At 32.9% G+C, this 63385-nt stretch overlaps 5 protein-coding genes across 13 annotated transcripts; 3 read left to right on the top strand and 2 right to left on the bottom strand.

Annotated features, from left to right (window-relative positions):
* The first annotated feature begins 28551 nt into the window (after positions 1-28551).
* On the top strand, positions 28552-32462 carry LOC110661412 (scarecrow-like protein 1). Of its 3 annotated transcripts, none has more exons than XM_021820035.2 (2): positions 28552-28714; positions 30425-32462. In XM_021820035.2, exon 2 carries the CDS (start codon positions 30480-30482, stop codon positions 32238-32240), a length of 1761 nt encoding a protein of 586 aa, XP_021675727.2. In that variant the 5' UTR covers positions 28552-28714; positions 30425-30479; the 3' UTR covers positions 32241-32462. The 3 variants fall into 3 exon arrangements, with proteins under 3 accessions (XP_021675727.2, XP_057994310.1, XP_057994309.1); XM_058138327.1 differs by lacking the exon at positions 28552-28714 and adding an exon at positions 28721-29198; XM_058138326.1 differs by lacking the exon at positions 28552-28714 and adding an exon at positions 28721-29216.
* A 1215-nt stretch (positions 32463-33677) lies between these two features.
* LOC110661414 (uncharacterized) lies at positions 33678-36548 on the top strand. 2 transcript variants are annotated; one of them, XM_021820039.2, is made up of 5 exons: positions 33692-34003; positions 34101-34230; positions 34333-34533; positions 34848-35015; positions 35857-36548. In XM_021820039.2, the coding sequence occupies exons 1-5, from the start codon at positions 33870-33872 to the stop codon at positions 36292-36294; spliced, it is 1071 nt and encodes a 356-aa protein (XP_021675731.2). In that variant the 5' UTR covers positions 33692-33869; the 3' UTR covers positions 36295-36548. The 2 variants fall into 2 exon arrangements, with proteins under 2 accessions (XP_021675732.2, XP_021675731.2); XM_021820040.2 differs by lacking the exon at positions 34333-34533 and having other exon boundaries at positions 33678-34003.
* Positions 36549-37102: 554 nt separating this feature from the next.
* Positions 37103-40931, bottom strand: LOC110661413 (mitogen-activated protein kinase kinase kinase 3). Its single transcript, XM_021820038.2, has 10 exons — positions 39988-40931; positions 39425-39688; positions 39215-39302; positions 39060-39122; positions 38590-38750; positions 38432-38507; positions 38280-38339; positions 38059-38166; positions 37729-37959; positions 37103-37602 (listed from the first exon to the last, which is right to left on the bottom strand). Exons 1-10 carry the CDS (start codon positions 40425-40427, stop codon positions 37597-37599), a joined length of 1497 nt encoding a protein of 498 aa, XP_021675730.2. The 5' UTR covers positions 40428-40931; the 3' UTR covers positions 37103-37596.
* A 7042-nt stretch (positions 40932-47973) lies between these two features.
* Positions 47974-49786, top strand: LOC110652042 (uncharacterized). The gene is made up of 2 exons (XM_021807535.2): positions 47974-48463; positions 49310-49786. Exons 1-2 carry the CDS (start codon positions 48223-48225, stop codon positions 49627-49629), a joined length of 561 nt encoding a protein of 186 aa, XP_021663227.2. The 5' UTR covers positions 47974-48222; the 3' UTR covers positions 49630-49786.
* Positions 49787-50474: 688 nt separating this feature from the next.
* LOC110652041 (transcriptional corepressor SEUSS) lies at positions 50475-60285 on the bottom strand. Of its 6 annotated transcripts, none has more exons than XM_021807533.2 (12): positions 59990-60285; positions 59690-59727; positions 57862-59290; positions 57649-57768; positions 57305-57353; positions 56947-57161; positions 56783-56851; positions 55542-55639; positions 54468-54561; positions 53382-53451; positions 52499-52654; positions 50475-51638 (listed from the first exon to the last, which is right to left on the bottom strand). In XM_021807533.2, the coding sequence occupies exons 3-12, from the start codon at positions 58939-58941 to the stop codon at positions 50686-50688; spliced, it is 2904 nt and encodes a 967-aa protein (XP_021663225.2). In that variant the 5' UTR covers positions 58942-59290; positions 59690-59727; positions 59990-60285; the 3' UTR covers positions 50475-50685. The 6 variants fall into 6 exon arrangements, with proteins under 6 accessions (XP_021663225.2, XP_057994034.1, XP_057994033.1 ...); XM_058138051.1 differs by lacking the exon at positions 59990-60285 and adding an exon at positions 59811-59983; XM_058138050.1 differs by lacking the exon at positions 59690-59727 and having other exon boundaries at positions 59811-60285.
* Between the last annotated feature and the right edge of the window lie 3100 nt (positions 60286-63385).

Raw genomic sequence — 63385 nt, 5'->3', positions numbered from 1 at the left:
TAACGGTCGGACTCTAACCACTAGAGGAATTGTCCGCTTTGGCTATAAACCTCACGGTTTTGTCCCATAGGTGGAATGGAGAACTTCCCAAGAGGTCACCCATCCTAGGATTTCTCTCAAGTGAGCACGCTTAACCCTGGAGTTCTTCCAACTCTCTGGGCCATTCCACCAAAAGGAGCCTCTAGTGATTAGTTCTCTCATTTTATATATCATTACTTTTTGAACTGAAGACCATCTTCGTGCTTTGCCGATGTGGGATTTGCCTAAGAGACCTTTTTCCTCCCCTTTCGGGACTCAGCGTCCTCGCTGAGGTTTGCCCCACCATCACCCAAGAGGATACGCGAGCGGCTCTGATACCAATTGCAACAGTTAGGCTCCAACCACTAGAGGAATTATCCGCTTTGGCCATAAGTCTCACGGTTTTGTCCTGTAGGTGGAATGGAGAACTTCCCAAGAGGTCAACCATCCTAGGATTTCTCTCAAACGAGCACGCTTAACCCTGGAGTTCTTCCAACTCTCTAGGCCATTCCACCAAAAGGCGTCTCTAGTGATTAGTTCCTCTACTTTATATATCATTACTTTTTGAACCCAAGACCGTCTTCGTGTTTTGCCGATGCGAGATTTGCCTAAGGGACCTTTAAAGGCAAAGCACGGAGATGGTCTTGGGTTCAAAAAGTAATGATATATAAAATGGGGAAACTAATCACTAGAGGCGCCTTTTGGTGGAATGGCTTGGAGAGTTGGAAGAACTCCAGAGTTAAGCGTGCTCGCTTGAGAGAAATCCTAGGATAGGTGACCTCCTAGGAAGTTCTCCATTCCACCTGTGGGATAAAACCGTGAGGCTTATGGCCAAAGCGGACAATTTCTCTAGTGGTTGGAGCTCGATCGTTACAATTGGTATCAGAGCCGCTCGCGTGTCCTCTTGGGCGATGGTGGGGCAAACCTCAGCGAGGACGCTGAGTCCCAAAAGGAGGGAGAAAGATCCCTTAGGCAAATCCCACATCGGCAAAGCACAGAGATAATCTTGGGTTCAAAAAGTAATGATATATAAAATGAGGGAACTAATCACTAGAGGTGCATTTTGGTGGAATGACCTGGAGAGTTGAAAGAACTCCAGAGTTAAGCATGCTCGCTTGAGAGAAATCCTAGGATGGGTGACCTCTTGGGAAGTTCTCCATTCCACCTATGGGACAAAACCATGAGGCTTATGGCCAAAGCGAACAATTCCTCTAGTAGTTGAAGCCCGATCGTTACAGTGAGGAAGCTCGAATCTTTTACGGTCTTTGACAACAATGTAGAGAAAAGGTGTTGCACCTGAATACCAACTTGGTTTAGAATTTATAGCTCTATAAATGTCTATATAACTTTTATTTTTTACATATTTTTAATAGATTTTAATAGACTTTCATATTCATATTTTCTCTTATAAACTAGATTTGCTTTATTTTATTTCTTGGATTCTACATGAAATCTTGTTTATTTGAGATTTTGGATTAAACTTACTTATTTTTGGGATTTGTTCATTTGATGATTCTTTTTCGTGCTGCTTACCTAATCTGGCAACAAGATTTTGTTTTTTTAATGGAAGAGGAGGGGAAATAGAGTAGGGGTGGTTACAGTTTGGTTTTGAACCCAAACCGGTTTGGTCAAAACCAGCCCAAAACAGATTAAAATCAGAACCGGCTTTGAATTAAATCGAAACTGCCCTTCTGTGATTTGGTTCAGGTTCATATTTTTCAGGAACTGTGAACCGGAGGTTCTGAACTTAATTGAACCGATGGTTCCGAATCGAACCAAATCGACAGTTTAAATACAAAAGAATTCAATTAATACATCATTCCACTCCCAATTCATTTATATATATCTTAAATTCTCTACACAATTATTCTCTACACTTTTTTTCATTCCCAATAATCTCAATTTCTCTCAAATTCTTTAAATAATTATTTTCTAAACTCTTTTTAATTGCCAATACTCTCTCAATTTTCCTACTTTATTATTTTGTATGCTCAATGAAATTTTCAATATTATCTTAATTACTCTACTATTATTTTATATCCTCAATAAAATTTCCAATACTCTCTATTTATTTTTTTTTCTCTTTTATACTTTTTTCAATTATCAAATTATTATAAAATTTTAGAAAACGGGTAATAAATAAAACTGCAAACTTTGATTCCTCTAAATTGCAAGAGGATACATAGGCAAAATTATGTTCATGCACTTTTTTTAATTTCTTTAAAAAAATTAATTTTATCTCTAATTTTTTAATCAAATTCAAGTATTTTCTTATTAAATTTTTTTTAAAAATAAATTAATTTCATTCTTTTTTTTTTAATTTTATTTTGATTAAAAGATTTCTAAGAAAAATTAAAATATTTTTACAAATATAACTTAATTCTAAATCAATAAAATTTTCTTCTAATTTTTTGTTTAAACTATAATTAAACCACCCCTAAACCGTCCTCCAAACTGTCTTAAATCGTCTTTTTTTGAATCACCTTTCAAATCATTTTAAATTGGGGCTCGAACCGAAACAGTTAGTTCAGAAATCATCTTTCAAACCGTCCCATGACAATTTGGTTCAGGTTCATGATTTTATTGAACCTGGACTAATGGTTCTTGAACCATAGCCACCCCTAAAACAGAGGGTAGGAGAGGGCTCCAAACTAATACTTTGCCGATAGGCAATCCTTATACACCCAAACCTAAGAAAGCATTAAACACAAACCCCAAACAAAACCATTGAGAGGACCGAAAACATAAAAACAAGCAGAGAATTTTTGTTATAATTGATAACCTCTGAAAGCATCTACATCTCCTCTTTTAGTTCAGCTAGCTAGCTGATAATTAGCAGTTTTTAGAACTGAATTATAATAAATAACACTTCTTAATTTTTTGTATCGCTAATATATAGCACATATATATATATATATATATATATATATATATATATATATATATATATATTTAAAGAAAGGTTCTGAGTAGTGAATAGCAATGAACTTATGTATGACTCTCATTTGCAATTATTAGATACAAATGTATTAATTGAGCCAAACTTAATCAGCGTTCTATGATGATCATATATAGGCTAGCTAGCTAGCTAGCTAGCTATAGGCAAATCTTTGAACAAGTCAATAAATTATTAAACACTAGGATGTTTGCATTGTTTGAAAAGCATGGAAAAGGGTATTATAAGAAAGGGTAGTTGCAGAAAATTGATATAATTAATGACGGTTGAGCTTAATCTTATAATTGCAGTTAGAGTACTAGTGGATTCTGTTAATAGGAAGGAAATAAGACCTCTAACTAAATTTTCAAGGCAGTCTTAAGGGTTAATGATCAAATTGCCGTGTAAGTACAGCATCAAGAAAAGTATGGGTAAACCGTCTGCCTAGCTTTCCCTATACTTTGATCCATGCAGATGGCAAGTCAAATACAAACGTTGAAGGGTTATATGCCACTAATCATTATATAATTGTTTCTTAACTGATTGAGATTTTATACCCCACGAAATTAAACACTTGAAAGCCCATCTAAACGTGATTGAATTAACCTATCTATTAACATTTTAAGCATTTATCAAGTAAACTATGCATGAAGAATTGAATTGGTGGGTATAAAATCAGTATCTAATTAGAATTGGTGGATGTGCCAATTTAGCACCTCCATCCTATCAAATTCAGTCTTTCTCTCTTTTTTTTTTTTATTTCTAATTTATTATTTTATTAAGGCATATATAACAGAAATTAGTTGTTTAAGTACATTACCTGATTTGATTTATTCAAACTCTATCCAGTAAAACCTACCTAGGTTTGATTCCTATTAAATTGGACCCTGTATTCTGTAGTTAATTACCATCAGATTATTCCAGTTATATAGGAATTTCATTTCTTGGAAATGGCTCACCATCTTGGTACATAAATAATTTGATTCTTCTTCTTATTTTTATTAGGTTGAATTTGACTATTAGCATATATAGGAATATAGAAATTTGGAAACCCATAATGGTCAGTGATGTTCTTATATATAAGGTGAGACCTACATGATTATTATTCATATACCTACATGATTTTCTTTATGATTTCATTTTTGATGGATTTGTAATAATTTGAAAACGAAGTGATTTGCAAAATCCCAAAAGCTAAGCTATTTTTATTTTGCTTTTAAATTTTATAAGAAAGAAAAATTTAATTTATGAGTCTTTTAAATAAATTAATAGATGTATCTATTATTAAATTAAATAAGAAAATTATTACCTAAACTGTGTTTATTATGGATTCAAGATACAATAACTCACATATTTATGTTTGGTCTTCATAATGAATTAGATTTAAATAATTTTTTTTCCTTTAAATTAAATATGAAAATACGATTTATTTTAAAAGATTTTAATATATGTAGTTGTATTCCTAATAAGAATCATTAATAAGTAATTTATTTACTGCCACGACTCGATTTTTAGGCCAGACTGACACTAGGACTTGGCTCACCATAAGGCTCCCAAAACCCGTAGCAAGCCTAACCATTTCTAAACTATACATGAAGCCCATAACAGTAGCCCAATTCCAGGAAAATAAACAGACAAAGTCCGAGCATAAATTGTACTATCCAACGGGGACCAATAACTCATCTGACCTGTAACATATAATATCAAAAATCTGGGGAGCTCAGTTCACTCTCACAATCCTCAAAACAGATAACTAAACATTTGGGAGCTCAGCTCCCTCCATCCATAGTAATAGATATCACATACATCCAAGTAATCTCTCATAAATAAGTTTACAACTTCAGAAAGTTAAGTTATTACAATCTCAAATAAAAATAATACAACTACTGGTACATGCAGAGTTCTAGAATTGAACAAAAGATATTAAAAGTAAAACTAAATTTTCCTGGTTAAACCTGCGGGAAAAGAAAGCAGGTTAATCTCAATAAATCCACATATCACCTGAGAAAAAATAGTTGAACAGGGGTGAGTGTTCAACTCATAGAGTAAGATACTAATTTTAAATATAATTTCTATAACTATCTAAATCTAATGCATTTCTATGTAAGAAATACAGCATAATCACATAATTTTAAATAATTCAAGCAATATTTGCACAAAATATAATTTAGAATATGCACACACTTGTGTATCACATCAATACATATATGGGAGCCGATCCCCTATACAGCTCTCTTAATCCAATACCTGCCAGTGAGGTCAACTCAAGCCAAACTTTTACTTAATAATCCAAGTACAGGGGCCAGCAAGATCAACTCAAAGTCTTGCTTACCTTGACTTATCCACGTATGAGGATCAGGTCCCAGCGAGTCAAGTTTTAGCTGCGACTACCCGTCCTATCGTATCCATATCCACATCATGCTCACGCGAACACATGCGCATAGCTCCAAATTACCTTAAAGCGATATCCAGAAACAAGCTCATTAATATATGTAGTAAAAGAATGTGCCTAACATGTAACTAATTAAATGCATATATATATGTGAATGCATGAGCATGTTTTGAATATAAATTAATAATATTGAAATTACAATTAAAATCAATATCAACTCACTAATTATCCAAAGTCACTGCGACGACTAAAAAGAAGAAGAAGGTTGACTCAGATTGCCTAAATAATTATATTCATGGATTATCAATAATAATACCAAACAAAGAACTTAAAGAATCAAAGACACCCTAAATTTTATACCGAAAATCTGATAGAGTTTCTCATGTACTTAAGGTCCTAACCTGCAAAACAACTCAAACAATACTTTCTAATCCAAAGTCCTTAGGCCCACAACACAACAACAACATAATGCCTCTCTTGGGCCTGCCACAACAGCCAAAGCTCACATATTTATATTATTCAGCTATTAAGTTTAAAACTAACATTTAGCAAAAACTACCTGAACTAGCCCCAAAAATTCTATAATTATGCCCCGTTGTCCTTAACAATGCTATTATACTAATAAAATTAGAATCATAAATTTCTAGCTATCCATGAATATTTTATGAATTTTTATTCTAAACTCAATGTTAGGTAAAAACGGGCATTTGGAGTTTGGATTTACATATGCTAATTCTGATGCTTGGAATGCATTCAGAACATCTGAAAATGGTAGAAATCACTGTAATATTAACTCACTTCTGAAGTGGGTCTGACAGCTTGCGTGCCTGCTTTGAAATTACAGTCTCAATCGCCAGTAAAATTTCTTTGAAATGAGAATACCTACGCGAAGTTCACAACACTAGGAGCTAGCATATAATTTTTATTTGATTAAAAAGACCCATTAAAGACCCGAAAAATCATTAATAAGTTTGTGGGACTCACTGAATTTTCGGTGTTAGAAAAATTCCAAAATAGTGTCGTTGCAAAGCTCTTGATGAGTGGAATGCGCTGGTGGTCTTAGAATTTCAGTGGAGTTCACAATTTGGGAGAAATCTAGCCCAACAGTCAAAAAAAGCTAAAATTTTTCGGACTTTATTCCCACAAATTGCTCAATAAAAATTGGTAAAATTGGTGTTTATGGAAAGCTCTTGAGGAGTAGAACACAATGGGAGCAAGATCCGGTCTGATTTGTGGCTAGAATCGCCAAAACGGCAAAAGAAGTCGAAAAGGTAGGCGTGAAAGAGGGAGGACTTTGAGCCCCATTTTTGGCTGGACAGAGAAGCGGTGGCGATGGGGAAGGCTTACCGATGGGGCACCGGTGAGGGAGAAAGAAGAAGGGAGTGGTGGCTGGCAGTGAGGATGAGGGAGGAGAGAAAAAAAGAAGAGAGAAGGAGGAGGACCAAAATGCGCGCAGGGAAGGAGAAGAGAAAAAGAAAAGGGCCGATTCGATTCAATAGGTCATTCTTGTCCAGCTCGATTAGGTCGATCTAATTTAAGACACTTGAAATTCAATTTTTGCTCTGTCTTGGAATCCAAAATGAGACCCAAAAATTTAGAAAAAAAATTACAAAAGACTCAGAAAAATTTGTAGAGTTCAGAAATATTTTTAAACTTATCACGTGATCTTTAAATTAATTTTTAAAAATTATTAAAATTAATTATATTGAAAAATAAAAACCTAGTTTTCAAAACGAAGAAAATTTAAATTAAATATCACAATATTTAATGTATTAAAATATCAAAAAATTACATATAAAATAATAATTTAAAAATTCAAGATGTTACATTCTTTCCTCCTTACAGAAAATTCATCATTGAATTTTTATACAAGGCTGAACAACTGGGTTACATAATAAGTATAGGTACTTGTTACGCATATCTCGCTCTGACTACCAGGTACACTCCTCCATAGATTGACTACTCCATAGAACTTTAATCATAGGGATCTGTTTTGACCAAAACTGTTTTATCTGATAGTCTACTATTAGTACCAGTTGCTCCTCAAAGGTCAAGTTCTCATTTAATTCTACTATGTCTGGTTGCAACACGTAAGAAAGGTCAGGAACATATTTCCTAAGCATGGAAATATGAAACACTGGGTGGACATGAGAATGGTTTAGTGGCAACTCTAACCAGTAGGCAACTGCTCCCACTTTATCTGTGATTTCAAAAGGTCCTGTGTAACGGGGTGCCAACTTGCCTTTCTTCCCAAATCTCATAACCCCTTTCATAGGAGAAACCATTAAGAACACATAGTCACCCACTGCAAATTCCACATCTTTCCGCCTTGGATTTACGTAACTCTCTTCTGTCTACTAAAAGCTATCTTTAAATGTTCCCTAATCAAATGAACCATCTCTAAAGTGTACTGCACTAGATCTAAATTATGTACTGTCACCTCTCTAACTTCTATCCAACACAGAAGGGATTTACACTTTCTGCCATATAATGCCTTATAAGGTGCCATTCCAATGTTGGAGTGATAGCTATTATTATAAGCAAACTCCACTAATGGTAGCTGATCATCCTACTGACCTCCAAAATCTATGACACACATGCAAAGCATATCCTCCAATGTCTATATTGTTCTTTCAGACTACCTATATGTTTGCGGGTGAAAAGCTGTACTAAAATTCAGCTGTGTGCCAAGTGCTTCCTGAAGCTTCTTCCAGAACTAAGAAGTGAACTGGGGCCCTTTGTCAAATGTTATAGAAGCAAGAACCTCACGTAATCTGACTATCTCACGAATGTATAATCTCGCATACTGAGCAATAGAATAAGTGGTTTATACAGGCAAAAAGTTAGCCAACTTGGTCAAATGGTCCATAATCACCCATATGGAATCATACCCTTAGGTAGTACGAGGTAACCTAGTCACAAAATTTATAGTAATCATTTCTCACTTTCACTCGGGAATGGGAATCTCCTACAACTTCCCTCTTAAACTTTTACAAGTTAGGCACTTGGACACAAAATCTGCTACGTCTCTCTTCATACCGTTCCACTAATACCTATCCTTTACATCATGGTATATCTTTATAGATTCTGGATGAACACTGTAAGGTTATTATGCCTCCTACATAATCTCATTCCTTAGATTGTCCACATTAGGCACAAATATCCTAGAACCTTGCATGAGGGTACCATCTCCATCAAACCCAAATTCACAATCTTTTCCCTACTGCACTTTTTTCAAGATCTGCATTAACTGTGAGTCCCTATGCTCAAAAACTCTAATTCTGTCTCACAGATTCAGCCGTACTCTGAAATGTGCCAAAAGTGCGCCCAAAGCAATTATATCCAAAATCAAACCCTGATTCAGCAGTTCATGTAATTCTTGTATTAACGGTCTCTTCTCGGTTATTATATAAGCCAAGCTACCAGAAGACTTTCTACTCAAAGCATCTGCCACCACATTTGCTTTACTAGGGTGGTACTGGATAGTGTAGTCATAGTCCTTCAAAAGCTTCATCCATCTCTTCTGCCTTAAATTTAAATCCCTCTATTGAAAGATATACTTTCAGCTTTTATGGTCGGTGTATATCTCACACATTTCATCATATAGGTAGTGCCTCTAAATTTTTAGTGCAAAGACTATAGCCGCCATCTCTAGATCATGAGTGGGATAATTTTATTCGTGCTTTTTTAACTGCCTCGAAGCATAAGGCACTACTTTACCATGCTGTATCAAAACACACCCCAACCTAACTCTAGAAGCATCATAATATACCATATATCCTTCTCCTCTCACAGGTAAAGTCAACGCAGGAGCTGTAGTTAAACAGTCCTTAAGCTTCTAAAAGCTTTCCTCATATTTATCTAACCAGAAAAATAGAACATTCTTTTGAGTTAACCGTGTCAGAGAAGCTGTTATCCTAGAGGAGTTCTGAACAAAGCGCCTATAATAACCTGCTAGGCCTAGAAAACTTCACATCTCTGTGACTGTAGTAGGCCTGAGCCAATCAGTTATTGCTTTAATTTTCTTGGGATCTACTTGAATACCTTTACTAAAGACCACATGTCCCAAGAATGAAATACTCTCCAGCCAGAACTCACACTTTGAAAACTTAGCATATAGTTGATGCTCCCTCAAGGTCTACAACACCATCCTTAAGTGCCAAGCATGTTCTTTTTTTATCTGAGAATATACAAAAATATCATTTATGAAAACAATGACAAAGCAAGTCAGGAATGATCTAAACACTTTGTTCATTAGATCCATAAAGATTGTCAGTGCATTAGTGAGTCCAAATGACATCATTAAGAACTCATAATGACCATACCTAGTCCTAAATGCTATTTTTGGCACATCCTTACTCTTTATTCTTAGCTAATGATAGCCCGACCGTAGGTTTATTTTTTAGAAGTATCTTGCTCCTTGTAGTTGATCAAAGAAGTCATCAATCCTAGGGAGCGAATACTTGTTCTTAATTGTCATCTTATTCAGCTATCTGTAGTCAATGCATAACCTCAATGACCCATCCTTCTTCCTCACAAACAAAATAGGAGCACCCTAAGGTGATTACTTAGCTAGATAAAACCCTTTTCCATAAGCTCCTATAGTTACTCTTTCAATTCTTTTAGCTTCGCTGGTGCCATTCTGTAGGGTGGCATAAAAATGGGGTTTGTACTTAGCATAATATCTATGCAGAATTTAATCTCCCTATCCGGTGGTAACCCAGAAAGTTTCTCAGGAAACACATCTATAAATTCCCTAACAATAGGTACATTTTTCACAACAGTACCTTCAATAGATGTGCCCCTTACTACTACCAAATAACCTTGGCAACCATACCTTAACATTTTTCTAGCACTTATGGCTGACACTAAATTGTATGGAGCTATACTTCTGTCATCATCAAAGCTGAACTCTTCCATCCCAGGAATATAGAAGTATACCTTTTTATTTCTATAGTCCAATGTGGCATAATGGGATGACAATGAATCCATACCCAGAATCACATCAAAGTTCATCACCAATAAAGGAATCAAATCTGCCAGGAGGACCTTTTCTTCAACTACCACTAGACTGTCAAGAAAAACTATAGCCACATCTATAGAATCACTGAGAGGAGTGGCTACAGATAGAGTACACTCTAAAGTCGTAGGATTCCTACTCAATTTCAAGGCAAATACAGGGAAAACAAATGAGTGCGTAGCACCCAAGTCTATTAAAACACATGCCTTAAAAGAACAAATTGTGAGAATACCTACTACTACTGCATTTGAAGCCTGAGCATCCTGATGTGTCAAGGCGAAAACTCAAGCCTATCCTCTGCCATGAGATGTAGAACCCTAAAACTAGCTTCTTCCACTATATCTGCCTCCAAAACTACGTCCCCTTTGTCCACTGCCTTGCTAGAGACTAAACTGACTACCTGATATGCTAAAAGTACTAAAGAGTAGCTGGCGAGGTACATTGGCTACAGAACCTTGGGACCCCATTTGATGCTCACTAAACATAGGGCATTCCCTTGCAAAGTGACGCAGCTGCCACACTTGAAACATCCTCCTGTACTCACCAAGCAGGGTCCTGAGTGTACTCTTTCACATTGAGTACACAGTGCAAAAGAGAATGCCAAACCAGACCCTGAACTGCTATAACCAGAGCATTGCCCATTGTTAGAGCTATATACTAATCTGAACCCTCTAGACCTGTGTCTAGGGCCCCCTTTCTTGTTGCTTCTAATTCTATCACTGTAGTTTCTTTGGCGGCCTCTACCCATTGTACTCATATGGAGTGCACTAGATAACCCTTTAGCTTTGTTCTTCTTTGGCCTACCTCCCTCATCACCCATGTAGCTGATCTCTATCTGTCGAACTCTGTCTATAACTATATCAAAAGGCTGGTCTGATAGTATAGCCAAGTTTGTATACCTTCTATCCATTCCCTTTACAAATCTCTTCACCTTCATAGTCTCAATGGCCATGGCAGTCTGAGCATATCTATTTAGCTATAAAAACTCAGATGCATACTCATCAATTGATCTCCCATTATGTTTCAAAGCTTTAAAGGCCCAAATTTACTAATTACTGAAACTCTCTGGCACAAATCTATTTATAAATAGCTCCAAAAACTGTGCCCAAGATAGCCCTTCAATCCGAGGGAGCACATAGTCTGTCATCCACAGTCTAGGCATAGGCCCTAAAATATGCTATACACATTCAATCATTCTTCTTTCTGACAATTGTAACTCCACTCCAGCCTGTTTGCAAGAATAAAAAGACCTGTATGCATCCCCTGTGCTGTCATATACCCCAGGCAACAACTTTTTAAAATTAATTATCTATTTATATGGCTCTGCCCTCTATACTGGAGGCTATTGTGGAGGGTGTCATTTATTGGGCCATCATATCAATGGTCCTCTATAATCCTGCTAGGGTAGATGAAATAGGATCTATAGGACCCTGGGCTGAAGGAGCAAAAGTATGAAAAATACAAGTTTAGATCATTGAAATTTAAAATTTTTTATCTAGGGTCACATGCATAATGCAAGATTCATTTTTATCTATTTGATTTCAATGATGAACAACATATTAAAACTCTTTGAATATATTTTTGGATCTATATTTACCATTTAAGATTTTAGAATTAACAGATTAATTCATTAGAACCCTAGATTAGATCAAGAACAAGTGCACTAACTTTTTGATGTACTGCAGTGTGTTTGGCTCCTTTGGGATGGGTCTAGTACACCAGATGTTATCCATCTAGCTTGTCCACACCAAGATCACCAATGGAAGCCCTTGAACAGCTTCTAAAGCTTTTTCTATGAATTAGAAAATCAAGTTTTTCCTTTTGAGAGATTACAGATGTAAACAGGACACTAGAAACAATTTCTAGTATTTTTAATTCAAGAGATTGTTTGCTAATCTCTTTGAATTGATGAGAGATGAAGAAGAGGAGAAGGGAGAGGACTCCAAGGTGGCGGCACAAAAAGAAAACCAGCAGCTTATTATTTTTTCTTTTCATAACAACACTTATATAGTTAGGCCACCACTTAAAACCCTTGTCACATGTCAGCTTTTGATTGGCTCTAGGTTTAATTGACCCAATCACATTGTGCCAAGTGTCAAACCTATATTTAATCTTGACTTTGATCATCTTACATGATTAAAAGACATATGGCAAGCTTATGTGTAGTGCCATGTGTCACCATCTCATGGTGCCACATGTCACCCTGTGAAATGATGAAAATACCCCTGTGTCTTAATTTTGAGTTCTCAACCCAAAATAATTATTTCTCTTCTTCTAATCAATTTATATCAAATATAAATTAATTAATTAATCTCTATTAATTAATTTCTCATTAATTAAATTCATATTTAAACACTTTAAATATAAATTTAACTTATACTATATATCCAATAACCTAGATTTGGTTTTAAGCCATGCTAGGGACTTTGCAATCTAATTGCAAACCAAACCTATTTAATTAATCAATTAAACTCTTTAATTAATTAATTAAATCATATTTAATTTGGTGATTACTTGTGTATGTGTGTGACTTACTAGGCTCATCACTAATTGGCTATGAGACATGATATCAATTCTTAATATCATCAGAACTCTTTCTTATCATAAATGATTTCTCTAAATCATTTTATGCACCTCATAGACTATGGTTAACACCTAGCATAGTATGCCATAGCCACCCAATTAGTAATAAGGTTTATCTTAAATGAAACTATAATCATATATTACCATGCACTAGAATCTCTCTGTTACAAAATCCCAATTCGAGCTGAGGTCATGGTTTATGTCAAACCCCATTTGCTATGAATATTATGTTCTCTTTTAATTACAGTTCTTGATTAAAAAGATTTTCTCATCAGAAACTCTTTTCTGAATAAATTTATCTGTCCTGGCCAGGAACTTGACACATCAAGAATAATTAAATGAACATAGGATTTTATCCCTATTTACTTAGGGTAACAGATTCCATCTTGATCAACACCTACCTCCATATATAACTAGTAGGAGCCAACACATGCCCATATACCCATACACAGTACAAGTATGAAAGCAGTATCAAACTCAAACCACCTATATACAAGATAACTGTGCTATCTCAGGTCTAAAAATTATATGCACTGATATGATTTATGACAATACATTGATAAGAGTAAACTCCATGTGTTTGTCATAAGTGTCACTGGTTCGGCCTACTTACCATGCATAAGTGCCTATCATGTTTGTTATATGGCATGAGACTCACCATTCCATCTTATTTACATCTTATGTAAATAACTTGGGAACAAACATGATTACAATCTTTCTGGATAAGTCATGTCCTTATTGTGAAGTATCCTTGATTGTGAACCAATTTATGATGCTTTGTGCTAGAAATACTGTCACTCATATTCTTAACAACTTAAGAATATAATTTCTAACAAAATATCAATAGACCTTTTCTATTACACATAAATATATTATGTAAACAAAAAAGTGAAAATGCCTTTTATTAATAAAACATGTACAAAATACATACTAAATGATATGCTCTAAGACATACTACTAACAATCTCCCACTAGCACTAGAGCCATTCATTACAATACCTTAGACCCATCTTCTCAAGATTTCGGTTTAACTGAGCTTGTGACAAAGGCTTAGTGAATGGATCAGCTGGATTTTTCAGCTGATGCTATTTTCTACATGGCTATATCGCCTTGTCCAACTATCTCTCTGATAATGTAGTAGTGCCTTCCTATGTGTTTGGATTTCTAGTGAGACTGGGGTTCCTTATATCCAAACAACTTCTTTTGCAGCATCTGATGCAGTAATATACTCGGTCTCGGTAGTGGAATCTGCAGTCGTGTTATAAATGAACACATATCTAGAGGTAGACTTTCTATCATCGATATATGATTCGAAATCAAAATCATTATAATCATCCAATTGCAAGTCACCACCTCCATATATCAAGAATAAATCCTTAGTTCTTCTCAAGTACTTAAGGATATTCTTGATAGCTATCCAGTGTTCCAAACTTGGATTGAATTGATACCTGCTAGTCAAACTAACAGCATATGCGATATCCGGCCTAGTACACAACATTGCATACATCAAACTTCCAATAGCCAAAGCATATGGAATCCTGGCCATTTTATCTCTTTGTTCAAGTGTCTTTGGAGACATCTCTTTAGAAAGGTATATACCATGTCTCACTGGTAACAATCCTCTCTTGGAATCAAGCATGTTAAACTTCTTTAACACCTTTTCCAAGTATAGACTTTGGGATAAACCAATTATTCTTTTCACTCTATCTCTATAGATGCGAATCCCAAGAATATAGGTTGCCTCCCCTAAGTCTTTCATGGAGAATGTATTTGACAACCATATCTTTACAGTTGTCAACATACCTGTGTCATTACCCATCAACAAAATGTCATCCACATATAAGATAAGGAAAGTGACAGCACTATCACTAACATTCTTATATACACATGGCTCATTCTCATTTTTTATAAAACCAAATGACTTAATGGCTTCATCAAAACAGATGTTTCAACTCCTCGAAGCTTGTTTCAATCCATAAATGGATCGCTTTAGCTTGCATACCTTGGAACCATCTTAGGATTCAAAACCCCTAGGTTGTTCCATGAAAATGTTTTCTTCAATGTATCCATTGAGAAAAGCTGTTTTGACATTCATCTGTCAAATCTCATAATCATAGTATGCAGCTATTGCTAATAGAGTCCTAATTGATTTAAGCATGGCTACAGGAGAGAAAGTCTCCTCATAGTTGATTCCTTGCCTTTGGCGAAACCCTTTCGCTACTAGCCTTGCCTTATAGGTCTCTACTTTTCCATCAGAACCAATTTTCTTCTTGAAAACCCATTTGTTCCCTATAGGTACAATACCTTCAGGTGGGTCAACAAGATCCCAAACTTGATTCTTATACATGAAATCAATTTCGGATTTCATAACATCAATCCATTTTGAAGAGTCTATATCTGATATAGCTTCTTCATAGGTAAGTGGATCATTTCCATGATCTACTTCTTCATGAATAGACAACTCTTTTTCTTCTTCATGAAGGAAATCATATCTCACTGGTGGGTGAGATACCCTGGTTGTTCTACGAGGAACAGCTGTAGATGTTTCATCAATAGGTGTAGGTTGACTAGATGGATCTATATCCATCTGACCTGTTGGTTAGTCAGAATTCTCCAATTCCAACTCTATTTGCCTTCCTTTGCCTCCTTCTTGAATAAACTGTTGTTCAAGAAATGTGGCATCTCTACTTACCACAAACTTTTGTGATGTAGGCAAATGAAAATAATATCCAAAACTATCTTTTGGATATCCAACAAATCGACCCTTTTCTGATCTGGTTTCCAATTTATCAGTGTTCAGTTTTTTGACATAAGCTGGACAACCCCAAATCTTAACATGCTTAAGATTTGGTTTTCTTCCATGCCATATCTCATAAGGTGTGGAAGATACTAATTTTGATGGAATCCTATTCAGAATATGCAAAGCTGATTCTAATGCAAATCCCCAAAAGGAGATTGGCATATCAGTATAGCTCATCATACTACGTACCATATCCAATAGGGTACGATTTCTCCTTTTAGATACACCATTCAGCCGTGGTGTTCCTGGAGGAGTCAGCTGGGAAACAATGCCGTGCTCTCTCAAGTATTCATCAAATTCAGTACTCAAGTATTTACCTCCATGATCTGATCGAAGAGCTTTAATACTCTTTCCTGTTTGATTTTCTACTTCAGATTTAAATTCTTTGAACTTTTCAAAGGATTCATATTTGTATTTCATCAAATACAAATACAAATACCCAAACCTTGATTTATCATTAGTAAAGGTAATAAAGTAATGAAAACCACCTCTAGCCATTTCTTTAAATGGACCACATACATCACTATGTATTAGCTCCAAAATATTTTCAGCTCTTAGCCCTTGTCCTACAAAGGGTGATCTAGTCATTTTACCCTAAAGGCAAGATTCACAAGTTAGAGTATGCTCAGAGCCCAATGAGAATAGAATATCCATTTTCTCCAGTTTTGCAATCCTATCTTCTGCAACATGACATAACCTTAAGTGTCAAATATATTTTGAACTAGAGTTGATTTTCACCATGGCATTGCATTCATTTAGAGTATTTGCATTCATTTTGTGTTTGTCATTATTATCCAAATAATAAAGACCATCATTCATATAACCTGAACAAACATATTTATTTCCAAAATAAATATTTCAAACATCATCTGTGAACTGAAATTCATAGCTATTTCTAGTCAAACTAGATATAGAAATGATGTTCTTAAAAGCATCAGGTACATATAAAATATTATCCAAAGACATAACATGTCCAAACATGTAAAAAGATTTAGATCCTATGGCTAAAGCTTCAACAGTTGAGCCATTGCCAATCCGGACTCTAACATCTCGAGAACGCAAGCTGCTACTATTTGCTAGTTCCTGCGTATCATAAGAAATGTGAGAACTGGCACCAGTATCTAAAACCCAAGCTGTAGATGAACTATGAGTATCATCAAAATCCAAATAACAGGATATGGGCATGCCTTCCGAAGGCATATCCTTCTTGCCCTTCAGAGAAGCAAGATAATCTGGGCAGTTCCTTTTCCAGTGCCCATCCTACTGGCAGTGGAAACACTTTCCTTTGCTTCCATCAGTTTTAGTTTTCCCTTTCTGTTTAGCTATTTTCTTGGAAGGACCAGGAATCTGAGGTTTCTTTTTCTTATTGCCCTTCTTCTTGTTGGACTTTTCAGCAGAAGAAGATGCAATCAAAGCTACCTCTTTTTCTTTATTGTTCGGCATATTCTTTTAGGCAATAACTAGCATGTTGAGTAAACCAGCCAAGGTGTATTCCTGCTTAGTCATATGGAAGTTTTCCTTATGCCTAGGACCTACTCAACTTGCAAAATAGCTCAAACAACACTTCCTAATCCAAAGTCTTTAGGCCCACAATACAACAACATAATGCCCCTCCTAGGCCTGCTACAACAACCAAAACTCACCTATTTATATTATTCAGTTATTAAGCTTAAAACTAATATTTTGCAAAAACTACCCAAACTAACCCTAAAAATTCTATAATTATGCCCCGCTGTCCTTAACAATGCTATTATACTAATAAAATTGGAATCATAAATTTCTAATTATCCATGAATATTTTATGAATTTTTATTCTAAACTCAACCTTAGGTAAAAAGGGGCATTTGGAGTTCGGATTTACCTATGCCAATTCTGACACCTAGAACACATCTGGGGCATCTGAAAATGGTAAGAATCACTGCAATATTGACTCACTTCCAAAATGGGTCCAACAGCCTGCGTGTCTGCTTCAAAATTGTAGTCCTAGTCGCTAATGAATTTCTTCGAAATGAGAACACCTACACGAAACCTACAATACCAGAAGTTGGAATATAATTTTTATTTAATTAAAAAGACCCATTAAAGACTTGAAAAATCACTGGTAAGTTTGTGAGCTCACCAAATTTTCGGTGTCGATAAAATTTCAAATTAGTATCATTGCAAAGCTCTCGACGAGTGGAACGCATTAGTGGTCTTGGAATTTCAGTGGGGTTCACGGTTTGGGAGAAATCTAGCCTAAAAGTTAAAAAGAGCTAAAACTTTCCAGACTCAATTCGCACAAACTGCTAGATGAAAATTGAAAAAATTGGTGTCTATAAAAAGCTCTCGAGGAGTAGAACATAATGGGGACAAGATCCGATCCGATTAGTAGCCGAAATCACCAAAAACGGCAAGAGAAATCGAAAAGGTGCATGTGAAAGAGGGAAGACTTTGGGCCACATTTTTTGCCAGATGGAGAAGCAACGGCGGAAGGGAAGGCTTGCCAGTGGGGGCGCTGGCAAGGGAGGAAAGAAGGGGGAGTGGTGGCCGGCGGTAGGGGTGAGGGAGGACAGAGAAGGAGAAAAGAGAAGGAGGAGGACCAAAACGCGCACAAGGAAGGAGAAAAGAAAAGGCAAAGGGCTGGTCTGATTCGATCCAATTTGATAAGGTCGATCCGATTCAAGACACCTGAAATTCAATTTTTGCTCTATCCTGGGATAAAAAATAAGGCCCAAAAATTTTGAAAAAAATTATAGAAAACTCAAAAAAATTTTTGAAGTTCAAAAATATTTTCAAACTTGCCACATGGTTTTTAAATTAAATTTTAAAAATCATTAAAATTAATTATATTGAAAAATAAAAACCCAATTTTCAAAACCCAAAAAATTCAAATTAAATACCCCAATATTTGATACATTAAAATATCAAAATTTACACATAAAATAATTATTTAAAAATTCGGAATGTTACATTTACATTGGATTTATCTATTTTGAATTAAAAGGTGTAATATTTAGGTCAATCAATAATAACAACTCAATGTGAGAACCTCCGATCTAATTATTATGATAATAACAAAAGCTTAGGAAGGGAAAAAAAAAAAAAACCAATAATAATTATAAATTAAAATCATATAATATAGTTTTTTTTTTATTGTTGATATATATCAAGTTAACGTTGCTTTTCGTTCATGCAATCTTAGAGTTATAGGGAAAGTGATTGATATAATATTTTTTAAGAAAAAATATGAAAGAAAGAAAGAAAGAAAAACCGAGAAGATGCATGGATTCAAATACCATGGTCATCAAACAACTACTGCTTATTAAGTTGAAGTGTCTAAATTAACGGGTCTAATTAATAAAGGAGGATAACTTTATAAAGTAAACAAGATTGGATGTGATGGTGGCCTGCTGGTTCAGGTGACATCTCAAATTTTTACGATGAAGCTCATGCTTCTTGACTGTTATTACCTAACACAAAAATAAGAAAAATTCCCAACTATATACATTCTCAGAAAGATATATTTCATGGTTTTTCTTCTCCACATCCAACAGTAAATGGATTAGACATCATATATTTATTAAATTTAAAAAATAAGAAGAGATAAGCAATTAAGTATATCTTGTGTTTCGCTTAATATGCCGATTTTAAATTGGATGTATCTGAATGATCTATCAACTGGGATTTAAGTAGAAGTGACCATGTTAAGTTTTTCTTGAATTATTTTTAATAAAATAATTTTATTACCGATGAGAAAAGTGTATATTGTATATATTCTACTTTACTCCATGGCTCCGTGGTGAAAGGTGCAAAATATAAATCAATTTTCAAGAGGAATGAGCTCCAACAACTACCAGAATAAGAGAGTCCATTTAATGACCACAAAAAAGCAATCATCACCAAAAGAGAGAGAGGATTCCAACTTGCCATGCAACTTGAATAATGGGAACAGTTGGCCTAAATTCCCAAAAATGAAAAAATGCAATAATACCATTTAGCACAAGTGATCACATTGCCATTAATCCTAGCACCATATACAACTTGTACTTACATTAATTAATAAAGGGTCCCTAGAAAAACAATTAATATAGCTATTAGGAGAGGTTATCAATTATATTTGGTACATATGTTCCATTTTTTACAATAATATGAGATTCACTCTTCATATTATAAGAAGGCTCATTTTTTTGTGAGAGAGGGTGTACCACTTGATGTACATTAAAAATATTTTATAATCTTTTAAAGTATTAGAATATTATTAATGAGTTTTAACTTAGTAATATAAGAGTAATCAATTCTATATATTTTCTAATTTCTCAATTTGTATATATGAACCTCTCATATATATTTATAATCTTGAAATTGAACAGACCGTTAGAATATCTCCCTCTATCTCAATTTGTTTTTCGTTTTGTTTTGTTTGTATGTGAATTTAAGTTAGAGAAGCATAAATAGAAGGGTTTGAGATAGCTTTCAAACAGTAAATGCAAAGCATTTCAGTTACTTGCACAGCCAAACATCCTTTTTTTTCTTCAAATGTCCTTGTATGAAAACCATTATATACCTTCTCTCTCTCTCTCTCTCTCTCTCTCTCTCTCTCTCTCTCAAAGAAACTCATATAAGCAACCCCACAATACCCTATCTTCCCTCAACCACACTCCTATATTTTAACATCAAAAGTAGCCTTGAAAATCCTCAACAAACTACTTTGACTCCTCCTATTTCCCATCCATATATTTCTTCTCTCTCTAACCCTATTCTTTGCTTCTGTGTTAAAAACCTAGCCTTCCTAATTGCTTAATTGCTTACCCCTTATTTGGCATTCCCAATAAATGCATTCTGTTGTGGTAGGAAAATTATTGGTTAGACTCAGTTTATTATGAAACCAAAATATAAGATGTATATAGTGAGATTCATATATTAAATATATAGATCTCATATATTTATATCTTAAATATAAAATAAGCCAGGTTTAAGCAAAAAATATTGATAATGATGCTATCTTTATTTAATATCTTTTCCTAAAACGAATAGAGTTTTCACGCCATACATAAAATTAGAAGAATTTTATCTCATTTTATTGGGGTTTATATTTATCCAATCCAATTCTAAAATTGAGATAACAACGGATAATATCCTCATACTCATTTGTTATTACATAAACATATTTATATTTATATTTTTACTTTAAAAATAATTAGATAATTTTTAATTCATCACAATTAAAACCAAACAAGATCAGGATGAAACATAAAAACCCATCCGATACTTAGACTCATTATAACCAATCCCCGCTACAAGAAATATTAGATTAAGCAGCAAAAACTTTTATCACTAAAATTATAAAGATTTGCTGTCATAAGTTTATATGCAATTGCAATCATACTTTTTCTATATACTATTAGTCGCAATTGTTCATGTTGATACTGTATAACCTTTGTAGTAGTAAAATTAATATTATCGCAAAATTTATGCCTATAATTCTAATATTTATTGCCACCTATACATATATATATACACACGTAAGGGGTTGTATAGAAAATTGATTTGCACTATAGGTGGAGAGTTAAATTACAATATACAATTTTATTTTCACAAAACGGTGGCAGACAAATTGTGATATATATATATATGTTCAACACAAATGGTGATGGTGATGAAGTGAAGTAACCCATAAGAATTTGTTTTGTTAAGAGTTTTCTTGCGTTTGATGCTTATTAAATCTGACTAAATTTTATCCTCAGTCATTAAAATATGCTCAAGAAACTGTTAATTAGTTGTTTTTTTCTTTTGTATATATAAATATTATCTTTGGTTTCAGGCAGCCGCAAAACAACGACATCTCCACTCTCCACCATAATATATATTATTATTATTTGTCATGTTCAAGTATTTTTAGTGCTCTCTGATTATGACACTTTAGCTACCTCTGTTTCTGTTTGCTTCCTTCTTGAATTCACAATTTGCTTAATATATACATATATTTGCCCTAATTGTCTCTTATTAAACTTTCATATTACAAGAAATTTCAACCAACTTTCATCATACTGCATGTCTGTTATAACTGAAGACTAAGATTAATGGGATGGAGAAAAATGATTCACATATGCTAATAATTTAGTTTATTACTTTCAAAATAGGATGGCTGATATGATCTGCCACACTTAGAATTGAATAATTAATATCCAGATAATTAATCACAGCCTAATCAAGCCTAAGTAAGCAGTTGGAAAATTGAGATCTCTTTAACTATCTACAACAAAATGTCATCATTTAGCACTCAAAATCAAAGTTGGTAAAGGTTTGTAGCATTAGCCGCCATTCAGTTGCTTGCCAGATCTAGCTATCTTTCAATTGTTCAATTCTTTTGCCTTCTCAATTTTCAATTTTATATATGAGGAAGTTAAAGACGGTTATCATACACTGCAAGTTTGTGACATTCTACCTGCCAATCTACAATTATATATATCCAACCTATATACCTATTAATAATATTTTATTATTAAAAAAATTACTATTTAATTTCTCTGTTCTAATGAAACTAATTATTTAGTTCTCATATTTTAAAAATACATTAATTAGACCTATAATTTTATTCTATTTAATTACTCTTCGGGTATCTCTAGTCATTTTAGGCATTAATTTGAATTTCATTTAATCTCTGTAATTTATATTAAAAGCACAATTATATAGTCTCCTTATTTTCTAACTCTTTGTAACAATAATTTTTCTCTATTTTAAATATATCAACTAATAGAAAAATTAACTTAAATTGAATAGAAGGACTAAAGAATAAACAATATATATATATATATATATATATATATATATATATATATATATAAAATGACTTATTAATATATTTTTTAAAATAGGATAACCAAATAATTATTTGGTTAAAATAGAGTAAATAATAAATTTCCCTTATTATTAACATCAAACATGCATGAATAAAAGTAATAGAATAATTATTTACCTCTTAAAATTAAGTTATAATTATTAATAAGCTATAACTATTAATAAGCCATTCATATTATTTAAAAATCAAATTAATTAGTTCTATTATTTTATTTATTGAATAGCTTTTGATTTTAATTTAAAAATCGAATAAGATTCAATTTATTTTTTTTTAGTTTAGATATACTTTAAAAAAAAAAATTTAATTTTTCAATTTGCTTAATTAAGTAAAAAAAAATCAAACCAACTGAAGTTTTATATTTTTTTTACAAAATTTGATAATTCATTAATAAAAATTATAAGATAAGCATAAAATAATATCTTAAAATGGAAAAAAAATACAAATATAAACAATTAAAATCTTATGTTCAGAGATAATGTGAGTAAAGTAAAATAATTTTCCAAGTATACAAACTAGTCCTTTTTCATTTTAGAGGACCAATGAAACATTTTGTAATATTGCCATCTTCAAAACTTGTTAACGATAGTTGTATTTTGAATTGTTAGAGAGCATATTTAGATATTGCAAAAAAAATAAATAAATAAATAACGAAGGAGAACAAGATTAATATTGGAAAAAGAATTTCAAATCTGTCCAAACGAATATAAATATGGGAGTTTATTAAAAAAAAAAGTCTGAGAATCTCAGTTAGTGGTTAAAACTTGGCTGTTGATTTTTTTTTTTCCTATTTCATTTAATAAAATTAATATTTAAATATAAGAAAATAATAATAACACTGAATTACTGGACTAATAAACAAGTATATATATATATATATATTACAGTCACGTAATCGTGTTAGACCATGTGAATCAAAGGAGTGGCATAATATTGATTAATGTGCTTGTTCATATCATTTATTGAAATTTTATTTTCCTAAAAATTATATTTGTTAATAAATTATTTAATAAAAATAAAGTTTCACCTGCTTTTTAAAATACTTAAAAATAAATTATTTAATAAATTATATTTCCACAGTTTCACCTGCTTTTTAAAATCCGGAAACAGGGATTTCCCTGCCAATCTCAAAAAGAACACAAAATATATAGATTTGGTTTTTGTTTGTGGGCTCTGCCCTTGGGTGGGTTGGGCTTCAATGAGCCCATTTTATCTTCCATTGAGTTTTGCTTCCATGGACTCAAACACGATGATGCAATCCTTATGTTGAGGAAAGAATCCGTATTTAATATAATGAGGAATTATAAAAAAATTAATCTCAAAATCGATCCCAGAAAGTTCATTTAATGTCCTATAAATACTATTTACGAAGATATCTTGAAGATTAAGATGGGAGTCCTGATTTCACAATCCTCCTCGTTTCCCTTCTCTGGCACCATTGGAAAAACAGAAATTTTTTCACTTTTTGCCAATTGGAATTGCCTTATAGCCAAGTTATTTAAGCAAATTATTAAGTATATTTAGTATATATGTATTTTTTATTAATAAAATAATGAGTTATATTTTTTTATTTTTATTATGTAATTATTTTTATACATTAGGTTAGAGGATAGAAAGAAAAAAAAGGGTAGACCTAAATTAACTTGGAGGAGAGTAGTACAACATGACTTAGAAGCATTAAACATTTCTGAGGATTTAACCCAAAATCGTTCAGAGTGGAAAAAGCGAATCCATATAGCCGACCCCAAATTTTTAGGATAAAGGCTTAGTTGAGTTGAGTTGAGTTGAGTTATGTAATTATTTTTATATGAATATATAATATATTATTTCTTAATATAACTAGTGTACTTTATAATTTACCAGTTATTTGAAGAGCTCAAAATCTCATTCACACAGGCTTCGCCTCTCTCTATCTTGAGAATGTTTTATCGTTTGATACTATCTAAAGGCCCTCTCCTACTGATGAAATTTAGATTAATTTTGACGTTGCTTCTTCCAAGAGTAAAAAATTTGGGCTTCTCAACTTCTATCACTAGGAATATCCAAGGCCATCCATTAGGTTCGGTGTCCAGATCTTATCAGAATATAACTAGTCCCTTAACTTTTGGAAAGTCTTACTTGCAGATAATTAGCGTTACTAACTAAAACAGTAGGCTTCTGTAAGATTATTGTTGAAGGAGACTCGCAGATAGTCATTAAATCCTTTCATTGAGGTACTCTCCCTTTCAGCATCCAAGGTGTTATATAAGATATTAGGTCGTCCTCTTTCTCCTTTGAGTGAAGTGTAAGTAAAGAAGGGTAAGAAAAAGGAGATATAAGGAGAGTTATAATAAAGAAAATAAGGGAACGAGAGAAAATATATATTTTTTATGTTTTGAAAGAGATGAAGGAGGGGTAAATTTAATGATGTATAAATAAAATATTCATAATTTTCATTTGCTTTCTTATCTCTCCTTACACTTTAATTTGAGATACAGAAAAAATTAAAATTTGAGGGATAAGGGAAGATAAAATTTACCTTTATTTACCCATATCTTCTATTAACTCACATCTTCTCAAAATAATTACTTACTTATCATTACTTTTATTTGCCCTTCTCATCCTCATCCAAACCATTCTTAGTGAAGAGAAATGGTAACAAACTGCTCATTCTCATTCTAATTGAGTTTGTTCCTTATCTTTGATAAAAAAAAAAAATAATATTTATAAAAGAGAGAAAATTTTCAAATATTAGCAGCTTAAGAAAAAAAAAACCACACCAAGCTATTTTTAATAACAAGATAATTATAATTTTTATTTATAAAAAATAAGTATAATTTATTTTTAATAACAAGATAATTATAAATAAATATTATTAATAAAATTATAATTAATAATAAAAATTCAATTATTTTAATTAATTTAATTATTAAATAAAAAATAGTTAAATTAATAATTAAAAATAAAAAAATAAAAATTATTAATTGATAATCAAATTAAACTGATTATATTTTTAATAAAATAACTTAATTTGATCAATTCGATTATAATCAAATAATTATAATAATAATCTTTAATTTTTTTAATGGAAATAAGCTTTCACTCAAAATGTTTAATTATCTTAATTCAATGAGATTAAAATAATTAAAATCATGAATTCAAATTAGAGTCAAATACCGAATTCCACCAATTCCCTTTTTACCTAATTCAACAATAATAATAATAATAATAATAATAATAATAATAATAATTATTATTATTATTATTATTATTATTATTATTATTATTATTATTATTATTATTATTATTATTATTTACCGGTAGATTCAATACATTTTTTTTATTTGTTGAAATGACCGATAAGGTTAAATTTGACATTTAATAGATAGGGCCACTAATTTCTTGGAACAAGGACTTTCTTCGCTTTGACTATTTCTTTGCATGGCCTAGCCCTAATCTAGGGGTTTTTTAGTCTTCTAACCCATACGCGCTTTTGAAAATTCGCCATGAAAAAATTTTGCCCTAAATTGCAAGTTATCCCTTGCACTCTGTTTGGAAAATCTTTTAGGAGGGAAGGACAATAAAGATTGAAAAAAAAAATTTTTTTTTTATTATTATTTTTTTCTTGTTTGGATAGAAAGAGAGAAAAATAAAAGGAAGAATAGAAAGTATGATAAATTTATAATTTTATCTAATATATTTAAAAAAAAAAACTTTAGAAAAATATAATTTTATAATTTTAATTTATAATTTCACACTTTTATTATTTTCTCTCCAAATTAGAGAGAAAATAACAAGAGAAAAATAAGAGTTATTTTTCTTTCCCCTCTTATTTTCCCTTCATTTTCAAATAAGAAAAAGTGTCAATCTCAATTTATTTTTCCTTATTTATTTTTTTTCCTCTCCCTTTTCTTCCCATTCAAATAGGGTGTAAAAGTTATTAAAAATTATATATTAGTCCCTCTCTTTTTAATTTTAAATAATTATGTCTATTAAATTTTATTTTGTCAAAAAAATGCCCATTCGTCTAAATTTATTATAATTTACCGTTAATAATCTTAATTTTATTTCAATTTAAAATAATTATATCTATTTTTTAGAAAATAATTTTAATTATATCATAATTTATAATTTGCGAGCATGTCAAATATAAAATATATCGCTTAATTTGTGTTATGAATTTTAAAATCAAATAATTATGAAAATTAATTTTAATATATGCAGTTTCATTATTTTTATAGATAATTAAATAAAAAATGAGTAATTTTAATATTTAAATAATAAATATAAAGTTTTGAGAAAATAAATACAAAATTTTAGAAATTAAATGCCATAATTGAAAAATTAAAGGGTACAGGTCAAGGATGCAACTCTCCTACAAAAAACAATATCAACAGAGAGTGGTGACATGTCTAATAGCGGGTGGTAAAGTGTCTAACAGTTTCGGAAAATAAAAGATTTTTTTTTCTGTGTATTTATTAAAACTCCAATTTAATATTATATAGTCTACACTTTTATTTTTCAAAGATAAGTAAAAATAAGGTTAATGGGATTGTCAAAAGAAAATATTAGTGTTTAGACTATTTTTATAAAATTATATAAATGAAAATTATTATGTTGTGCAATTCATTAATTTGTAATTAATATAAAATTTTAACAAATTTGAAGGAATCATTTTGTCAAGAAATATAATTATTTTAAGTTAAAATTATGTTTAAAGTTATTCTGATAATTTAATATATAATTATTGTTAAATTATAATAATTTTTTTATTGATTAATTATTATATGTAATTTTTATAAATATAAAAAATTTATAAAATTAAATGATTGGATGTAATAATTACCCATAACCGGTGTGTTGCTTCTTTATCCTCTGAACGATCAACTACGTCGATCTATCGTCACAACCACTTTAACAACTTTTGCAACAAGTTTTCTATTATGACCGTACAATTGTCTCATTTCTGGTTTCATCAGTCTTTCACTTTTTTTATAAAAAAAAAAAAATTATTCTATCCATCTTAATATTTTTTTATAATTAATTTTTACTAAAATTTAAATTTAAGAGCTCACATTTTTGTAATAATTGATTAATTAGTAGTAAATTTCTTATTATTTTATTAAAACTCTTGAAATTAATATTTTAAAAATAATTTTTAAATATATAAATTAAGAATATATGCATTTTTAGAGTCTATTTTATATTATTATTAAAATTACTATTAAAAAAAATTATTTTTTAAATATATTAGTTAGAGGATATTAAAAAATAATTAAAAATTAAATTTAATAAATTTCAGTAATAAAAATATTAAAATAATAAAATAATTTTTTTTAAATTATTTTTTTTAATAATATTAAAAATGAGACTTTTATTAAAAAAAGTAGTTTCGACTTTTTAAATTCAATATCAAGCAGCACTAAGAAAGAGATCTCATTAACTGATTTAAAGAGAGAAATTCAAATATTTTTATAATTCTCATTGTTTTCAAAATCGTATAGAATATATTACATATAGTTACTAAAAGAATTAGATATTTTCTTTAAAAAGAATACTCCAAAAATTTGAATTTAATATTATTGGATTAATAATTCAATATTTGAATATCTACTTCATTATATAATTTATTTATTTTAAAAAATTTTAAATTAATTAAAAAAACTATAATTTATATCCCCAACTTTATATTTCACAATTGCTACTAAACCAATAAAATTTACATGAATTAATGGACCTTTTTATTAAAATATATATATATATATATATATATATATATATATATATATATTTAAATTAAAAAGTCAATCAAATTATATCTTTATTAATATTATATAATTATTTTTTATGTAAAAAAAATAAATTAAATGATTAATAATATAAATCCGTGGATATACCAGAAATGAAGGGTCAGGATTGAGTGATGGAAATGGAAATAACATAAGTGTGGTGCATTTGGACAACTTAGTCAGACACGGTTGGTATAAACATGCAGAAAAATGAGAAGGCAACAATTTAGCCCATAAATAAAGTAGAAGAAGCTGCTGGGATGTTGAATTGAAAGAAAGCAAGCACTAATGAGAGAAGAACAAAAATCAACAAGTTTCTTTCTGGTACAGCCAAAGAAGTTTCTTTCTCAAAGAAAATGTTGGGTCAGTTTCTCACTACTTTTCCCATTAACTTTCTCAGATTCCAGAAGATTATATTTTCTTTCCATCTGGTCTAATAAGATATTGGTCCTTTTGGAATTTTCGATTTTGTTCAGATTCTTGAACTTTGGGTAGCTAAAATCTTGACATCGACTCTTTTTTTTTTTTTTTTAATAATTTGTTTCTCTTATCTGGGTCTGGGTTATTTATTTTAATCATTTGTTAAAATTTTTTTCAAAGGTTGTTCGTGTAAGCTTTCATTATTTTAATTTTTTATCTGATTTGTTGCACTTCAGCCTGCCCAATAACCTCACAATCAAAGGTCTTTTTTTTCTTTTTTTGGCTTCTCTTTAGACACTGTTCTTTAGAGTCAAAGGCTTATGTTTCTCCCTTCCTTCAAAGCTAATCTTGCGGTTTATGTCTATCTGATTATCTCCTGAAATTGATGGATTAGCTGTTGATATGAACCTTATTGCTTCCTCTTGAGGTACTTCTTTTGATTCAGGTGCATATCTTGGTTTTTGTAATTTTAATTAACTTGATTGTTTGTTTTGATCATTTCTAGTTGATTGTTTTTGTCTGGATTTGCTATGGATCTCTTTACCTTTGTATATGTTGCACAGGTTTGATTGTTGAGATTTCTGCTATGTTTTTCTTGATAGTTTATTTCTAATTTCAATTTTTGATTGAACACAGCAGTCTTCTTCTTGTTGGAAACAGTTATTTATGCTTTCAATTATACAAGTTCTGATCTTTCTTTGTACTCATAATTAACAGAATCAAAATGGGATGATGTGTTGAAGATATCCTTTTTAAATTGCATGCTCGTTACATGGGTGAAGACTGAAGGGCAGAATCTGTTTCATGCTTCTTCTTCTTCTGAATATATAATGAAGCAGAGTTTGTTTGGAACAACTGCCTTTAGCATGAATTAGGATATTGTTGATGATATAATAGTCCATGCTTGTGCCTTCACAGAGTTACAGAATTGATATTAAAATGATGGAACAAATTTTACATTTTAGTGAATGTGATCTTTTCATAAGCTTTGTGTCAAACTTTGCATCTTCAGCTTGAATATGAAGTATTGCCTGTAAGAAATTTCTTGTTCAATCAATTAAATCAAAGAATTAGGCCTAGGGTCAAGACGATAGGCCTTGATTAAGTACCTGAACTTCATTGATCCCAATCACTTGACTGAAGCATTGGAATTGAAACTCTTTCCTATAAACATTCCTTGAATCTAGCATCCAAATTTTTTGGCATATCAGAGAGCTTTTAAGATTTCTTCCCTTACAAATCCTTCCAAGTATTGTTCTTGATATGTGCATATATTTGGTTTTCTTCCAGAAGGGCAATTTAGAAAAGTCTCCTCAAATCTTCTTTTTATCCTTGTATATAAATTTCTGGACAGTCACATTCTCCATTGTGTCTATGTTTCAGTTCTCTCTCTCTCTCTCTCTCTCTCTCTCTCTCTCTCTCTCTCGTAGAAATAAAGGTATATTAACATCACATTCAGTTGAACTTTTCGATAGATAGGCTCATGCAGTTGTATTGCTTTTGATGAATACAGGCATACTAGAAAACTGTAGAGGGATTTCAATCCAGCTGCTTTTTTTTTTTATTAAAAATAGATCAGCATATGCTGTTTGATGGTTGTCATATTTGAAATATATTAACAAGTTTCCTGTCAAATCTGTATGACTGATACAGGCATTGCAATATATGATCGCATCACTCACCAAGACTGGGTTAATTTAGAGAAATCATGTCATTAGTTAGACCTGCAGAGCTTTCTGCCACACCCTACCAAAATCATAAGCTTTACTCATTGAATGGGAACAACGAGAATTCTGGGTTCTCCAACCAAATATTTTGCTCTGATCGGCGTAAGACCATGTATATGACCGATTCTTACTCTAGTGAGAGTTATGAGAAATACTTCATTGACTCCCCAGTAGAAGAATTAATACAGCCATCTAGTTCTAGCATTTATGGGAATTCATTTCACCTACAAGATGCATCTTCTTACCAGCCAAGAACTGGCACAGGATCCTTCATGACCACTCAAGGTCCCTACAACACTTTTGCACCAGTGAGACACTGTGGTACCTATCAGTTCAATTCTGAAGCAGATTACTTGGAAATTCAAAGCCCATATCCAGTGGACTATGAAGCAGATGAGATGAGGTTAAAGCTTCAGGAACTTGAGAGAGCGCTACTAGATGATAATGGAGATGATGATGAGGATGATATGTTTGGAAATAGTCAAAGCATGGAAATTGATGGTGAATGGTCTGAACCAATCCAGAATGTGATGCTCCATGACTCACCGAAGGAGTCTTCATCTTCAGATTCTAACATAAGTAGCATTAGCAGTAACAAAGAAGTGTCACAATTATCTCCCCAGGCTCCCAAGAGATTGCTTTTGCATTGTGCTGGTGCAATTGCAGAAGGAAATTTTGAGGTAGCTGATGCTCTAATAAATGAGCTCCGGCAGATGGTTTCAATTCAAGGAGATCCTCCTCAGAGGATTGCAGCCTACATGGTGGAAGGTCTTGCAGCTCGTATGGCTTCCTCTGGCAAATATCTCTATAAAGCTCTGAAATGCAAGGAGGCCCCATCTTCTGATAGGCTTGCAGCTATGCAAATCCTATTTGAGGTTTGCCCTTGTTTTAAATTTGGATTTGTGGCAGCAAACGGGGCCATAATTGAGGTCTTTAAAGGTGAAAAGCGAGTTCATATAATAGATTTTGACGTAAACCAAGGGAGTCAATACGTAACATTAATACAAACAATTGCCAATCAGCCAGGTAGGCCACCATACTTGAGGTTAACAGGGGTTGATGATCCAGAGTCAGTACATCGTCCTGTGGGTGGCCTGAAAATAGTTGGGCAAAGGCTTGAGAAGCTAGCAGAAGCATTTAAGGTGCCATTTGAATTTCATGCAGTAGCATCTAAGACTTCACTTGTTAGTCCATCAATGCTGGACTGCAAGCCTGGAGAAGCACTTGTAGTTAATTTTTCTTTCCAACTCCACCACATGCCTGATGAGAGTGTATCAACAGTAAATGAGAGAGACCAGCTACTTCGAATGGTTAAGAGCCTAAATCCAAAACTTGTAACTGTAGTTGAACAAGATATGAACACTAATACCGCCCCCTTTTTCCAAAGATTTGTCGAAGCGTACAATTATTACTCTGCAGTGTTTGACTCCCTTGATGCAACTCTCCCAAGGGAAAGTCAGGACAGGATGAATGTTGAAAGGCAGTGTCTAGCACGGGACATAGTAAACATAGTAGCATGTGAGGGAGATGAAAGGATTGAACGGTGCGAAGTTGCACGCAAATGGAGAGCAAGGATGATGATGGCTGGCTTCACTTCATGTTCAATGGGTCCTCATGTGGTGGAAACGATTCGGAAGCTCATAAAACAGTACTGTGATAGATATACATTGAAGGAAGAAATGGGTGCACTGCTTTTTGGGTGGGAAGACAAAAGCTTGATTGTTTCTTCAGCATGGAGGTAAGGAGGAACATTTGGTTACAGCAGCATCATTTAGCAGGACTCAACTTTTGTTTAGTCTACGTATTTATTTTTTTGTGTGGAATCAAGATGCATGCTGATATATGTTCTTATTATACAAAAATTAAGGACTTCCTAGTATTGTGTAAAATAAGCCTGATAGAGTGATGTAGGGGGATTGCTAGTTATTTTATCAAATTCTCTTATCTCTTGCTGCTGCCTTGCATATCATTCTTTGTTTCCATTTCATCATTATTTTGTTACTCCTGCTACTGTCTCCATTAGAATCAACTACTGCCAAGCCAAAAACTTGCATTTGCCAACTGGTTCACAACTCGATACAGTATATCCATTAAAATCCCCAAAATGGGTATGTTCATCAATTATCAGAAGTTCAAAACCACTGTTCATGTCATCGAAATTATCTGCAATGCGGCTTAGCCTTCAGTCTCTTTTTGTCACCATAGTCAACATGGAAACTAGAGCACCAGTCATTCAAATCATAACAGGGAAAAAGAAAATTAAAGAAAAATCCTGAGGACTTTCAGGTAACAGGCACTTTTTTCCGATCAAATTCCACGTTTTTGCCTTTTAAGAATTCTTTGAAAAGTGAACATCATTTGCAAATTAAAAACCCCCGCAAAACTGTCATTCCCTCAGAATAATCAATCCTTGCCACAGTATTTTCTTTTCTGAATGAGAAAGCAAATTGAAAAAAAAAAGAAAAAACAATACAAGGCAAATTGCAAAAAACTTTCAACCAGCAATTCCTTTCTTTTCAAACCTTAATTTACATCATCCATTATCATTCAATGAATGAATGCTTTACACCAAAATAGTGAGGCATTGGTTCTAAGACGGTACTAAAATCAATACTAACGACATTATAAAGTCCGGAAGAAAATAAAAATAAAAAAAAATCATAAAAAGAACACTGACAAACATGTACAGCACATATTCATTTCTAGCGTGACTCTTTGATGTGTAATTAGGCTCTTGCTGATGCCATAATACTCAAATTGGAGCAGCCCAATAAATTCAACGTAATAGAGATTCACACTTACAGGGAGACTTGAAATGAAATTATTAAAAATATATAAGTGTGAAATTTTTACATTAAAAAAAATGAAAAGAATGAAGAAAGTAGGAAAAATGTCAAGTTCATTAAGTCCCTTGTTTCTTTCATAATGCCATCAAAATCTCTCCATCTCCAACATAACAGGAGCCCACAAAACGACCTAAGTTGTGGGCATAACGAGCAAATCACAAATAGGATGTTTCAGCCCTTCATTGGGGCATTGTGAGCAAATCATATATAGATTTTCGCCTTTTCCCATCCAGAGACAGAACAAACAGCACGACGCGGTCGAGCAGTAGCAGTTGCAGAAAAGTCAAGTAACATTAACCCATGGGATGGGCTGTGGGCCGTTAGGTTTGAGATGGGTTAGGCCTAACAGAAAATGATCCACCCCTAACGCCATTAAAATTGGGAAACATACTCGAAACCGGCCATAATAACAGGCGAAAAAGGGAAGAGAAGACTCTTGTGGCGGTGCCTCAACGCATTGAAGTTAAAGAAGAGAAGATCGGAGAATACACGAACCAACCAATAGACGATAGCCAGCCAATAGAAATGTCGAAAGTGCTGCAGCAGCCGATAGGGCAAAAGAGGCTAACGAACGTGGCGGTGGTTCGATTAAAGAAGCATGGTATTCGCTTCGAGATTGCTTGCTACAAGAACAAGGTCCTCTCTTGGCGCTCTGGCGTGTAAGTTCTTTTTATCTCTTCCTTTATTAAATATTCGCAAAAAAAAAAGAGAAAAAAAAAATCTTCTTTTTACTTTGCCAATTTTGTCTGGAAACAGAGAGAAAGATTTGGATGAAGTGTTGCAGTCACATACCGTTTATTCAAATGTTTCCAAAGGAATTCTTGCAAAGTCCAAGGATTTAATGTTAGCCTTTAAAACTGATGATCAGACCAAAATATGTCTTGAGGTAATCCATTTTCCTCCAATCCTTTTTACAGTTTTTCATCCATGATTGAATTTCAAATGCCTCTTTTCATTATCTGGCGGCGCTGGTGGTGGTGATGGGTAGATATTGGAGAAAGGTGAGCTCCAAGTTGCTGGGAAAGAGAGGGAATCTCAGTTATCCAGTCAGTTTCGGGATATAGCAACCATTGTTATGCAGAAAACAATTAATGCTGAAACTCAACGCCCTTACACTATTAGCATGATTGAGCGACTCATGCATGAAATTCACTTTGCTGTTGATCCACATAGCAGCTCCAAGAAGCAGGTCATCGCCTAATCCAATAAAATTTTATTAACTAATATTTGTTAATTGATAATCTTCTGTATTAAAATTTCATATTGTTGTGGCACCCTCCATATCTCCATTCCAAACTGCTATCAAAGTTTTTCACTGTAGTTTAGTATATTTGGAATGCACCTTTTTCTAATGTATTTATTATATGATTTTGCATGTATTAAGTTATTATTCGACGTCATGTTATTAATCTGTTGTTACTGGAGTTTAACTTCTTGTAAATTCTGAACCTGTTCTTATATTTGATGGGGAAAATCCAAAACTCCACTGTGTATCTTGAGCAGGCACTAGAAGTTATTCGTGAGCTTCAAAAGCACTTCCCAATAAAGCGTTCTCCAATGAGATTGCGACTTATTATTGCCAAACCAAATCTTTCTACTCTTCTAGAAAAGTTAAATGCTTGGAATGCCACCATTGTTTCAAAGGATGAATCTGGAAGTCAGCTCTCTGTTGTAAGTTTCACTCTGCCATGTGTATCTCTTATAAGTTTCACTCTTGTCTTGTGATCTATATTTTTTTATCTGTTCATTGCGTTTAATCCTTCTCCATAAACCCTAGTACGCTCCTTCAAATTCATAAGTAGGATTCTGTGCTTTTTCAGAAAGTAGGATTCTGTGCTTATTCGAAGTGGTGTTTGCAATGAATTTACAGACAATTTAAAAGGATTATTCTCAATAATTTGTTATTTTTCCTTTCTCCTCTTAAATATATCTATCATATTAATAAACTTGTGATTAAGTTAGGTTTCAAGGGATTTTACTGTTTCTACTTCTTAGGTTAGTTTCTGTTGATTGTGGTGGACTTAAGTGTATTAAAGTTGGATTGAGATTCATTCTGTGGACTGTGATTTGGGATTAAGCCCATCCTTCTTAGGATGGAGAGAATTATATTTTGAACTGTCACTCTTAAGAACATCTACACATGTAGTTGTGCTATTTTCATTTCCTAGCTCAATTAGATGTAGACATTTACGGTGCCAACGCCTGCCAAAGTTTGTAATTGTTATGCATTGTTACTTTTTAATTTGACAATTAATTGCTTGATGTACCAAAAGCCACAGTTGCTAACTAAATTTGAGTGCAATCACAACTTAATTCTATTCTTTTTCTTCTAGATTAAATAGGCTTTTTTTTTCCCTTAAAATGCTCATTTTTCACATTCTAATTAGCAGTTTCTTCCTTTTCCCCCCTTTTCTCAAGTCAAGGCGACGTAGTCTCTGTAGTTGATGACATCTCAGATGTATTAGGAGCCTTCTCTTCTTCTGGGCTTTGCTTACATTTAAATATTGTGCAGATTTGTGAATTAGACCCAGGTTTCTTTCGGGAGTGTGATGTCATGGTGAGGAATCTGCAGGGCAGGCTGGAAATTCTTGCAATGTCTGTGCATTTTGAAGGGGACACCAGTGTAGATGATTATGATGATCATGAAGATGTGCCATCAAGCCTACCTAAGGAGTCTTCTGATTCTGTGGTCCAACTGGGTGAGAAATTGCAAAAGCAGACAGTCTCTACGGAAAAGAATACTGAGGGGGAGGCAAAGCAACACAAGTGCAACACATGCAATGCATTTGTTGGGGATGCCAAACAGTACAGGGATCACTTTAAGAGTGAGTGGCACAAACATAATTTGAAGCGCAAGACCAAGCAACTCCCACCTCTCACAGCGGAAGAGTGCTTAGCAGATGTGGACCTGGATGACTCAAAAGCAGATTTAAAAGAGTACTCATTTTGAGGCGGGACTGAGCTCAGTTTGATCATCGTGTGTAGATTTGCATCACCTTATACATTTTGGGACCATGTTCCATGCCGAAATCAATTAGCTTGTAGAGGGTGCAAACAGGGATTGGTTTACAGAAAGCAGATTTGAGTTCTATTATTATAATTATTTTTTCAGTTGGCTTGGAATGCAGGGTCATGTCGAAACTTTATACTAACATAACGTTAAATCCCTGTAATGAAGATCATAACTTGAGGTGATTATGGCTATCTTAGAACTTGCTTTAGTGCTTGGGATGGATCCGGCTGTGGCCGGTTTGGAACCAGGTTAGGGCCTGTCAAATCCGGGTCTCAGACCATTTACCAGTTCACGTCTCCAAACCGGTCTGGAATTGAAAACCATAAGTATTAGTTTTGGTTCCTTTTCTGAACTTTATTGGATTTGATCGAAATTAATGGTTTGATTCAATTAGATCAGCTTTTTAAAACGAAAAAAAAAAAATCAACTATTGAATTGCTTTAATTTGAATTAAACTTGAACCGTTTTAAATGGAAGCTTACGCGGTTTGATTTAGGGTTTAGGGGGCCACGGCCTAAAACCAAACCATTGCCGGGGCTATTCATTTACTATATCCTCTAGGTGAAATCTAAAATGCTACTTTGGTATGTATATTGCTTCTGAAAACGTCTGTGATACTTCTTTGATGATCAACAGTGCATAGTGAAGAAATTGGTTTGCATCGCAAGGGAACTGCAGAAATCCTGGGTGCCCTACAGCTGCCGGAGCCCAAGAAGATCCAGCTTCCTCCGTTTACCCAGCAATATACAAGAAAATTATGTACATTTTTATTTTCCTTTATACAGATCTTTTGTACAAAATCATTCAAACTGGAGTATCTATTCACAACATTTTTTCAATGTCAGAATTCTTTCAATTCTGTTTGTCAAAACTTGTCAAGTTTATTCAAGATGTTAGCTGGACATGGACATGGCCATTTGGTGGGAAGGCTAAGAAGCAGAGGACGAATTCATCCTAAACATATTTTACCCGTTTGAACTTTGAGCTCTGGCCACCAACATGGCAGGTATCCCACCATGAGTTACTAGTCAAGCGGTGGATTCATCCCAACTTTAATATTTGAAGTGATTAGGTGAGAACTCTTTGCATTCTTAGTTCATTAGCAAGCTTCGCACTGGTTTGTTCTCTGTGGTCTTCACAGAATTGTCGGGTTGGTGACTGGGAACTAATACCATGAGTCCTGCTGGACATTCAAGAGGGTAACAGGAAGAGAGAAAGCAGCTGTCACAGATTGATACTTCATCCCTGCAGATATGATAATAGTTTGAATCTAATTGGAATTAAAAGAACACATGCGCATTTTAGCATAGGGTCCTGAACTCAAGTGGCAAAAAAGAAATTTAAAAGAGATCTAATCATCTCAAACAATACCGTAGGATGTCTTCCATATGCAGAGAAGGCTTCACCATTAGAGTTGGCAATTGCAACCTCTCCTATATCTTGATTTTGGATGAAGGGATGATTTAGCAGTTGCACAGCAGTGGGACGTGCAGATGGATCCCTCTGCAAGCAAAGTTTTACAAAATTCTGGGCATCTTCTGACAAGTAATTGGGAAGTTCAGGATTCTCACTGCTATTTGCAATTTTAAATATTGCGGCCACCTGGTTCAAACAGAATGATATGAGATAGGTCCTAAAGTTTCTGCTATTTCTTTGTGAGAGCCAATGTATCAACATCAGAACATGCATACAATATCATACCCCCTCATACTGGCTCCATGGAGGTTTTGATGTTGCCATCTCAAGAATGGTGCATCCTAGGCTCCATATATCAACAGCAAGATTATAGCTACTAGTGTTCATTATAACCTGCAAATGTCATAAAGTCAAATATTGTCAAGCTATATAAACTTACGGGAACGCAGAAATAATAATAATAATCCTGAATGAGAACAAAAAGATGAACATGAGTATACGGATACCTCCGGTGCCATCCAGTAAGGACTTCCTTTAAAAGAAAGCATTGAAGAACCCGATTTCGTCTGGATTATGAGATATAGGATATCAGAAACAGTAAACAGAATGTTCATCCATTTGAAAGAGGAATTGGCCCTATGAAGTTACAGAAACCTACATGTTTGGCCATGCCAAAGTCAACAAGCTTAATTTCACCATTAGGATCTACTAGTATGTTTGCGCCTTTAATGTCCCTGCAAGTTACTGTCAACTGAGGTAGGTGGATGAAGATTGATTCCTGATAAAGAACTAAAAATTGCTATACCAATCAACTACCTGTGCACTGTATTCCTTTTGTGTAAATATGCTAAACCAGAAAGAATCTGCTTTGTGTAACTTCGAATAACAGGTTCCGCAAATGGACCATATTCATTAAGCAATTTTTGGATTGAACCCCCAGAAACATACTGCAAGTAGACTGACAGTTTATCTTCTACCTGCAATAAGTACTTGGTTTTAATTCAAGCTATGCACAGACCTAATGCTATTTTGGTTGTTTCACTGCCAAGGAACTTCAAAATGAGAAATTAGATAAAAGTTGCAGCCTTGATTGTATATATTAGTTGCTCTCTCTTAAATTTATATACTTTAATAGGTACTACAAAGTATCCCAATTCCCAAAATCATTTTTCTCTTTTTGAATATCGTGGTCAGGTGGTATCACAAGGCATTGGCATTGGCATTGGCACAGATGTGAGATATTATGAATAGGAGAAGGATGATGAAAATTGCAAGGGAGCTCTTACCATTTTGCTTCCATAATATCGAACAATATTTGGATGAGACAGTTCACTAAGCAATGCAATTTCCTGTTCATTCAGAAACGAAAGGAAATAGTCAATTTTCCAGTTTACTAATGCTTAAAATTCAGTGTGTGTGAGATAGAGAGAGAAAGGAAAACCTGGTTCAGTTGCTTGAGACATTCAGTTGAATTCTGATCATCAGAAATAATCCTCACTTCCTTTATTGCACACATTTGTCCATTTTCACTATAGACAGAAATTACGACATTAGACTACTGTGAACACACAACATGATTCTTCCTTGTTCTCTTCCAGTTTACTTTGGACAACACTTGTATAGAATGCATGCAAATTAGCAGTGAAGTTACCTGTTAAATCCAGCATAAACAAGGCCAAATGTCCCTCTGCCAATAAGCTTTCCCTTCTTCCAATTTGACTGCATATTCTGGGAAGATTTATTAGGATAACCAGGAGGAAGGGGCAATGGATGACAAGGATGCCTCCGACTTTCTTGCTTTTCAGATGGGGATTCCAACAGTACTGGAGGTAGAGGTGATGCCTGTGTAGTGGAAGCCTTTGATCCAGGACATGAAGTTCTTAACCATGAGTTGTAATTGGTTTCTTCAACTGCCCTGCAATCACCATAATAACATCTTTCTGTGAAAAATTTTCTTCTACAGGGCACGACTGAAAATTGAAGAACAGAAATTCAAACAATTTATAGATTTACACTAGAACAAAAAGCGAAGGGGCTCATCTTTGCAAGTTACTTGTACCGCTTCACACTTAAAAATTTTCTCAGTATTAGTATTTTTATGAAATATTAGTGAGAAATCTAGATCCGTGGTTCTGATGTTTTTCAGTTATGTGATATGATCCTCAAATAGCCAATTCTTTGCAGAAAAAGGGGAGGTATAATAAAGAAACTGACCTGAAAGAACCAAAATCTCCATGATCATTAACAGTAGCATCAACCCCTTCGTCATTGGAAGAAATAGAAGAAGATAAAGATAAAGACGAACTGCTGCTTGAATGCAAAGCCACTTCAGAGTCTAGTTTTTTATCGAAATTTATCGATGGCTCAGGAGAACATGCAGGTTTTGGCAAAGGGTAAGCTTTCTTTTCTGCAACCTCAATTCCAATATCTGAATCAAAACCTGCAAACACGGAAGACCCACTGATGGAAAGGGAAGACGCTTTCAAATCAAGACTGTTCCTTGAATAGTTGTGAGCGAAAAGTATGGATTCGTCAAAACTCTTTGGCTTTTTTCTATATTTATCTTCTTGTTCTTTCTTCTTGCCATGGTTGTGCTGTTTATGATCTCGTTGAACTCTTTGAGAGTTCTTTGTCCTTGTCCACCAAGCTGGCATTGCCACACAAGAGAGGAATTGAATGGAATTAGGAGCAGATCGATGGAGCTGAGCTCTCTATATCTGACCACTACTTCTTGCGTCTTCCCTCTTCTGGTCCTCAATCATATACGCATGTTTGATGTGCATTTATGAATTTGTGTGTGCATGCGCGTGTCACAGAGGGAGAGAGACCACACCACAGTAGGTTTTGCCTAGTTGGAAGAAAGTTTTATTCATCATGAACCAATAGCAACTTGAGTGAATGGCAGATGGGGTAGCTGGGCCAGCTAGGCGGCTGGATATATCAGATATGATTGAGACTCTCTGCCATTCTCTCCATGATTCTATATAGTTCAAGATCAAGGTTGAAATGAACTGAAATTATCATATACATGCTTACAATACATTTTCATTCTAATCAACAAGGTAGGAAAACTTGCCGTTATTTCACCGTATGCAGAAAATGAAAGCTCAGTTGAACTCTCAGAATTTATGACAGGACTGTTGTAATAAGTTATGCTTCCTAGTCCACATACTAAATTTGGACCAAATTCATTGTTGTTCTAAGAGCACCTATTTGTGGTTATAATCAGAAATTGCCATTGAAATTTGGCCAATTGGAGAGATTATGACGACTTGCATGTCCTTTCACAATTACATAATTGTGTAAGCAATTTGTCCGTATCTGTAACCTTATTTATTTATTTTATTATACTACAAGAAATATTATATTTAGCCGTAATAATTTTTATTGTTGAATGTGTAAAATTTATTGTTATAAGTTTATAGTGATAATATATAAATTATTATATATTACTGTTATAAAATTTTAATTAGAGAAATTTTATAATAAAATTATAATTAATTATTAGAAAATAATTAATTATTAATATCAAAATTAATAATAATTGTTCATATTACAGCTATATATTAGTTTTATAGATAATAAATTTATTATAATAAGTATGTAAATTTAAGGCATACACATAAATCACATAATCATACAGTATAAAAAAGAGAATAAAAATAACACAATATTTAACGTGGTTCGACCATAAGGTTTACCTCCATGGACAGGACAAGAAAAAAAAATTCTAACATGATGAAAAAAATAAAATATAATTACTTAAAACTCTCAAACCCTAACTCTAATGTATTTCTCGAATATCTCATACTCTATCGTAATGGATAAAATATTATAATATTTATACTAATTGGCCTAAATTCAAAACCTACCACTGGTCTCACTTTTTATCCTAAATTTTTATCGCTAATTATAACATTTATTGTGGTGTTATAATTTCGGCCATTCAATTTCAAATATTTCCCTGTAGCAAATGACTTCTTGTTCGGTGATTTTCCTAAGATGTGAACCTCATTCACTCCCACACTTCACAGCACTGCTCAAAAGGATGAGCTAATGATCAAAGAGAAAAGCTGTGATGGACATTGAAAAGTCAAACAAAATAACAACCCACACCACCAACCACAGAAAAAAAAAAAATCATAATTTTTTGTTCATCAAAAGTCAAGATATGTTCCATCTTGTGTTAAACCTAACTGTGTCATCTCGTATACCCCACGTCCAATATTGCCAATGGGATTTTGAATGTAAGATCTTTGTTAGATGTAGTTAAAAAAAAAAAAAATTCAGAGATTAATTTGACGGATCTCTTTATATATATATATATATATATATATAATTAAATTCCATAAAAAAATATATTTCATGTCAATGCAATAATGCATCACGAGATATTTAGGTGAAGGGGTGGACCTTTGGTTTTGTTGGGTTGTCTTTATCAGGAGAGTTTACCTTGTGAAACTAGGGGTGTGTATTACCTGTTTTAGTTTTAGGGTCTATTTAGGCGTCGGAATTAGGTTGAAATTTTGGTATAATTTGGATTTAATTTATAATTTTTAAAATAATTTTATTTAATTATTTTTATAAAAAATTATATTTAAATTTTAAAATAAAATTTTAATATGTGATATGTTATACAATATATCTTTTAGTTATACAACTATAATATAATTTAGGATTTAGAATTAAAAATATTATATAATATAATAGTATAAATATATTATATAATATATTTTTTAATTATTTATTAATTATATAATATTTAATTATAAAATATAAATATAATTATCAATTTTATATATATATATATTACCCCTATAATGAAGAATTATATGGAAATTGAATATATTTATAGTTAAAATTATTTAAAAAAATAATAAAATATAATATTATATTATATTATATTTAGTCCATAATTATATATAAATATATGTACTTATATTAATGAAAAAATATATTTATATATTTGATTCTAATTTAATATAATTTATGTTCAATTCTAATTCACTATTAATAAAAAATCAAAATTAAATTAAAATATCAAAATAAATTCAATTGAATGTAATTCTTTTTGATTCAGTTCGAAACCTAAAAATCGTGTACGAAACTATATTTATAACGGATTTTATTATAATTTGGAATTCACTTCATAATAAAATTAGTGAAGCAATTTATAATAAAAACACCATTCAATATTACCGAAAGAAAATAGTTAATTGGATTAATATTTTTTCCCTCTCTAGTTTCTAGGGAAAGAAATTTGTCTTTCTATCATCTACTTGGGGTTCTTAGAGCCGTCGAGCTTGTTAACAATTTGAGGCTTTCCCCTGCCTCCTCCGGTGAGGAAGGTCCTTCCCTGCAGGGGCGGACCCAGTTGCATAATGAGGTGCCCCGGCCCCTCCCCCCATTTTTTTTTATTTTTTTTTTAAATTGAAAAGTTAAGCGGCTCCCTTGAAAAAATTAAAGTTCTAATAATTTTTATATTTTAAATTATTAAAATTTCTAATTTTAGTGTTTAATTTTATTAATGTCCCTAAAAATTTTCTTGTAAATCTGAGAATAATAATTTTTTTCAAATACCAATTATGAAAATAAATTACATATTAAAATTAAAAAAAAATTTGGCATAAAAATTTATTTTATTCATATAGAGTCAAAATTTTTAGTTATTATTTATTATAATAATTATAAATTATTATTTTAAAACAATAATTAATTTTAAAAATATTTTTAAGTACACTTAAATTCTTAAACCTAAATTTAGTTTTTTTTATGACACTTTTAACTCTTTAATAAAGCATCATTAGAAAGTTGGTATTTTCAATATTGTGTTCAACTCTCAATTTCTTGAACATTAAGTTCATGATCATACGGTAGAATTGTTTATTCTTAATTCAATTTTAGATCCAAAGGAAAAACGTGTATCATTTAGAGTTGATGACATTTGCCAAGTGAAAATAAATTTCTCTCCAATTGTTTGCTATTATATATTGGAAAAAAAATTGCTAAAAAATTTACTATAGATTCACATAAAGATAATTTTATGGCATGCAAAAATGGCATGCTCTTTTTTAATATGTTTTATAAGACAATGAAGATAAATTGATATTTAAATGTTAGCCCCTTTTATATCAATTCCTGTGTCCGCACCTTCTTCCCTAGTTGGAGTGTGGGTTTCCCTCTCCATCCCCAGTTGGGGTGTATATAGCTTTTTCGGGTTTTAGTCTACAAATCTATGAGGCTTAATACAAGAGGGATGTGTGAAGAAGTTCTGTGTTGCAATGGTTTTTTTATGGGTGGAGTGATGATGTTAGCTCCATGGAAAGGAGAGCTATGTTGTGTTATGCTTAGATTTATGATCCACAATTCTAGTGATGATGTTAGCTCTATGGAAAGGGGAGCTATGTTGTGTTATGCTAGATTTATGATCCACAATTCTAGTTGATTTGCAAGGCCTTTTCCTAATTTAAGTGAAAGAAATATTTCTTAATAGGATAGAGGAATATTTCCTATATAGAGTAGAATTTTTATTTTAGTATTATTCCTAAATTTAGTGGGACTCCTAATTAGATTACTATTGAGGGAATTAACACTATAAATAGGAGAATAGTGAAAAGGTGATTGGGCTTCGCCCATAGGGAGCGGCTTCACCCATTGAAGAGAGTGGTTTTGCTCATGAAGAGTGGATGGAGAGGGGTTATCACCCATTGTAGAGAGAGACTTTACCAATTACTGAGAATTTGACTCTGTCCATTAATAAGGGGCACTTGCCCATTATAGTAGAGAGAAACTTCGGCCTAAGATGAAAAATGGCATAGAATTCAAGACGAATGAATTCTTATTTATTGATGAGAGAGTTATTATCCATGTAACTTAAGACACTCTTTGTAGTATAATAGTTGTAGCAGTAAATTTATTGAATTATGTCTAAAGGAGACTGAAAAGACTAACTAATGTAAGGCAGTTATGTAGATGGATTCTCTTAGATGTAATTGGGATGGTGGGTAGTATGGTTATTATTAATGATAGTGAAAGATGATATGCTCATGTATGTAGTCCTATGTCGAGAGGGTGAATCACATAAATATTATTACTTTATGTATTTATTTTATTTTTTTATAGTTTACACGCTTTTATGGTATACAACAAGCTAACTATTGAAGATGGCATATCTAAGATTATAAGAGCTGGCCTTACAAGTTGGTGGTTGCCCTTCTATGACTGTAGAGAGTGAAAAGCCGATTTAAGCTCTGCCATGCGTCTTCCTCTTAGAGTCCCTGGTGGAAGCTTTGCATTTTGACCTCTTGAGTTCCTTAGTGTTCATTTAGAAAGGGGAGCACCACTCCTTGCTTTGGAAAGGTTCCATCTTTCAAGCTTAATTCTTAGTTGGAGGAACCTCTATCTCTACTCTTCTAGAAGGTAGCTCAGTCTCGTTGGAATTGAAGGAAAACAGCAGGGGACAAGTGAAGGATGTTAGTCTCTAAGATTAGACCAATCCAACTCGACTGCCTAACCCTAGGGTTTGTAGTGTTGGGCTTATAGGCTCTGTATTTTGAGTTTGAATGGATGGACCTCTAGGCTTCCTTCTTGTTTATGTCTTTCAAGCCTTGAGTGTTATAATTTATCTTCCAATATATGGATTCCTATCTTCAAGAAAAAAAAAAAGTTAAATCATTTCTATTTTCTAGTTGTTGTTCTTTATGTTGTCCATCAATGGAAAAGATATTGAAAGCTTTTATTTTGGGGAAACTTATTTTTTACTCTATGGATTATATTTTAATTAATATTTGGATATCTCAATTTTCAGAAATTATTTGTTTATGTTAACAAATGGTTTCCCTTCTACAACCTAGAGAAAAAAAAAAGGTTTCCCTTCCATTTTAAAGCCAATTTATCATTAAATTAGTAAGAAAATACCAAAATATCCTTAATAAGATTGATGCTTCATTTTGTTTACCCATTAATTTTTAAATCCTCCTTGGAACCTCCTTAGTGATGCCACAAATATATATATATTTTTTTATAATGAATTCTTTTAAGTACCTTTATTCATTGCTTGGCGAGTCTCATTTCTTGTCCCTAGAATTTTCAAGCTCTAACAGCTATAATGGTGCTGGCTTATGGGCAAGAGTTTCCTTATAAGGGATTACTAGGTTGTAAACTGTCTAGATATCATTATGGGTTGAATATAGCTTACAATGAAGTGTTTTTGTTTCCTCCCAATTACTCAATGAAATGTTTTGTTTTTAAAACCCTGAGCCTTACAACCCAAACATTAAATCCAATATTCTCAAGCAAAACATAGGAAAACTTTCTCAGCGCTGTCATCACCGTGATTGGAAGCACCTTTCCTGAAAGACCAGAGGGAAAGACCTTTTGTTAGAGCCGCAATACAAAGCCATTCCAACCAAAGCCATGAGGACCCTTACCTTTACAAGCGAGCCCGTCGTTTCGAAAGGTTGTAGGAATCCAAGGCACCGACTTGGGAGAGAAGGGTGGCAGGGACCATAGTGTCTCACTTTCATCTAGTCATGGGCAATTTCTTTTATTTCTCTAGTCCCTCCTTTTTTCTCCGATACTCTTAAATTTTCAAGTAATCACAAAATTGTTTTTGATTCATTCACATTTGATTGAATAAAGCAAAGGGATTGAAACTAATTGTATTGGGTGATGAATTTGGTGGGTTTTGAACCAATTCCAAATTGGTGTTTGGGAAAATAAGGATATTTTGAGTATGAAGGAAAAAAAAATTTTCTATCACTTGCCACATCCATATATTCATTGATCAATAGAAAATCTTACTTAAACGAAATAGAGAGATCAAATAATTGATGAAATTAATTGTGAGGAATTAAATCATATGCTTTGGAAATAAGATGGTTAATTTATTAATTTTAACATAATCCCAAAATTAAATAATAATTTACCCATAAAAATAAAAAAATAAAACCTAACCTTACTCTCACTAGTGTTCTTCATCACAAACATTGATATAGAGGCCCAAATTAATATTCAGCTTTTACATCTTAATTATACCATATAACATACAAATTAATGTTAATTAGTGGGTTTTAATCAAAGCCAAAACTCACAATTAATGTAATTAAGTTCACACCATAGAGAACTCAACAAATTTGAACTATAATTTCTGCCTGGAATACACCTGCTAGTGCATGTTCACATCATATATATATATATAATGAACAGGGAACTATATATATGTATAATGAACAGGGAACTAAGGCAAACAAACATCGAAATCCCGCATGGTGGGGACTATGAATAAGAGCTGTCCTAAGAGGAGTCCAGCAGCAAGCATGCAACTTGGGTTACCTTTCTTGAATTTTGTAATAACTCCATACACGTCTGCAACTTAATTATGGTTGTTAAGGGTCAGTTCTATGTTTCGTAACCAAAACTTCTGATCCATTGCTTTTTGCTTCTTGGAATTCTAGATTTTGTGTTTGGTTCAATGTTCTACAAGTGGATTGCCTGTAATGGGGAATGAATATGTTATAGCTGACCTCACCACTCTAAAAGGACAGTAATGCTCCTGTGGCCATGGCTAATAACCAAGTCAGACCCATCAAGTGTACACACCACTTCTAAACTAAGGCCCATTTAGTTTCCTAATTGAATGCTTTCAACATCTTTAGACAGATTTTTTTTGCAGTATTATGAATTAAAATTTATTGGTATTTTTTATAATATTATTCTACATTGATTTGAATAAGGTGTTTGTATTATATATAAGACTTGGACAAGTCTCTTCCCCTTGAGTTAGCTTTAGGAGTGAAATTAAATTCGGTCTATTTTTTTTATATTGTATCAAAGTCTATCTTGTTTCAATGTTGAACCACCCGCAGATATGTTTACTTGTAAACTTTATATTCCAAATCTCTATGCCTGAACGTGAGAGAAGTGTATTATCACACATTAATTTGAGATAAAATATTTATATAATATATAAGATTTGAGCAAATCACTCCTCCTTAAACTGATTTATGAGACAAAAAAAATATCATAATTCCTTAGCTTCCCAGTGGGATGAGAAACATATGGCTCACCTACATCACTACATTGAATTATCATTATTATTACTCAATAATTATTATTATTATTATTATTATTATTATTTCTGACAAAGCCGCCTGCACCTTTTGTATTGGTTGAATTGGATTTTTGTGAGTTGTCAGGTAAATGAAATGTCATCCACAAGAAAAACAAGGCCATAAAATTTGGGAGAAATATCCACTCTTAGGAATTATAGAGATAGAAATTCCAGAGGATTAAATTTAAATGTGGACAGAATTAAAGAGATAAATAATAATAAAAATCTTGCTTACTCTTCTTATCCAAGAGGAAGAGAGCAACTAAGGGCCACATCTTCTTTCTCAATATCATATTCCTTTCCTAAAAGCTACTACATTGACAAGAAGAGAAGAAGAGATGGCTATGAAGAATTGTTTTCAAGTGAGTACAGTGTGTACTAGTGCTAGAGCTGGACTAGTATTTGCTCCTGTTGAGAAGCTTCACTTACCAACTTCTTTTAAAGGATTCAGTAATCTATCCAATTTATCATCGTCTCGTTCATCTTCTTTCTTTGCTCATTCACTCACTACTCGCAGAAGCAGAAGCAGAAGCCCAAAATCTCCCATTGTCTGCAAAGCTCGTGAAGCTTTAGATGAAGGTTTGCCATTTATAAGCTCTTCCTTTGTAGCTTCATTTTAGTTTCTTTATTTAATCCTTCTATCAATTTTGCTCCTTGTATGCTTCATTTTCTAGTTGCTGCTATAGGGATGGTAGTTCTTGAAAATTGCAGACTCATTTATTTACTTATTATAAATTATGATTTTGTAGAAAATAAGTGTTAATTATTAAGAAAAATTTTAATTGAAAAATATATGAATATTGCTTCACATAAAAAAAATAAAAATAAATGTAAATTTCTGCATTTTTATTGTCTAAATGCTGTGTTTTTGCTTTTTTCACTTCAAAAATACCAGAAGCCCCAAAAAGCAAGCTAATTAAGAGACATTAATTTATTTTATTTTGTTATATTAAAACTCAATTAAACGTTTAATTTATTTTATTTTTAATTTTTCATTTAATTTAATTCAAAATTTTTAATTTTACTTTAATTTATCCTTAAAATTAAAAAAAATCAATATATTAAATTGCCTAATTTTATCAACTTAAATTAGGAAATAAAAAAATTTAATTTGAAATTAAAAAAATTAAACTTTTTAATTTTTTTTATTTAAATCAAAAATTTAAAAATTTAACCTATAAATTTTAATTTTTAAATTAAATTAAATATTAATTTAAATAAAAGATTAAAAATAAACTAAATTAAACTTGCCCAACAAAGACACTAAATTGAACATTTTGCCCTTGTAGAATTTGATTGCTTACCTCTTTTTCAAACTTTCATTTTCTTTCTTTTGAATTTGGTTTACCCCATCTCATCAATTTTGTTTGAGCATTTATTTAATCGAATACTGCACCTCATTATGCAAACGCTTGAAATCTGCAGTGCAAGCGGTGACAGATTCAAGCTGGGACAACCTTGTCATTGCCAGTAAAACCCCAGTTCTGGTGGAATTTTGGGCACCCTGGTGTGGACCATGCCGGATGATAGCACCGGTGATCGATGAACTAGCAAAAGAATATGCCGGAAAGATTGCATGTTTCAAGGTAAATACCGATGAGTGCCCAAATATTGCCAACAAGTATGCAATAAGGAGCATACCAACAGTGCTGTTTTTCAAGAAAGGAGAGAAGAAAGAAAGTGTCATCGGAGCAGTACCCAAGACTACCTTGTCTAGTACCTTAGAGAAATATATAGATGCTTGAGACAACAATTTAGCCAATTTCAGAAGTTGTACCAGCTTATGATACCTGTTCATGTCATCCACCATATTCAAATGACTTGTATTTAATGTAAATGTCACTAAGAAATCATTTCTCCAAATTCTAAACATGATCTGAATATGAAATCTTTCATATAGCAGATCCATCGCCTTACCTGAAGATTAAAAACACCACAGCTCATTTAGCTTAAGACCATGTTCTTCATCTGATTTGCATCTGTCCCTCCCTAATCGTGCCTTCACAAATAGGTCACCATATAATTAATTTGCTTGACTAATGATGCTTTAATTAAATTATTAGTTACAAGTTGGCAAGTTCTGGCAAAGAGATTAAAAAATTGTTTAGGCTTGCCACTTTCTTCCACCGGCCAGATTTTCAAGACTTACCTAACGAGACTAGCTTATTTTGTTAATTAGAAATGCTTCACGAATTTCTTGACAATTGACCAAGGTAGGGAACACAGCGTAGTTTCCAGTCATAAAACAAGTCAAGAAACCAAAGTCCAACAATGAAACTAGAGATCATTAACCTAACATAATTCTAGATTCTTTTCAATGAGAAATGTTCTACAAATATACTACTTTCAAGCAAGCCATCAATATACACGCTCAGTGGAGAGAGAGAGAGAGAGAGAGAGAGAGAGAGAGAGAGAGAGAGGCAAATACATACGCTATTTTCACAACTCTGGTAAGTGGCCGGAAGCCCGGAACTACACAGGAAAAGAGCTTTCAACCAGACAAATTTCCTCCCTGAATCCCATTCCTAGACTGTTAGTGGGAAAAGAGGCTGTATTGAATCATAAATCAGAACAATTAGAAGAAAAAAGAAACAACTCGAAGAGGATTTAACATTTCATTGATAAAACACTATGCTATATGTTTTACTTTTTCCTGAAATTAGTACAAAGTGGGAAGTTAGCCCTGAACTATTCCACCATGCAATACCATCTTCACAGGGCTGTAGGAATTTCTGCCCACGCTCATGCTACACAAGCAGCTACAATCAAGAACTGAAACACCAGTATCATTGATAGAGCCTTCACGGGGATGGTTTCCAATCATACGGAAGATTATTAAATCCATTAACTGCTCCTAGCCCACTAAGCAGTTGGTTCCCCAAATCATGTTGAAGATTCATGGTTTGGTCTCGAACCATCGATGGTACACTCACACGTCCATTTATCACCGTGTTATTACCCATTGCAGCTCTAATTCCATTAACCATAGCAGAATGCCCAAGTCCGCTGCCCATGGTGCCAAATCCACCACCCCCCATTCCAGAATTATTGACTGTTCCATTCCCCACCAGGCCATTTCCCCCGTTGAGAACTGCATTGTTGCCTGTTGGCAAAATCCCATTAACATTTTTCATTTCATTCCCCAAAGAACCAACCCCAACCACACCACCTGTGCCATTAAGTTGGTTGGACATCATCATTTCATGCATGATTTTCTGAACAGAGCTTTGAGCATCACTATGGTCAGCTTCACCAGAAAGAGCTTGTTGTTGCAACGGAATATTTGCTGGTGAGTTTGTAGAGCCAATGTGATTGGCAGCTGTTAAGGCACAATGAGATGTTTGCGTGGGATTATTGGATGAAGGTGTTGGTGATTGGAAAGGAGAAGGATTAGGTTGGGACTGTGGAATTGTGCTAGAGGAACCAGGAGATGGAATCTGAACAGAATTGCCTCCATAGGGACTGCTTGCATTATTCATAGAACTTTGTTGTCTTGAATTCATAGAATTCTGGTGGAGAATCCCAGCAATAGCACTGGCAGAAGTAGACACAGATGTCATACCGAGGGAGTTATTTACACTAGACACGCCATTGCTAGCAGCAATCTGCATTCCATCAACATGTGCAGAAATTTGATCACTGTTTGAGTTCTGGGGCATTGTTTGCTGCTGTTGTAGCCGTTCCTCAGACTGTTGAGCTTGACTATGAAACACAGATGAAGCACTAGTCCTCCGAGGGAACTTGGCCAAGCTCTCTGACAACAAACAGTCAAGTCATATGAAGTACTCTCATGGAATACTATATTATGATATTGACATGAAAACAAAGAATCTGAAGGAACAGCTTGTCCAATTACAGGGTAATGTGATAACTACATTCATGTAAAATGTAAATAAGGACATAATTATGAGAATAGCCGTTTCACATGCAACCGCACAGAAGAACAAACTATACAGAGATAATAAAGATGAGTAGAAAACAAGGCATAACACAGAAGAGATGGCAGGAAAAGAACAGACAGGCAGACACAAATTTACCTCCATGCATATCCATGTTGCCCAAGACGAAAATACACCATTATCCTCACTTTTAGCCCCTTAAACATCTTAACCTGGCTCTTGAAAATTTTCAAATTCCATTATTACATTCACCTTTGGCCCACTTAAAACCCAGAAAATTTCCATTCCCCCCATTACATTTAAAGTTTTTCCATTGTCATCTTCATTTCAAGCCCTCTGATCTTGAAGTTCTAGTTCTGCACCTGCATAGGACTCTAGATAGGACATCTGTACATTTTTTGCTTTCCCATTATCAAACTACTGCTTATAGATCATCTCAACTCTATGGTCCCCGACTACAAACTAAAAAAAAATAATTCCAGATATTAGACTTTTGAATACCAGAAGCAACTAAACAAAATAAGGAAACTCCCAAATCCATTTCACTAATCTCAAAATGTTGGAACCTAGATCCAAGTCAAAACTGAATATGCCTTTTCAAGGTCTAGGCTAAAAAACATACACACGGAAACAGAACAGAGTGAACAAACCATTAGCAAGTCCAACCAGTAACTACTAAATCTGACCAATTGTAAATCCGAACATTCAATCTAACCTTTCAAAAGGTCTTTTCCACTTAAACTTTCAACCAAGTGCACAATTTCTCTGGTACAAAAGTTAGCCATTTGAATGAGAATAGTTTTCCCTCGTGCTTGCATCTTGATGAGCCCATTTAATTGTAGGATATGCCAATATTTCCCAAGGGCACAACCTTTTGTTTTAATATACTTACAGCATCAGTAATTGAGGTGATCCTTCTCCTCCTTACATAAAGATGAAGACTTTAAATTAAAAGTAAGGCTAGATCATTTAGGGAGTATTTATGCGAAGGAAAACAAAGTTATTCCAGTGAACCAGTACAAGTTAGGTGGTCTTTTCCATTATCAAATCCCAAAAGAAAGCTAGGATCCAGAAAAAAAAAATCACAAAATCCAAAATTTAAGCATATAAGTCATCTAAATTAGTGTACAATGACACTCTTGTACAGTTAATTTCCAGGCTAGAAACAAACTAATGTACTCAAATCTATAGTTCACCCAGTTTATTCAAAAAGACAATAGAACACATTATTGTCTAGGAACCATGTGAGGGACACCGTACACAAGAAAAACTGTCTCTTTTCACTCAACAGGTCTCAACTAGGGTATTGACGACAAAGAAAGTCCTCTCCTTTCTCCATATATCATCCTAGAGCTTGAAAGTCTAAATTGATACACAAGGTATATCAAATTCAAACAATAGCATTCTTCTCCGTATAAAGTTAAGGAAAGATGTTTACGCTGTTCTATATTATGAATTCAGAAGTCATGTTCTCATTTTCACAACTAGAGCAACCTCGAGCAGCGCACTGCTCCCCCACCCCCCCCAAAAACCAATATTCGAGAATTGTCAAAATAAAGAATAAAAAGTCAAATCAGGGGAAAACTCGTCAAGCTCACCCATTGGCCCATTCCCTGTTTCTCGGCTGTAATCAATCAAGTCTTTCATACTATTAACCACTTCAGATATCTGCAGCAATATTGAACCAATTGTCAGGAAAAAAAAAATACAGCAACGATCTATTAAAATGCAGCAATTCAAAAGATCTTTTCAAACGCCATTTCTATAAAATAGTAAGAGAATAATTTATAGATATTATACAAGAAAAAAACAAATCATTTGAAACTGCTTGCAATAGCAGGTACGTAGAACCACTACAAGTTGCACCCATCAAATCATGAAAAAACTACAGCTAAACTGTAATCAAAATAGTTTCAGCAATGCAATGAATACATAGCTCATAGCAACAAGCCATTACTCGAGACCTAAAGCAATTTGCAAGTATTTTAAGACTACTGATAAAAATAGTTTCTTGAATAAAAGGAGCAAACCAATGCCAAATAAGATGCAAGAGACTTCAGAAATCCCAAATTAAAGGGAAGCAAGTGCTAGGCAGTAGCATATGCACAAAAGAGATAGAGGAATATCTATTTCCCAGATGCTAATGAAAATCATGAAACCTATTACAATATCATGCATTTGGACATCAGGATTATCTAAACAGAGATTTGAGATTTCCCTTGCTTTTTTGAAAAAATGTTCACATACACTTTGACCTTCATTAAGTGCTGCAGTAAATATCATTATGAATATGGAAAGAGAAAATATTAGTAATGAGACATGCACAGACTCCACAAACAAACAAAACACAGAAATCACAACTTTGTAGAGGCTGATTAAAAGGAAAATTATTGTTTCAGTGAAAGAAAGGCAGTACAGGAGAAAGCATATAGATCAAATACCAATGGAACATTTAAAAATTAAAACCCAATCAGAAAGGAGATACATAGCACAGAAAATGGAAGTGTTATAGTATCTCAAACTAAGGGCATCATTTCTAATCCAAAATTTACATTAATCCCAAAAGCACACCCAGTCACTGAGATACACGCAGAAGATATGCACCATCTGTAGCCTTTAACACCTGATGGTCGACATAAGTTTCATGAAGCTACATTTGACCATAAAAGGATTTATGACATCACCTGCAGGCACCTCACATATCTCTTTGTATATCCTAAATCATTCACCAATGGCACTTCCAAAGCTTTTGCAAGTTGCCGAGCTGATGCAACAAACCTAAAGAAGAATAGCTCATCAATAACTGATAGGAACAGCCAGACACTGTACATTATTTTCCAAAAATATCAAATTGTACATAGCAGTTGTGTTTTTCCAACAGTAAAAAAATAGTATATACCCAGGATTAGTAAAGGCAAGCAGTTCTGCAAACATATGGCAATGAGTTAAATGGAAAGGACAATATAAAACCCACCCAGGGATAGAGGATTATTCTTGTCACCTTGTTCCTAATATAACATAACTACCTTGCATGATAAAAATCTATGTAATATTGTAATTTCAGAAACAACCTAGATGCAAATAAAAAATTCTTATTCACCATGTGTCTTCAAATCACACAAATCAACACCAGAAACAATTCTTTGAATGAAGAATCATTAACTGTACAATCCCCCACCTCTCCCGTACATGCTAAGCAATATTCTGAAGAAACATTATAGATATTAAGGCTTAATATCTACATGTTCAAAAGTGCAAATATTACTGTTTAAGTTCAACTTCACAGAGATAAACCATGCATGCTTCGTGCATTCACTGTGTGTATATATACCAAGGCCTAATTTCTACATGCATGCTAAGCCCTATTTAGTGTGTATAAACCATGAGTGCTACTCATATCTGGAGTATGCGTGTATATATACACACTAACCCCTAATTTCCACATATTCAAAAGTGCAATATAACTATTATTCAATTTCACAAAGACAAACCATCTGCACTATTTGTGTGCCAATGCACGCACATGGAACAATTGCAACAGCTTTATCATTATCATTATCATTATTGACAACTTGAAAAAATGACCAACAGAACACAAATAAACAAAGCACAGGCTAAAGAGATTAACAGTTCAGGGCATCAAGAAAAAAATCAAGCTTTCAACTTTCAATCTAAAGGATAAAAAAATATTTTACAACCAAGACACCATCTAAAGGCTCATCATTGCTTGAGAAGAAATTTACAGACAAATAACTTACATGTTACAATTATTTTGCAATTCCGGGGCAGATAAATTAGATGATGCATTTTGAGTAGCAGCCTGGTATTTTTGAGCCGCAGCACCAAGTTGACTGACCTGCAAAATATAAAAAACAATATTCATGCAAAATATTCGCGACTAACAAATATTTAAACTGCAAGGTACAATGCCAAGCAGAAAACTTCCACCTTAACAATACTTAAAGTTTGTTTAGTCAAAAATGGACATTAAAGGGTGAAGACTGAAGAACTATCAACAACTAGTCTTCCTCAATACTTGATCTAAACTAAATAAAATCCACAAAAATACAGTCCACGTACATCGGAATGATCATGTGATTATAAAGTGTATTGCTTGAATTAGCATTCGTACCAAATATCAGTAAAGCATAACCCTTTCATATGTAAGGAGCAGAGGGAAAAAAAATGCCCAAGCAATTAAGAATGGCATAAAAGAAGAATGATATAAGTTTTTATCAAAATAATATAATTTTATTTGGTAAACGATTTGATTCCTTTTCCTCACTTAGTTTGCACATGTGCAGATAAAAGAAAGAATCATTTAATAGCTGGAGATATAAATCTTTAATTACCAGGCAAGTGTACATCGATGTCTGATTTATTTATATGACAATATCTTTTGGCACCGCAATTATGATACAAAACTACAAATTCACACGTCGGCCCAGGCTTAGCCTAGTGGCCAAGACATCGCTCACCCTGGGCAATGCCCCGGGTTCGAGCCCACCCCCCACCCCACCCCCCAAAACAAAATGTACCTCTGACCAAAAAAAAAAAAAAAGAAAAAAAAGAAAAAAACTACAAATCCATACAACCATGAGTGCAATGGCAATGCTGCCGGACAAGAAAAGTGAAAAATATAAGAGATGGCATTGCTCAATCACAAAGCCGACTCCACATATGACATATGATAAAACTAACATCAAATGTCATAATATCAGATGGACACAAACAGGCCAACCAATTACAGGGATAATTAGTTTTACATTGGAGAAATTCCTGCAGAGTGAGCATGGATTTCAGGATGAAATTCTACACCATTTAATCCATTTTCGGTTTGAATAAAACCAATGCAAACCTAATACAAACAAGTTTAAGCCAACTGAGCTTTAGATACGAAAGGTTCTATCAGGAACAAATTCTTAAAAATGTTTTATTTAGCAATTAATGGTCATAAAGACCCTTTTTCTATTATTAAGTGAAATTGTTTACTGCTAACCTGGGGTATTAACAATCTTCGAGGGATAAGCTCTTCATGACGTCGAGCACAAAATTCCCAAGAGCATATCTGGCCAAAACAATGGGAAAAGAATGGAAGAATTTTAGCTCATAATACCTTGAGAATTTAGAAATTATTAAGAGCAGGTATCGCTTATTGCACACCTTTAAGTCTGGAGAGAAGACTATCCGCAGCTGACCATCCCGAACAACACGAAGTTGCTCAAAGACACTTTCTTGTATCGCTTTTGCATAGTCCAAGACAATCTGACCAGATGAGTTTTGATGTTCATGTGGCATATCGACGTAGAGAAGCTCTTCCAAGGTACCACTTTCATATTTGATTTTGAAAAGCCTGGGAAGAACCTCAACAGTTGCCTCTGAAAGCACAGCAGATGAGAATAAGATAAAGCATAATGAGGGGGTTAAATTATCCAAAACAATGGAGACACAAATTCAAACTAGCACCCTGTGACAGTGTCATTCATAATGTACAACAAGAAGTAAAGATCTAACAACATACCAAAGCCACGGCCTGGCTTGCGATTGCAGATTTCACAGTGCCATACGTCCTGTAAAAGTTGCAAGTAAGATATTTATCACAATTTACATCAACAATTGGCATTACACGAAAGTAAAACAAGTGGTTTATGAAAATAAGTAAAAACTTACTAAGCCCATTCTTTTTGTCTTATGGATTCTATATTAAGCATTCAAACGAAAAAGTAGGAAAACAATATGAATAAATATGCAATGTTCTTCAAGACAATTGACCTGATTTGTCTAGCTATACTTAACAAACCAATTTATAAAGAGCTTATGTGTCAGCAATTGCTTAATGTTGTTAAGTATTCTCAAGCAGCTGACCTGAGGGAAAACTCCAGTTGTTTGTCGGCCACTTCCATACATAGAAACACACCACTTCTTTTTTGCATGTGGAGCAAAATATTCAGCTACAAATTTTCTCCAGAATTCAATATTGTTGTCCTACATGACAGTTAGGCATGATTATAAACCATAAAAGTCAAAACCAAAAACTCAAAATAGATTCTTATAATCTTATCTACCAGGAAATCTTACTTCTGGCCTGTGCTGTTGCTGATACATGTAATGTGTGAGACGGCGAGCACACATCCCTGATTCATACCCTGCTTTCACAGGAGATCTCATAGGCAAATTCTGTTGTTGAAATTGCTGTGGTAATTGAGGCCGTTGCTGCGGCATCGCTTTCAAGAGTTGCTGTTGCTGTTGCTGTTGTTGTTGCAGCTGCAATAGTCTTTGTTGATGTAAAAGATTAATTGTAGCAGCCGCCGCCTGAGAAGTCTGTCTTGACATCTGAAGGAATTGCTGTTGTTGCTGTTGCGGTTGCTGTTGCTGTTGTTGCTGCTGCTGTTGATGCAGAAACAGTGACTGATCTGAATGTTGAGGTTCTAATTTTACCGGTGCTAAACTTCTCATAGAATGAATTTGTTGCGGTTCCATTTTGACTGGACCAAGATTTCTCACTGGCTGCAGTTGCTGTGGCTGCTGCTGCTGTGCTCCATGTTGATCATTTGTCACCTGAGGCTCCAACTTGACAGGCCCAACGCCCCCTATTCCACCACGAATTGGCTGAAATTGGTGTTGCTGCTGCACCAGCTGGGTATTATGTGAGGCAGAGCACTGTTGCATTGGTTGCTGACCATGCTGGAAACTTTGAGCTTCAAGTTGTTGGGATTGCTGTTGATCTGGTAACAACTGGTTGCCAGAGGTGTTTGAAAATTGCTGTCCCTGAACTTGACCAGATGGACCAGGACTCAACATATTTGACGGTACAAATGATGATGGAGCATTGAAACCCATTCCACTGCCAACGCTTGAAAGTGGATCTGTTTCAGCCCCACCATCAATAACGCCACGCTGGCTGCTCCCAGGACCAGAAAGCCCAGGATTTGGAACTCCATTTCCAAAAGACTGATTAAGGAAGGAGGACACATTGGGCACATTTCCAAGAATATTCATGTTATTAAACTGAGTACGTGGGGAAACGAATGAAGGGAATGCAGTTTGAGAAGGCAGAGGACCTCCTTGAGCTCCCAGCATTCCTGAATTTGATCTCAAAAGCGAAGGAGAAACAGACTGGGCACCACCAATTGGTGTAGGCGGCCCCGAGGGTACCATTTTATCAAGAATGACAGTCTACAAACACTCTTCAAAGTATTACAACTATCTAAAACAACATGAATAGAATAAGCCTAGAATTACATAACCAAACGGAATAAAGGACACATAAGGCTGCACCTACTTAGCATTTCAAGTCCACATCTAAGGCTGCTGACTTCAAAGTCCTTATTGTGGACCAAACGGAATGAGTAGGTTCTGTGCCTGAGCAGATGGTGTTGCGTTTTAGCAAGCACAAGCCACAGACCAAAGTAAACAAAAGCATAGGAACAAGTCTTGATTCTGAACATTATAGAATCGCTCTATCTTCACACACCCAGCAATCTCTTAATGGTCGTCGCATGAATCTCTGCACCAAACAAGCGGCAGTGTTAGATCCATTTCAAAATAAGTAACTCCATTTAAAGCTAAACAATCAAGAAATCAAACTTCCACTACCAAATACAGCTCAAAAAACTTATAAAATTTCAGCATCCTTGCACTGTCAGCTAAAACCCAAATGAAAATCACTATAAATTAGCCTCAATCAAATCCTGCAAAAAACCCACATCACCAGAACTCACAAAATCACAAAAAGTTGCACCAAAATTAAACAGAATCCATTAAAAAAATTTTCAATTCCAAATTCAAATCGCAAAACTCGAAAAAATAAAGATTCAAAATGAATGCATATTATAAACTTTATGGAAAGGAACAAAGTTACCACAACAAAAATTGCAAAAATGCTAAAAATGAACATAAAAATTACCTCGATCGAGGCTAATTTACTGAATCAAAGATCCAAAGCTACCGAAAAAATAAAAAAACACTAATGAGTTTTGAAACAAAAACGAAGTCCCAGCTAAAATAGATAAGAAAATATAACTTACCCGCAGCATAAATTAACGGTAGTGAGAGGGACAACAGTATACAAGAAAGATTTCTCTAATCAAAAGCATATACCACAATCCCGAAAATTCTCTATAATCAACAAAAAAAAAAAACGAAAAATTCTCTTTGTGGAATAGAGAAGAAGAAGGAGCTTGTTTAGGTCCGAAGGTTCTCTTACTCTAGGGTTTTTGTTTGCTGAGTTCGCCAAAAATCCAGCTTCTTTTTTAAGTTCGCCTTTTTTTTATTTTGGCTGTTGTTTTCTCCCTCACTATATGAGCTGTGTGCCCTGTTCTCTGCTGTATCCAGAGAGAGACAGAGAGAGAGAATGTTTAGAGAGAGAAAGGTAGAGAGAGTGTGCGTCCTTGCGGACGTCAAAATTGTATTCGATTGGATTGAATTTTCTCCTCCATTCTCTTTTCCTTTTATTTCTTTCTCGCTTTCTCTCTCTAAGAAAATGAAGTCAAATGCTCTTCTTCTGCTTCTCCTCGGCTAATTGTCACAATAGCCACTTAATTTTATGATTTTTTTTATAAAAATTATTAAATTTTAATATAATTTTATAAAAATTATTATAATTAAAAATTAAAAATTTTTAAGTTAATTTATTAATTATTTTATAAATAAAGTTATATTATTTTATCAATTTAAAAAAATATAAGATAACAAAATGTGTTTTATTTATTATATTTTTTTAAAATTAATAAAATAATATAATTTTATTTACAAAATAATTAATAAATTAACTTAAAAATTTTTAATTGTTAATTATAATAATTTTTATAAAATTATATTAAAATTTAATAATTTTTATAAAAATAATTATAAAATTGAATTATGGCGCATGATATTTATTCGCTTCCCTCTTCCTCTTCGTCTACTATGTTATGTTATGTTATCTTATGTATATCTTAATGCTATGCATGCATCCGGCCATCCATCATCCATAATGTGATGTTAACGCCTAATACATCTTTCCTTCCAACCCTAACATTGCCCCAAAATCACCTGCCACACTCACTCAATTAATACTTAACATGTAAACTCTACAGAAATATTGACATTTCACTGCTGAATTTTACAAAAATATAATTTGAAAATTTTTAAATTTTATAAAAATTTATAATAAAAATTCAGAACACATGTAAATCATATCTATGCCTAGGGGTAAAATAATTATATTTTTTTTTAATTTAAATGACAAATATTAATAAAATAAAAATTAAAACGCTCACTTTTTAAATGAAAATGAAGTAAAAAATATATTAACCCTAATAAATTTATATTATAAGTTTTAAAATATAAATTTTTCAATTTAAATTCATATTTTTTAATTTTTCAAATTTTATTTATTAAATTCATCTTTTTAGAATTGTTCTTACATAGTAAATGCATGCATATATTAAAAAAAATAAAAAATAAAAAAGGAGGAGGAGGAGGAGGCTTGCTAGCTATCTTGTGTAAGTAGGCTTCTTGAGCTAATAAAATGGCATTGGATTGGCTCTCATTTACGGGATTGTCCCACTGGTTTGATGTTTAGAAACTTTTGTATGTGATTACTTATACCATATTATCCAACCCTATGGTTTTGATACTTGCCACGTGTCCTTGTGCTCCGATTCTTTTGCTTCTCAAAGCAGATTTTTAAAAATTTTCAAATCAAATATTAAATGTATTAAACCACACAAAAATATCTATTCATTCCCATAATTCTTTTTAGGTTTTCTACCATTATTTTATACATTTAATTATAAATTGCATTTTTATTATATTATTTATGGTGATTATTAAAAAAAAATATTACTTTGTTAAAAAAAAATCATTATAAAATCTCTCTTATTGTTATATAAAAATTATCACAATCAATTTAAATATTTTCTTTTTTTTTTTCACATCGTTTTCTACTTGTATTTCACTTTGTTTAGGGGAGTTCTCCATGAATTTAGAGATTCATCTCATATGATAAGTAAAAACAGTTAATCTTAACTTAGCCTGATTTGATGTAATTGCTAAAAATATATTATTCAACTTTATAAATTCATATTTAAATTTTCACCCTTTTAATTTTTTTTTTAAAAATAATTAATTTAAAATAATATATTTATTTTTTTTATTGAACGATACGAGTAAAGTCCTTTTAAGACGGGTGACCATATGAATTTGTGTTTAGTACTTATTTAGTGTCTGTTTCACATTGATATTAAAATTACTGTTGAGAAAATTATTTTTTTAGATATATTAATTAAAAAGTATTAAAAAATAATTTAAAATTAAATTTAATAAATTTTAATTATAAAAACACTAAATAACAAAATAATTTTTTATCAAACTATTTTTTTTAATAATGTCTAAAATTATATTTTTATTCAAAAAAATAATTTTGGACATTCAAATATAATACTAAACAGACATTTAATATTTTAGTTGAAAAGTTAAAATTACTTTAAAAAATTATTTTATGTTTCGTTTGTTTTATCAAAAATATAGAAAATATTTTTCACTCTTTCCTGGTACTTGAGAGCACTCAAAAGATCGATTAATAAAAAATATTTTTTAATAAAAAAAATAAATAATTTTCAAAAGAGAGTCATTTATTAGATTTTGATAATATTATTAAAATATATAATATAAATACGTATCATTAGTTAATATTATAATTAAATAATGAAAAATATTTTTATATTTTTTTATTGATTAATTGAATTAAATGAAAATTATTAATAATATTAAAATAATTTTTATAAATATAAAATCTGAAATTTAAATTTTAATTAAAATTAATTATATAAATTATTGGATGCCAAAAAATACAAGTTGTCCGAAAGGCATCTCGAGATGATGTGTCGAAAACTTGTGAGAGAAATTGAAGAAAGAAATCGCACATAAGCATTGGATCAAAAAATGAACACTTTTTTGTTGGTTTGGGGGTCTCAATCATGACCGTTGAAGGGTCGCAGGCCCACTTAACTATTTTTAACCCTTTATAGCATATGGCCAAGGGGAAAAAAAAAACTAAAATAAAATAAAGAAATTGCAAGGGTGGAGTTGAACATACGGTACTGTAATTGATTGGACTCAGTCTCGGTCAGCCCTCGTGTTTTTCTTTTTGGCAATTGTGAGTATCACTTAACGTGGAAAATAACTTCATATCAGTATTCAACTCTGCACTGTAATTAGTGACTTACAAGACTTCAATTTTGCTCTCATCCAATTTCACAAAAAATATTTTAATATTATTTTAGTAATTAAAATAAAAAATTAACTAAATAAAATAATGTATCTGATTATAAAAATTTGAATTCTTATATAAATATTAAGTAGATTTTTATTTGAACGAGGAGTGTAATTACAGTAGGTTATTATTATAAAATAAAATTTAATTAAAATAAAATTTAAAATTTAGATAAGTATGAATATTTATCCTAATAGATAATATTTATATTGAATTGGAATTTCATACATTTAGATATTTTGAATAATATTGAATTAATTTTCTTTTAAGATGAAGATTTATTTAATTTATTTGATAAGGTTTTTTAAGAGGAGCAAAATTTTTTGATATTTCAAAACCTATATT

This window comes from Hevea brasiliensis, chromosome 16, assembly GCF_030052815.1.
Source record: "Hevea brasiliensis isolate MT/VB/25A 57/8 chromosome 16, ASM3005281v1, whole genome shotgun sequence".
NCBI classification, from domain to species: Eukaryota; Viridiplantae; Streptophyta; class Magnoliopsida; order Malpighiales; family Euphorbiaceae; genus Hevea; species Hevea brasiliensis.
This window is presented reverse-complemented; position numbering and strand designations above follow the sequence as displayed.

Coding starts and splice junctions, on each gene's coding strand:
- LOC110652042 (XM_021807535.2), top strand. CDS start 48,223: ATGGCTATGAAGAATTGTTTTCAAGTGAGTACAGTGTGTACTAGTGCT. Junction 48,464..49,309: donor TCGTGAAGCTTTAGATGAAG/GTTTGCCATTTA, acceptor TGAAATCTGCAG/TGCAAGCGGTGACAGATTCA.
- LOC110661413 (XM_021820038.2), bottom strand. CDS start 40,427: ATGCCAGCTTGGTGGACAAGGACAAAGAACTCTCAAAGAGTTCAACGA. Junction 39,689..39,987: donor GGAGATTTTGGTTCTTTCAG/GTCAGTTTCTTT, acceptor TGGTGATTGCAG/GGCAGTTGAAGAAACCAATT. Junction 39,303..39,424: donor GTTTATGCTGGATTTAACAG/GTAACTTCACTG, acceptor TTCTGTCTATAG/TGAAAATGGACAAATGTGTG.
- LOC110652041 (XM_058138050.1), bottom strand. CDS start 58,941: ATGGTACCCTCGGGGCCGCCTACACCAATTGGTGGTGCCCAGTCTGTT. Junction 57,769..57,861: donor AGCAACAGCACAGGCCAGAA/GTAAGATTTCCT, acceptor ACTGTCATGTAG/GACAACAATATTGAATTCTG. Junction 57,354..57,648: donor CAACTGGAGTTTTCCCTCAG/GTCAGCTGCTTG, acceptor CAACTTTTACAG/GACGTATGGCACTGTGAAAT.
- LOC110661414 (XM_021820039.2), top strand. CDS start 33,870: ATGTCGAAAGTGCTGCAGCAGCCGATAGGGCAAAAGAGGCTAACGAAC. Junction 34,004..34,100: donor CTCTCTTGGCGCTCTGGCGT/GTAAGTTCTTTT, acceptor GTCTGGAAACAG/AGAGAAAGATTTGGATGAAG. Junction 34,534..34,847: donor ATAGCAGCTCCAAGAAGCAG/GTCATCGCCTAA, acceptor TATCTTGAGCAG/GCACTAGAAGTTATTCGTGA.
- LOC110661412 (XM_021820035.2), top strand. CDS start 30,480: ATGTCATTAGTTAGACCTGCAGAGCTTTCTGCCACACCCTACCAAAAT.